Source organism: Haematobia irritans, chromosome 1, assembly GCF_050003625.1.
Source record: "Haematobia irritans isolate KBUSLIRL chromosome 1, ASM5000362v1, whole genome shotgun sequence".
NCBI classification, from domain to species: domain Eukaryota; kingdom Metazoa; phylum Arthropoda; class Insecta; order Diptera; family Muscidae; genus Haematobia; species Haematobia irritans.
The window spans coordinates 258,364,437-258,435,185 of record NC_134397.1 but is presented as its reverse complement, the minus strand read 5'-3'; the positions used below and the strand labels follow the sequence as shown (position 1 = coordinate 258,435,185).

The 70,749-nt window shown below is 32.8% G+C and overlaps 8 protein-coding genes across 8 annotated transcripts; 6 read left to right on the top strand and 2 right to left on the bottom strand.

Moving 5' to 3' along the window:
- Positions 1 to 5,774: 5,774 nt before the first annotated feature.
- Positions 5,775 to 7,923, bottom strand: LOC142221048 (uncharacterized). Its single transcript, XM_075290554.1, has 4 exons — positions 7,751 to 7,923; positions 7,500 to 7,623; positions 7,287 to 7,442; positions 5,775 to 6,025 (listed from the first exon to the last, which is right to left on the bottom strand). The coding sequence occupies exons 1-3, from the start codon at positions 7,836 to 7,838 to the stop codon at positions 7,343 to 7,345; spliced, it is 312 nt and encodes a 103-aa protein (XP_075146669.1). The 5' UTR covers positions 7,839 to 7,923; the 3' UTR covers positions 5,775 to 6,025; positions 7,287 to 7,342.
- Positions 7,924 to 13,694: 5,771 nt separating this feature from the next.
- Positions 13,695 to 14,301, top strand: LOC142219664 (uncharacterized). Its single transcript, XM_075288547.1, has 3 exons — positions 13,695 to 13,850; positions 13,918 to 14,035; positions 14,103 to 14,301. Exons 1-3 carry the CDS (start codon positions 13,766 to 13,768, stop codon positions 14,209 to 14,211), a joined length of 312 nt encoding a protein of 103 aa, XP_075144662.1. The 5' UTR covers positions 13,695 to 13,765; the 3' UTR covers positions 14,212 to 14,301.
- A 2,421-nt stretch (positions 14,302 to 16,722) lies between these two features.
- LOC142219662 (uncharacterized) lies at positions 16,723 to 17,877 on the top strand. The gene is made up of 4 exons (XM_075288545.1): positions 16,723 to 16,865; positions 16,927 to 17,097; positions 17,177 to 17,294; positions 17,650 to 17,877. The coding sequence occupies exons 2-4, from the start codon at positions 17,028 to 17,030 to the stop codon at positions 17,774 to 17,776; spliced, it is 315 nt and encodes a 104-aa protein (XP_075144660.1). The 5' UTR covers positions 16,723 to 16,865; positions 16,927 to 17,027; the 3' UTR covers positions 17,777 to 17,877.
- Positions 17,878 to 25,543: 7,666 nt separating this feature from the next.
- LOC142219661 (uncharacterized) lies at positions 25,544 to 27,992 on the top strand. The gene is made up of 3 exons (XM_075288544.1): positions 25,544 to 25,815; positions 25,878 to 25,998; positions 27,811 to 27,992. Exons 1-3 carry the CDS (start codon positions 25,731 to 25,733, stop codon positions 27,911 to 27,913), a joined length of 309 nt encoding a protein of 102 aa, XP_075144659.1. The 5' UTR covers positions 25,544 to 25,730; the 3' UTR covers positions 27,914 to 27,992.
- A 4,426-nt stretch (positions 27,993 to 32,418) lies between these two features.
- LOC142219660 (uncharacterized) lies at positions 32,419 to 33,067 on the top strand. Its single transcript, XM_075288543.1, has 3 exons — positions 32,419 to 32,530; positions 32,600 to 32,720; positions 32,795 to 33,067. Exons 1-3 carry the CDS (start codon positions 32,446 to 32,448, stop codon positions 32,916 to 32,918), a joined length of 330 nt encoding a protein of 109 aa, XP_075144658.1. The 5' UTR covers positions 32,419 to 32,445; the 3' UTR covers positions 32,919 to 33,067.
- A 3,839-nt stretch (positions 33,068 to 36,906) lies between these two features.
- Positions 36,907 to 37,646, top strand: LOC142219659 (uncharacterized). Its single transcript, XM_075288542.1, has 3 exons — positions 36,907 to 37,029; positions 37,112 to 37,232; positions 37,294 to 37,646. The coding sequence occupies exons 1-3, from the start codon at positions 36,942 to 36,944 to the stop codon at positions 37,403 to 37,405; spliced, it is 321 nt and encodes a 106-aa protein (XP_075144657.1). The 5' UTR covers positions 36,907 to 36,941; the 3' UTR covers positions 37,406 to 37,646.
- Positions 37,647 to 49,040: 11,394 nt separating this feature from the next.
- LOC142220846 (venom toxin OcyC11-like) lies at positions 49,041 to 50,924 on the top strand. Its single transcript, XM_075290227.1, has 3 exons — positions 49,041 to 49,192; positions 50,566 to 50,686; positions 50,742 to 50,924. The coding sequence occupies exons 1-3, from the start codon at positions 49,105 to 49,107 to the stop codon at positions 50,842 to 50,844; spliced, it is 312 nt and encodes a 103-aa protein (XP_075146342.1). The 5' UTR covers positions 49,041 to 49,104; the 3' UTR covers positions 50,845 to 50,924.
- Positions 50,925 to 58,063: 7,139 nt separating this feature from the next.
- Positions 58,064 to 58,773, bottom strand: LOC142219658 (uncharacterized). Its single transcript, XM_075288541.1, has 3 exons — positions 58,614 to 58,773; positions 58,441 to 58,561; positions 58,064 to 58,374 (listed from the first exon to the last, which is right to left on the bottom strand). Exons 1-3 carry the CDS (start codon positions 58,705 to 58,707, stop codon positions 58,272 to 58,274), a joined length of 318 nt encoding a protein of 105 aa, XP_075144656.1. The 5' UTR covers positions 58,708 to 58,773; the 3' UTR covers positions 58,064 to 58,271.
- Between the last annotated feature and the right edge of the window lie 11,976 nt (positions 58,774 to 70,749).

Below are 70,749 nucleotides of genomic sequence, written 5' to 3'. Positions count from 1 at the left end.
TTTATTTTAAATTCAGTTTTAGAATTTTAAATACTCCAAATTCATCACGGAACGTAAATTGCAGTTGATATGATTTAGGTGGCTTAATAGCAATTTCACTCTCAAACATGGTGTTAGAATTTTATTAAAATGTAGGTATGCCACAATTGGGTGGAAGGAGGTTGATGTGTCATATACGAATAGGGAAGGATCAGTAGAGATTTTGAGGTATTTGAATGGAAAATCGTATAAGAATATAGAACGGATGTTATGTTTAAGAAAAAAGTGAAATTGTCGATTTTCGACCTTTTTAAAATGTTTATTATTTCGTCTTACGATATATTGTATTTAATTTAAATAGGAAATTAAAAATATTAAAAATTGTTTAATGGTGAACTTTGGTTGATATATTTAAAACAGCATGTCATGTCCTTGAAAAAATATCATTGGAGGAAAGTACTTCGGTGCAAGCATACCACCAGTTGAAAAATAAGTACTTCATCGCAAGCATACCAACGCTCCAAAAATAATAGGTTTAAAATAAATACTATCAAAAAGAGCGAGTGAGTTGCTGCTCTCATTTTTATTTATAGATTTTAGTCTCTCTTATAAGTTAGTTTCATATTTTCGGTCTTTTACTGCACTTTTCTCTCCTTCTGTTTATATTTATGGTACAATTTGTACTTTGAAAATCTCTATGTTGCCAGGAGAAATCTAATTCAGACCGGTTGTTTTGTAATCCTACACACTATACCCTACTCCACGGCATGGATTTATTCATTGATGGAATTTTTTAATATAAATGATGATATTTTATTGGCATTATAAATTAATATGTTGCAATTTTTTCTGAAATGTAATTTTCGCTACTATTAACGGTGTCCACAATCGCTGTAGAGCTTATTCACGCAAAGAAAGTATATGATCACCTCAAACATGTTTCAAGAGCAAAATGTTATTTTTGTATGGTGACCATGTAACATATTTTTCACTAAAATGTTATTTTCTCGTCAAATATAACCCGCTTGCCGAGAAAATAACATGGTTGCAAAAACCATGGTACATGGTCACCACCCAAAAATAACATTTTGCTCTTAAAACATGTTTGAGGTGATCATATTCCTTTTCTGGGTGTTCTATTTAAAAAAAATGTCAAGAAAAAAAAAATTTTTTCAACAAAAATTTAATTAAATAATATTTAATACGAATTAAAAAAAATAAAAATATAGTCTCAACAGGATTCAAACCCGGACCTTAAGATATGATTTAATTACTGGTATTGATAAAAGGAATCACTTTTGGTCTATACAGGTAAGTTATTATTTTTAAATCCCAGGTAATACTACAAGTAGTAAGTTTATTATTGCCGGTATTACTGGAAGAATCACTAGTGCTTAACCAGTTTTTGCTGGGTATGTGTATTTAATTGCTGATATAATATCGAAGCTGAAAAATATTCAAAATTTTAATATGTTCAAATATTTTAAACTTGCATGTTGGTGAGCGCATCTTACGGTAGCGTTACGATTCGCATCATTATTGAAGGACTACGTGCCAATGATGCCACCAGCCCATAAACTGCACTAAAGTGTGATGTCTTGGTTGTTGTTGTTGTAAAAGGTTTTAATATAATTTCGTCCATTTGATTCTATGCTTTGGTACTTCAGTTCGTGTCCAGATCTAGGAACTCTGGGACAAGGGTGGGGTGCGTCCAGAGTGATCTGGTGGTGAGTCGGGTTGGTTTAGTTGGGCTAGCGAAAAGATGACGAGTGTCATATGGTCCTTGGTTACATATGGGACACACGTCAGCTACGCTTCTATCAATCACTGAGTAGGAATTGAGGCGGCTGCAATTGCCTGATTTTATTTGGGCTAAAACCATCCTAGGTCTCTTTCCTCCGGTGCTATGAGCAGTGGTCGGTCTCCGAAAACAGGATTATCCTTATAGCTTATAACCGCTTCAGCTACAGTATGAATGCTGTTCAGACCTGTCGGATATGCTGCCTGATCTACACGGACGAAAAATACTGTTTTTCATATGTTTGAGTGTAAAAATTATATGTTTGGAACTCAAATTTTTTAACACAATATTTTTAAGTGCAAGAATACAACGTTCATAAACTAGCATAGCATGTTTGGGACATAAAATGTTTGTAAATATAATATGCTTGGATGCAAACATATATTAACTTAGAAATAGCCTATAAACATATATGTGTTGGCGTCTTAAAAATATGTATCAACACAGAAAATTTAATTAAAAGTTTTTTCTACACGTGTATGCCTAAGGTCAAAGATAATATGTTTGAACAATACAAACAATATTTTGTTTGGACCAATTCTGAAAATATATATGCTTGAAGCAAAATGTGTTTGTGGTAGATGTGTGCACGTGACACGAAATTGTCGTGACTCTCGAAAATTTTCGTGATTCGTGAGTCACGCTCATGACAACAGCGTGAATGTGCGTGAGCGTGATTAACAAACCAAACTGTCATGCGTGAGCGTGAGTCACGAAAATAATATCTTCGTGAGTGTGCGTGAGTAACGAATTACACTCACGAAAATATTCCTGCTCACCAACATAAAATGCTTAAGAGTTGAATTCAATTACAATTCTAGTGACACCTGGGATGTTAAGAGTTTAATAACACTCTCGATTTTAAATAATGCACATGTTTTCAGACACTTCGGTAAGGTAAATTAATCATAAAATTATTCGTGAGTCACGGTATTTTTCGTGAGTCACGACGTTTTCCTTCGTGAGTACAAATTTTTTCCGTGAGTGTGCGTGATCGTGAGTCCTACCAAAAAATATCGTGCGTGAGTGTGCGTGAGTATGATTTTTCAGTCGTGAGTGTGCGTGAGCGTGAGTAAACTATTACTCACGTGCACACGTCTAGTTTTTGGTATATGTTTCAGAAGCGATTTTTTTGAGGGTGTAGAGGCTCACTTTTGTAACGCTGGATCTCACGCTCTATTTAGAAGGTGAAGATCAACCCTTACATTCCTGGGTGGAGGTTGCCTATCAACAAGATGGTGATTTGGTTGTCAACTTCGATAGCAACCCAAGAGGTGCAGCTATAACAACATTTAATTGTGTCGACGCACTGGGATGATCTTGGTCCCCACATAACATAAAGGTGATCCAGGGGTGTACTGCGGAGACATATTGTTGCAGCTCCCAAAGGGCAGCGTTCTGACAGGTCTGGATGTTATTCCACTGCGTGTCGCTTGTTTGAGGTGTCCACATTGGCGCTGCATAGTTTACCACTGACCGGCCAATTGCCTTATAGGTAGTCAACAAGGTTTCTTTGTCCGCACCCCAAGTACTGCCGGCAAGTGACTTGAGGACCTTGTTTCTACCGCACGGGCATGGGCAGACGACTTGTTTCAAATTTCAGGCTCATATACTTGTTATACCCTCCACCATAGGTATATTAACTTTGTCATTCCGTTTGTAACACATCGAAATATTGCTCTAAAACCCCATAAGTATATATATTCTGGGTTGTGGTGAAATACTGAGTCGATCTGAGCATGTCCGTCTGTCCGTCCGTCTGTTGAAATCACGCTAACTTCCGAACGAAACAAGCTATCGACTTGAAACTTGGCACAAGTAGTTGTTATTGATGTAGGTCGGATGGTATTGCAAATAGGCCATATCGGTCCACTTTTCCGATCCGATCCGGCTGAAATTTGGTACATGGTGTTAGTATATGGTCTCTAACAACCATGCAAAAATTGGTTTATATCGGTCCATAATTACATATAGCCTCCATATAAACCGATTCCCCGATTTGGCTTGCGGAGCCTCTAAGAGAAGCAAATTTCATCCGATCCGGCTGAAATTTGGTACATGGTGTTGGTATATGTTCTTTAATGACCATGCAAAAATTGGTCCACATCGGCCCATAGTTACATATAGCCCCCATAATTATATATAGCCCCCATATAAACCGATCCCCAGATTTGACCTCCGGAGCCTCTTAGAGAAGCAAATTTCATCCGATCCGTCTTAAATTTGGTACATGGTGTTGGTGTATGTTCTTTAATGACCAGGCAAAAATTGGTCCACATCGGCCCATAGTTATATATAGCCCCCATATAAACCGATCCCCAGATTTGACCTCCGGAGCCTCTTAGAGGAGCAAAAGTCATCCGATCCGATTGAAATTTGGTACATGGTGTTAGTATATTGTCTCTAACAACCATGCCAAAATTGGTCCATATCGATCCATAATTATATATAGCCCCCATATAAGCCGATCCCCAGATTTGACCTCCGGAGCCTCTTAGAGGACCAAAATTCATCCGATCCGGTTGAAATTTGGGAAGTGGTGTTAGTATATGGTATCCAACAACTATGCAGGAATTGGTCCATATCGCACCATAATTATATATAGCCCCATATAAATCGATCCCCAGATTTGGCTTGCGGAGCCTCTAAGAGAAGCAAATTTCATCCGATCCGGTTGAAATTTGGTACGTGGTGTCAGCATATGATATCGGTTCATAATCATGGTTGCCACTCGAGCCAAAAATAATCTACCGAAATTTTATTTTTATAGAAAACATTGTTAAAAGTTATTTCTACAGAAAATTTTGTCAAAATTTTATTTCTATAGAAACTTTTGTCAAAATTTTATTTCTATAGAAAATTTTGTCAACATTTTATTTCTATAAAAAATTTTGTCAAAATTTTATTTCTATAGAAATTTTTTTCCAAATTTTACTTCTATAGAAGATGTTGTCAAAATTTTATTTTGTCAAAATTTTATTTCTATAAAAACTTTAAACTTAATTATAGACGTATTTAATCGGCCTTTTTATACCCTGCTCCACATTGTGGAACAGGGTATTATAAGTTAGTGCATATGTTTGCAACACCCAGAAGGAGACGAGATACATGTGTCTATCTCTATGTCTTTGGTATCTCTGTGTCTTTGGCAAAAATGCTCAGGGTGGGCTCCTGAGTCGATATAGCCATGTCCGTCTGTCCGTGAACACATTTTTGTAATCAAAGTCTAGGTCGCAGTTTTAGTCCAATCGACTTCAAATTTGGCACAAGTATGTGTTTTGGCTCAGAATATATCCCTATTGATTTTGGAAGAAATCGGTTCAGATTTAGATATAGCTCCCATATATATATTTCGCCCGATATGGACTTATATGGCCCCAGAAGCCAGAGTTTTACCCTAATTTGCTTAAAATTTTGCACAAGAAGAACAATTAGTACTATAGTCAAGTGTGCCAAATTTTATTGAAATCGGTTCAGATTTAGATATAGCTGCCATCTATATCTTTCGCCCGATATGGACTAATACGGTCCCAGAAGCCAGAGTTTTACCCCAATTTGGTTGAAATTTTGCACAGAGAGTAGAATTAGCATTGTAGCTATGCGTGCCAAATTTGGTTGAAATCGGTTCAGATTTAGATATAGCTCCCATACATAGCTTTCGCCCGATTTACACTCATATGACCACAGAGGCCAATTTTTTGCTCCGATTTTGTTGAAATTTTGCACAGGGAGTGTATGGGAATAAACTAATGAAAGCTGAAAAGGAGAATTTTGCCTTTCGAAATAAAAACACTGGGAGAAATTAGGTTTTACATTCAAATTCAAACAAATTTATTTTCAATTATTTTAATTGTAACTTCAATTTTAATTTTAATTCATTATTTATGATTAGGTTTAAGTTTTAAATAGTAGTTAAGTTTTACAATTAGATTTAAGAATTATTTACAAAAGAAATTAGATTTTAATTCAATTATGGGAAATGGTGTAAATAAGGGTGAGTTTTCAATTTCAAATGTAAAGTGCAATATGATTGTGCAATATAGATTTAAGTACGAAATTCAATTTACAATATATATTACTTTATGGTGCAAGATAGGATTAAGGCAAAATATTTCAATGTTATATGTACAAGGAGCATTTGGTGTTGTGATTTTATTCTTTTTGTTAATGACGTTTAGTTATGTGGCCGGCACTTTTGTGTTGTATGTTCGATGGGTTTTTGTGTCACTTCTTCACTGTGTTTACCTGTAAATATCTATGCTTTTTAAATGTTCACTTATATTGTCTTTATTGTAACTTGTGTTTTTAATAATGTTTGAAAAAAGTTCAATAATGTAAATTCACTACACTTTTATGCGTTAATTTTCACGGGGGGCAGACGATTTCGCACTTGTTTGTTTATTCGCGGTCGGTTCAAGACTGGTTCGTTGCCCTTTTGAGTGATGCTTAGCAGCATAAACAAAGCTCAGCGACAAAGCTACAAGCATCGATCAAAGGGCAAACTTTCCAGGTAAACAAATAGAAAGGCAAAAGGACACAACGATTAAAAATTATTTGTGCCGCTACGCACAGTGTGTCAAAACGGGTTCAAAGAAACTTTGAACAGGGAGTATAATTAGCATTGTAGCTATGCGTGCCAAATTTGGTTGAAATCGGTTCAGATTTAGATATATCTCCCGTATATAGCTTTCGCCCGATTTACACTCATATGACCACAGAGGCCAATTTTTAACTCCGATTTTGTTGAAATTTTGCACAGGAAGTAGAATTAGCATTGTTGCTATGCGTGCCAAATGTCGTTGAAATCGGTTCAGATTTAGATATAGCTCCCATATATAGCTTTCGCCCGATTTACACTCATATGACCACAGAGGCCAATTTTTAACTCCGATTTAGTTGAAATTTTGCACAGGGACTAGAATTAGCATTGAAGCTATGCGTGCCAAATTTGATTGAAATCGGTTCAGATTTGGATATAGCTCCCATATATATGTTTTTTCTGATTTCGACAAAAATGGTCAAAATACCAACATTTTCCTTGTAAAATCGCCACTGCTTAGTCGAAAAGTTGTAAAAATGACTCTAATTTTCCTAAACTTGTAATACATATATATCGAGCAATAAATCGTAAATAAACTTTTTCGAAGTTTCCTTAAAATTGCTTCAGATTTAAACGTTTCCCATATTTTTTTTTACTAACATTGTGTTCCACCCTAGTGCATTAGCCGACTTAAATTTTGAGTCTATAGATTTTGTAGAAATCTATCAAATTTTGTCCAGATCGAGTGATAGTTAAATGTATGTATTTGGGACAAACCTTTATATATAGCCCCCAACACATTTAACGGATGTGATATGGTATCGAAAATTTAGATCTACAAAGTGGTGCAGGGTATAATATAGTCGGCCCCGCCCGACTTTAGACTTTCCGTACTTGTTTTAGTTTAATATATACCATGTATGGACTATGTGGTATATATTACGGTGTTAGGAAGTTTTAAGATACCTTGCCATCGGCAAGTGTTACCGAAACCCAAGTAATTCGATTGCGGGTGACAGTCTTCAGTAGAAGTTTCTACGCAATCCATGGTGGAGGGTACATAAGCTTCGGCCTACTACATCTCCTAAATTACAGCCAAGGGGAACTTTTTGAGGGCGACAACTGAAAAGAGAAATTATTTTAATTCAAAATTAATATATTTAAAAATGAATGACGTACCTCAAAATCTTTGCATATCCCTCCTCATTAAGACAATAAATACGTTCACACTTTCCATTTTTTGGATGACCCATATCATCGGGCCAAACAATCAATTCATCATAAACACAAGTGCCAGGATAATCTGTTAAATGATAATCATTTATATAATTATTAAAAGTTATTTTAAATATTCTGTACTCTTTATTAATATTATTTTTTATTTTATTATTATTTGTATTTATTGTTTTTTTTTTATTCTTTACATTTACCTGAATCTGAGTAATAGCCTGAGATTTCATTGGAAAATGTTGTCGCAAAATAATACGCGACTAACAAAATTATTAGAAAATATTTCATCTCTATACTGTAGGAAATTGAAGACAAGAATCAGCGTATTTTTGTTTTGTCAAAACACAGTTTAAACAAACATCATAATTGACAAATTTATGACATACATTTTGTAGTATTATCAGTAAATGCTCTAAGTCAATTAAATGTTTCAATTGTAATTCCAGTCCGATAACCCCTTAAGCATATAATTAAGTATTTCGTTCTCATATGTTTTTATTATAGTAATCGCCCTAGAACCATGTGTTCTACATCGAGAAAAAAATAATGTTAACCGTAATGATTCATACGCAGCATTAAAGGTCAGCATGAAGAACATGTTGACCCAACGCATTTCCAAACATCTTCTTCACAAACACGAATGACAAAATTAGTATATATGTATAATTTTGTCATTCGATTTGTAACCACGGTTGCCACAATTGAAAGAATTCTACCAAATATGGTAGATTTTTTTTACTGCTTGGTCGATTCATTTAGATGTTTTGGTATATTTTGCAAACCATTCCTCTACAACTAATAGGTACCTCAATTTTCTATAGAAATAAAATTTTTACAAATTTATAAAATTTTTATGTTAGATCATACACGCAAAAAAATAATTCTTTCCTCCCAAACGAAATTTTAGACAAACAAAGTTCGTTTCTCATTTGCTTTTCGCTGTAAGGAAGTGTATTTGGAAGAAAAGTATATACTTTTTGTGATAAACGTTTATTCTTTTCCAGGATGTAAAAACAATTTCATAAAGACTAACTCAAAAAAAAAAAAAAAAAATTCTGGCTAATTGCATTTTCCCTCACATCTTTCTCACTTCCACGAAGATTTTTAGTTCTTAACACCTTTTTCTGTAATACAAACAATGTAGAAGAAATTATACGACTTTATAAATTTTTAAAATTTTTTTACCTTTCGCCTGGACGGAGAATCGAACCGCGGACCATGCACTTTGTAAGCCAACACACTAACCACTGAGCTATGTACCTGTTATGGTCATCAATAGATAAATATCCATATAAGTTATATTTATATAGCATAGCTTGCGGCGCCCACGAACCGAATAAACAAAGTTTATTTAACAGAAACATACATTTAGTTTGGCACCGTGGAGCAGTGGTTGCTACGTCTGACTCTCATGCCGAGGGTCGTGGGTTCGATCCCTGCTTCGACCAAAGTTTTTTTTTTTTTTTTTTTTTTTTTTTTACATACATTCTACATATGTTCGGAAGATTCCGAAAAAAATGTTCAACATTACATTGTACTATATTAAATTTTGAACTGTAAAATATGTTTTATTAAAGACCAAAAGTCAGAAAAGAACAGTGTTTGATATAAACGAAATGGACTCTGTTGTTGTTTCAAAAATAACTTTTTTTATTGAAAAAATAAAAACTTTGTAACAAACGAATTTTTTTGGTGATAAAAGTTTAAAATTTTCGAAGCAATTCAAAAAACTCTAACAAAAGAAAAACGTTTTCGGTACACGTTTTCCAAACGTTTTTTTTCTTTGCGTGTACTACCAAAGTCCATTTTGAGTAAGTTCTCCCTTTTTGTACACCGAAAGAATTCTCTTCGTTAATTTTATGAAGAATTCTTTATTAACTATTCTTCGTGAATTCTTCATTAAAACAAAGAAATTTTCATTCGTTTTCGTAAATTTTACGAATATACGAAACGTCTACGAAATATTCTACATTAACTTTTCTTCGTAATAATTTCGTACTTTTAACGATAATTTCTTCAAATTTCATAACTTTTGTGAAGACCACCATGGTCGAAGTTTTGTCTGTCAAAGTTTTGATATGCCGTTCAGACCTGTCTGATATGCTGCCTGATCTACACGGACGAAAAAGGCTGTTTCATATGTTTGGGTGTAAAAATTATATGTTTGGAATTCAATTTTTTTTAACAAAATATTTTTAAGTGCAAGCATACAATGTTCATAAACTAGCATAGCATGTTTGGGACATATATGTTAAGAAGTTACAACATATTATGTTTGGGACATATAATGTTTGTAAATATAATATGCTTGGATGCAAACATATATTAACTTAGAAATAGCCTATAAACATATACGTGTTTAGAAAGAGAGACCTGGAGAGTATGCTGCAAGTAAGAAAATTGATGTCTTAAAAATATATATACACGGAGAAATTTTCCGTATTTTCTATCCGATTTGCCTGAAATTATAAATCTAGACGTATTTTAGGACCAAAAATAGGTGTGTCGAAAATGGGAGGTATTGGAGGTAAAATTTCGCAATCATGTTAATAATGGGGGTAATGATCTTCAGATTTTAGATTTCGAATCAAGGCGTTACTTCATCAATTTAATGAACACTTACACGAGATGTTTCTGATTCCCAAAAAACTCAACCAAAAATGGTTCTTATAAATCAGAATCTGATCTAGTTATCATAGGTAGAATTTTAAATTTCTCTTCGGGAAGCGTACTGGTTGAACTGATCTGCTTGGGAGAATATCTGTCATCAAATCCCCTGAAATAACCCGCTACTAACAGGTTGGCTGATGAGTCCCCGGTCTAACAAAGAAAAACACATTTTTTGTCAAAATTCGTATTTACTATTCAACATAGTTCCGTTCAAGAGCGATACAACGATTATAACGACCTTCCAATTTTTTGATACCATTTTGGTAGTACTCCTTCGGGTTTGCCTCAAAATAGGACTCAGTTTCGGCGATCACCTCTTCATTGCAGTCAATTTTTTCCCCTGCGAGCATCCTTTTGAGGTCTGAGAACAAGAAAAAGTCGCTGGGGCCAGATCTGGAGAATACGGCAGGTGGGGAAGCAATTCGAAGCCCAATTCATGAATTTTTGCCATCGTTCTCACCGGTCGCTGTCCACTCAGCCGACTGTCGATTGGACTCAGGAGTGTAGTGATGGAGCCATGTTTCATCCATTGTCACATATCGACGGAAAAACTCGGGTGTATTACGAGTTAACAGCTGCAAACACCGCTCAGAATCATCAACACGTTGTTGTTTTTGGTCAAATGTGAGCTCGCGCGGCACCTATTTTGCACAGAGCTTCCGCATATACAAATATTGATGAATGATATGACCAACACGTTCCTTTGATATCTTTAAGGCCTCTGTTATCTCGATCAACTTCATTTTACGGTTATTCAAAATCATTTTGTGGATTTTTTTTTATGTTTTCGTCGGTAACCACCTCTTTCGGGCGTCCACTGCGTTCACCGTCCTCCGTGCTCATTTCGCCACGCTTGAATTTGCATACCAATCAATTATTGTTGATTTCCCTTTGGCAGAGTCCGGAAACTCATTATCAAGCCAAGTTTTTGCTTCCACCGCATTTTTTCCCTTCAGAAAACAGTTTTTTATCAAAATACGAAATTCTTTTTTTTTCCATTTTTTTCATAATAACAAAAGTTGCTTCACAAAAGACGCTCTATCTCACAAACTAATTGACTTACAGACGTCAAATTTTGACACAAAACATTTGAGGGTTGGTACTATATAAAAATAATATGCATTTAATACTAGCGACGCCATCTATGTGTCAGACCGGGGACTTATCGGGCAACCTGTTATTAAGAGTATTCGGCGGTAACTATTATATTTGATTCATGGTGGAGGGTATTTAAGATTCGGCCTGGCCGAACTTACTGGTTTAATCACTTAAAAAAAGCATGCCCGATTCCAAAGATTTTGTTTTTACTTGAAAAATTTTGGTATTGATTCCGAGCCAAAGCCACGGACAATACAAGTAAGGATACTTTTAAGATACACTTCTCTTTTTAACTTTGGGTACACAAGTACTTGCTTCTAGGAAGCAAATTTTTCGTTTTTTCAGCTTTTTTCTTCACATGCTATCAAACTCCTTTAAAAACGAGTTAACGGAATCTGTATTTTCCAAATTCAGACTCGACTTTCAGTAGAAATTATGCTATGTTTCAAGTAAAAAACGTCTTTAAAATAAAGTGTTGAGAAACATGTCCTATTTTTTAACGATTTTATGCTTTGTAGTCAAAATGCAAAAAGACAAAAAATGTAAAGACAATTTCATTAATTTTAAAGATTTTTTCTGAATTATTAAAGTCAAGTTGACCTTAGCCCAAAATTTTTTTCTTTCATGTTATGATACCCATTTTTAGGTCAAATCACTTAATTATAAGGCCAATACGACTTCATTGAAAAGTTTATCGACTTTTGGTCAAGGAAAAATCCTTGACCAAAAGAGACATGCAACAAGCACTATGTGGGTACAACAAGAAGATAATTGAAAATACGAATGGCAGAACATGAAGCCGACATCAACAAACATAGAGAAAGCATAGCTTTAGCACAACAGAGTTGCCATAGCATCAGTGGTGCCAACTGTTTTGGGTTGAAATATTTTTTGTCAAAATCGTCAATTTGTCCCATAAAATTCGTGAAAAAATCGTCACCCATAAAACAGCTGAAAAAAGGTTTAGGAACAAATTAAAAGTTTTATTAAAAAACATGAATAATACCGTTTAACCCTCTAATTAAGTCATCTAGTTTCCAGTTTTTTTAAACGAAGATTAATTAAATTAAATTTTTAATTAATTAAAAGTAATATTTTTGATTGTGACTACATGTACTCCATTGTTTAACAAAATTTTCTTGACAGAAAAATTTCCTATTCTCCAAGCGAAGTTAAATCCTTATTACTGGCTCGTGTATAATTTTTATTATTTCTTTTATCGGTAATGAATAAAGTGAATTTAACTAAACCAAGACAAAGGAATACCTTACAATGTTTAAGTTTCAAAGGAATTCCGCATTTTAGGTTTATTTATATTGATTGCTTTGAAATTTATTTCTACATTGGAGACGGTTGGGAGCAAGCTACATATAAATTGTCATATTTTGAGATTAAAAAAGCTTGTTTAAATTTCACATTATGAAAATCGTCAACTTATAACTACATCACTTTGAAAAATCGTCAAATCGTCATAAAAAACGTTAAGAAGAAATACTTGTGTCGAGCCTTTTAAAAATCGTCAACTCATAACTACGTTGTTTAAAATCGTCATCAAATCGTCAGAGGCCAAATTTACCACCAAAAATCGTCAAAATGACGAAAAATCGCTGCAACAGAGAATAGAGACATCAATGAACACTAAGGAAGACAAAGATAACACAAACTTACAGTATTCCATTGCAATAGTTTAAAGAGTAAACATACATAGTTCTGTGATATAGATTTTAAGTTTTGCTGCAATATTTACATTTTTTTATTTATTTAGTTATTATTATTGTTTGTGATGTCCAGTTTTAAAAATTTATAAACGAAACAAATGTAAAACAATTGTAAGTAAGAACCAAAATCCACACAATTAATGAAATCTAAATAGATATTTCAAATATAAAAAAAATTCTCTGGCAAAGGTCGGAAAAAAGCCGACGAAACGTCGAAAAAAAAAAGATGAAATAAATTTGTTTTATTTGCATTTATATGCAAAACAGTCCATTAAAATAAACAAAAATCTGAAAAAATCTATATATTAGAGAAAAGCTTCTTCTATGCTAAAGAAAATTTGCATTCATATTTGATGGACATGAAATCTTTGACCTCACGACAATATTTTTTCAGTGTACTTGTTAAAAAATGAAATTAAAATGTTTAAAAGAAAATTAATTCCATTTTTTAAACAACAGAAAAAAATTGGTTGAAATTAAAATTTTCTAAAAGTAACATTAGTACCGTTGCTGTTACATTTCATTAATTCATGCTGTAACTCTACTTAGCCTAGTTTAGCAACTAATATTGCTAATAGAGCTCTTCTGTTTACTATTATTCTTCTTTCTCAACAATAGTTAAGAATTATACATACTATTTATTTATTAGTCCCTTTTATCTGAACAACTTCACACTATATTGATTACGTTAAAGCCAATCATTATTGAAGAAACTGCCAAGGTGTTAACATGCATCTGTTTACTTTTGTTGCAATAATTTCCCTCATTACTGGGGTGTTGTCAATTTGCGTGGACTATAATTATAGAAACATATGTAAATTAATTAAATAATAAAGTATTATAATAGTGTTTTGAAAAACTATTATATATCTTTACTTTAGGTCATCGCGATAAATGTGTATATCGGGAGTTGGTTTTATCACCTGGAGAGCAACGACAACCATGGGGCAGGTGTGAATGTTTCTATTGTGCACCCGGTCAAAGAGGTCTAGTCGAAAGGTTTTTATAACTTCACAGTTTGTTTGAAATTTATTATTTATAAGATCATTTCTATTCTCTTCAATAGCTGTAATGAAATAATTGTTAATCCACCCTGCCGTTTGGGCGGTTTTACAAATCCTAATGCTGCTTTTCCATATTGCTGCCAAAGAGAAGTCATATGTCCTGTGTATTAGAGGCTGGCGGAGATATGTATAATCAGTAAAAATTCTTCAAATCCTAGGCAAGAATACTAAACACAGAAAATAAAGCTTACATCTATATAATTATGGATCGACATGGATCATTTTTTGCATGGTTGTAGTGGGCACATACTAACAAATTTAAACATTATCGTATGAAATTTGCTCATCCCAGGGGATCCGAAAGTCAAATTGGTTTATATGGGGGCTATATATATATATATAAATATGGACCAAATTTTCCACATTTGTTTTGATCTCAGCTTTAAAACCATTGCGTTGACTAAACTACAAGAGTAGCTTAACCAACAGAGGCAAAGAATGTTTGTCAAATTTATTTGGGCAAAGCCCTATAGACTGCAAGATGGTTGGATGGACGCACGTTTCGGAATTACCACATTCCTCATCAGCATCATCTACTTGCAGCAAAACTATCAACCAATTATCAGAATAAATTCGGGTAGTTCACTAAACCCACATTTTTTAAAGAAATGGAATTTTAACAAAGTTTTCCATAGAAATAAAATTTTGAAAAAAATTTCTATGGCAATAAAATTTTCTATAGCAATAAAATGTTTGACAAAATAAAATTTTGAGAAAAATTTCTATCGACATAAAATTAATTAAAATTAGATATAAAATTAATCAAACTTAAAATTAATTTTTTGACAAATTTTTTATAGAAACAAAAATTTGACAAAATTTTCTATGGCAATAAAATGTTGACAAAATTCTCTATAGATATAAAATTAATTAAAATTAAAATTAATTTCTTGACAAAATTTTCTATAGAAATAAAATTTTGACAAAATTTTCTATGGCAATACAATTTTCTATAGCAATAAAATTAATTAAAATTAATTTTTTGACAAAATGTTCTATAGAAATAAAATTTTGACAAAACTTTCTATGACAATAAATTTTTTGACAAAATAAAATTTTGAGAAAATTTTCTATAGATATAGAATTAATTTAAATTAAATTTTTCGACAAAATTTTCTATAGAAATAAAATTTTCTATAGCAATAAAATTAATTAAAATAATTTTTTTTGACAAAATTTTCAATAGCAATAAAATTTTGACAAAAAAATCTAAGCAATAAAATTTTGAAAAAATTTTTTATAGAAATAAAATTTTGACAAATTTTCTATAGGAATAAAATTTTTGAGAAAATTGTCTATGGAAATGAAATTTTGAGAAAATTTTCTATACAAATAAAATTTTGAGAATATTTTCTGTAGAAATAAAATTTTGAGAAAATTTTCTATAGAAATAAAATTTTGTTAAAATTTTCTATAGAAATAAAATTGTGACGAAATTTTCTAATGAAATGAAATTGTGAGTAAGTTTTCTATTAAATTAAATTTTGAGAACATTTTCGATAGAAAAAAAAATTTGTAAAACTTTGTAAAAATTTATAATTTATGCACCCTTAATAATTGCTGAACTAATAAATTATAATAAATACTGAAATAAACTACTAAAGTTAACAAATAAAGCATTTGTTTCGAAGAAAAAAACATTTTTTCATACCAACCACAAAAATTTGATCAAACACATTAAAATAAGCAGTGGCGATTTTACAAGGAAAATGTTGGAATTTTGACCATTTTTGTCGAAATCAGAAAAACATATATATAGGAGCTATATCTAAATCTGAAACGATTTCAACCAAATTTGGCACACATAGCTACAATGCTAATTCTACTCCCTGTGCAAAATTTCAATTAAATCGGAGTAAAAGATTGGCCACTGTGGTCATATGAGTGTAAATCGGGCGAACGATATATATGGGAGATATATCTAAATCTGAACCGATTTCAATAAAATTTGGCACACTTGACTACACTATTAGTTGTATTCCTAGCGCAAAATTTCAACCAAATTGGGGTAATACTCTGACTTCTGAGACCGTATTAGTCCATATCGGGCGAAAGATATATATGGCAGCTATATCTAAATCTGGACCGATTTCTTCCAAAATCAATAGGGTTCTATTGTGAGCCAAAACACACACTTGTGCCAAATTTGAAGTCGATTGGACTAATACTGCGACCTAGACATTGATTACAAAAATGTGTTCACGGACAGACGGACATGGCTATATCGACTCAAGAGCCCACCCTGAGCATTTTTGCCAAAGACACCATGTGTCTATCTCGTCTTCTTCTGGGTATTGCAAACATATGCACTAACTTATAATACCCTGTTCCACAGTGTGGCGCTGGGTATAACTATACCTTGCCCTCGGCACTCGGATCTCAAATAATTCGATTGTTCATTACAGTCTTTACGATAACTTTGTACAAATTCCATGGTGGAGGGTACATAAGATTCTGTCTGACCAAACTTTAAGCCGTATATACTTGTTCTGTTTATATGAGCTTTGGCCGCCTATATTCAGTGTCTGTGTTGTTTGATATGATAAACAATTGAATCTTGATAATTGTATTCTATTAACGTTGTCTTCAGTCTTTGTTTCAGTATTTAATGCCTTCCGACGATATACTCCCAATGAATTCGGCTTATCGTTTAAAGCTGTACTTATTGTTATATTTGATATTCTTGAGTGGTCTAAACTCATATGGAACCAGTATTCGCTTAAGTGTTGTAGTAGATGACTTCCGTGGATTATTAACAGAGACATGTATTGATAAAACTTAATTAAGATATTGAACAAAAAGTAATTTCAACGATAATTATTTCAGATTGCCATTTGCTAAGGGTTGGAATATTTTGAATAAATAGCAAATGTGTATTCAGGGTCGACTTCATTCTTAAAAAACAGAAATTTCAAGTAAAAGCTGTTATGAAAGTTGTTATAGTAATTGCATTAATATTTACCTTAGCCGTTGGTACACTAGCATACAGAAAACCAAGTAAGTTAAACTATATAGACGATTTTATTTAATTTATTTTAATATTGTTTTTTTTTCGTTTATTTACAAACTATTATAGGGCCTAATGGTAAATGTCAATACCTAGATCTTATTTTGTCACCGGGTCAGCAAGGAAAACCAAAAGGAAAATGTGAAAATTACATTTGTGATAAAAGCCTTGAGGGCAGAGTTGAACCGTTAGTACCCAGAAAATATTTATATGTTTTGTCTACAATCACGAAATTAATTGATCCAATTAATTTTTAATTGAAATTTCTTCAATCATAGAAATCATAGTATCAATCACTAACATCACTAACAAAATTAACTGATCGAATTACAAATTTAATTGATACTATTAATTTCTATGATTGATTTTTGTTTTAATTAAAAAAAAAATGTTGAACCAATTAAAGTTTAAACTGAAATTTTTGTTAGAATACAATTAAAATTTTAATTGGAAAAATTCTGGTGATATTGTTTTTGTAGGTATACAAAATTTTTATACAAAATATCATGAAATTAATTAAGTTTTTTTTTGTTTTGTTTCAGTTGTGACTATAATTTAATAGTCTTGGAACCACCTTGCTGGTGGGGTGAAATCGAAGATGTTAACAAACCTTTTCCTGATTGTTGTATGAGAAAAGTTATATGTCCTGAAGAGTGGCCGACATATTAAAACAACACTAAGATAATTAGTTATGAATAAATTTGTTATAATAATAAGTGAAAAAATATACGACCGGGCCGAATCTTAAGTACCAACCACTATGGATCAAATATTTTTGTTGTCATTTTAGCAGCTTGGATAAGCTGATGTAGAAATCTTTAAGTTCGCTTCGCTACGGCCTCATCGCAGCCGATAATCGGGGAACCTGTTTTTATACCCTCCACCATAGGATGGGGGTATATTAACTTTGTCATTCCGTTTGTAACACATCGAAATATTGCTCTAAGACCCCATAAAGTATATATTCTGGGTCGTGGTGAAATTCTGAGTCGATCTGAGCATGTCCGTCCCTCCGTCCGTCCGTCTGTTGAAATCACGCTAACTTCCGACCGAAACAAGCTATCGACTTGAAACTTGGCACAAGTAGTTGTTATTGATGTAGGTCGGATGGTATTGCAAATGGGCCATATCGGTCCACTTTTACGTATAGCCCCCATATAAACGGACCCCCAAATTTGGCTTGCGAGGCCTCTAAGAGAAGCAAATTTCATCCGATCCGGCTGAAATTTGGTACATGATGTTAGTATATGGTCTCTAACAACCATGCAAAAATTGGTCCACATCGGTCCATAATTATATATAACCCCCATATAAACCGATCCCCCGATTTGGCTTGCGAGGCCGCTAAGAGAAGCAAATTTCATCCGATCCGGCTGAAATTTGGTACATGGTGTTAGTATATGGTCTTTAACAACCATGCATGAATTGGTTCGTATCAGTCCATAATTGTATATAGCCCCCATATAAACCGATCACCAGATTTGACCTCCTGAGCCTCTTGGAAGACCAAAATTCATCTGATTCAGTTGAAATTTGGTACGTGGTGTTAATATATGGCCTCAAACTTCCATGCAAAAATTGGTCGAATTCGGTCCATAATTATATATAGGCCCCATAAAAACCGATCACCAGATTTGACCTCCAGAGCCCCTTGGTAGAGCAAAATTCTTCCCATTCGGTTGAAATTTGGTATGTGATGTTAGTATATTGTATCCAACAACCATGCAATAATTGGTTCCTATCAGCCCATAATTATATATAGCTCCCATATAAACCGATCCCCAGATTTGACCTCCGATGCCTTTTGGAGAAACAAAATTCATCCGATCTGCTTGAAATTGAATATAGCCCCATATAAGCGACCCCCATATTTCAATTCTGGCTCTCTACGTACCGTGCAAAAAGTCCATATCGATTCGTAATTATTTGTAGACTTAACTATACATAACTTTTTTGTCTAATATATACCACGTATGGACTAACTCACAATTTAGAAAACGATGTTAAGAAGTTTTAAGATACCACAACCCAAGTATTTCGATTGTGGATGACAGTCTTTCGTAGAAGTTTTTACGCAATCCATGGTGGAGGGTACATAAGATTCGGCCTGGCCGAACTTACGGCCGTATATACTTGTTTTATTTATTTTGTTTTATTATTGATTTTCTATTCGTTTTTTGCGAAATTTAATTGTCCAAAACTTATATTTTCACTTAAAATGGCCTAATTACGTACTTTCTAAGACTTGTCCAAAAGGATCGCATGGGAAGTTAAAAAAAAAAACAAAGTCTAAAGTCGGGCGGGGCCGACTATATTATACCCTGCACCACTTTGTGGATCTACATTTTCGATACCATCTGAAATCCTTTAAATTTGTTGTGCGCTATATGTTTGTTGTGTGCTATATGTTAGGTTTATGTTCCCATATGTATACATTTAAATCTGAACCGACAACATATTTAAGGCTTCTTAGTGGACAATATATTTAAGCCTTCTTAGAATATCTATTGACTTCAAATTTAAGTCGGTTAATGCTCTGGGGTGGAACACACCAGAGATGGTCCAAGTAGCAATATTTTGTGTTTTCTACTGTCAAAAAGTTGTAAACGTCGAAAACGTCATATACCTGTATAAAAGGTAAAAAACGTAGTAAATGTCAAAAACTCCTACAGGACCCTTAGATTTGATTTCAAAACTATTTTTAGTATCCTAAGCCATGAAAACGTCATATTGAAGTATTTTATTTAAAAAAAAGTACGAAATAAACGGTTCTAAAAAAAGTATTCAATAGAAATTCGTATATTGTCAAAAACTAAGTATTTTACGAAGATTTACGACGTTTTTGACGTATGGTAAAATACGTCGTAAATGTATGTCAAATACATTACAGTTTACGACAGACCATCTCTGGAACACACACAGTGTGGCGCAGGGTATAAATATGGGAAACATTTAAATCTGAACCAATTTTGAGGCAACTTCGCAAAAGTGTATTTATGATTTATCGATCGATAGATATGTATTAGAAGTATAGGAAAATAGGAAAAATAGGAAAATTGGAACCATATTTACAAATTTTCGACTAAGCAGTGACGATTTTACAAGAAAAATGTTGGTATTTTGACCATTTTAGTCGAAATCAGAACAACATATATATGGGAGCTATATCTAAATCTGTACCGATTTCAACCAAATTTGGCACGCATACCACCAAAGCGGATTCTACTTCCTGTGCAAAATTTCAACTAAATCGGAGTAAAAACTTGGCCTCTATGGTCATATGAGTGTAAATCAGGCGAAAGCTATATATGGGAGCTATATCTAAATCTGAACCGATATCAACCAAAATTAGCACACTTGACTTTACTACTAATTGTACTTCTAGTGCAAAATTTCAACCAAATTGGGTTAAAACTCGGGCTTCAGGGACCATATAAGTCCATATCGGGCGAAAGATATATATGGTAGCTATATCTAAATCTGAATCGATTTCAACCAAATTTGGCACGCATAGCTACAATGCTAAATCTACTCCCTGTGCAAAATTTCAACCAAATTGGGCCAAAAATCTGGCTTTTAGGACCATATTAGTCCATATCGGGCGAAAGATATATATGGGAGCTATATCTAAATCTGAACCGATTTAAATCAAATTTTGCACACTTGACTATACTGCTAATTGTACTCCTAGTGCAAAATTTCAACCAAATTGGGCTAAAACTCTGGCTTCAGGGACCATATAAGTCCATATCGGGCGAAAGATATCTATGGGAGCTATATCTAAATATGAACCGATTTCAATCACATTTGGCACACGAGACTACAGTACCAATTGTTCTTCTTGTGCAAAATTTCAAGTAAATCAGGGTAAAACACTGGCTTCTGGGCCCATATAAGTACATATCGGGAGAAAGATATATATGGGAGCTATATTTAAATCTGAACCGACTGCTTCCAAAATAAATAGGGTTCTATTCTGACCCAAAACACATACTTGTGCTAAATTTGAAGTCGATTAAACTTAGACTTTGATTACAAAAATGTGTTCACGGACAGACGGATGGCTATATCGACTCAGGAGCCCACCCTAAGCATTTTTGCCAAAGACACCATGTGTCTATCTCGTCTCCTTCTGGGTGTTGCAAACATATGCACTAACTTTGTGACATGAACTTAATATGAACCATGTGGCGCAGGGTATAACAACGATAGGGGATCCCGGGAAATGTTTGTGGAACAACTTCCATTTATACCCTTTTTTTGAGTGGATGTATCGCCAGATTTTCACAAATTTGGCCATAAATCCCTTATTTATCAATCGATCTTACTCAAAGTTGGCCAAATTTAATTCACTATAGTGCTTACTACATGTGTACAAAATCTGCGAAATTGTTTCAGATTTAGATATGACCATAAAACCACTTTTTATTAACCGATCTTATTCAAAGTTAGGAAAATCTAATCCTCTATGGCACTATAGACCTTAACTTCGTCTAGCATTCCATTTTCAGGTAATCGGGTCAACATTTGACAGACCTATTTGTATACCTAATTTTAGATTTCCATTTCATGTGTATATGTTAGATGACAAATAGGGGTATCTGCATATATGGGGGCTGAAACAAAACATTGTCCAATATATTCGACAGACTTATATGTGGACCTAAAATAGATTTTAATTTTCAGAAAAATTGCGTGCCTTGAGGCTCTGTATGACAAATCGGGAGATCGGCTTATATAACGGCTGTACCAAAACATGGCCAGATATACACCATAGTCGACAGATATATTTTTTAGATATCGCATAAAAATTGTTGTGGCAATCGGTAGGTCGGCTTATATGGGGGCTATACCAAAACATGAACCGATACACACCATATTTGGCACATCTATTTATGGAGCTATAATACTTCCGGTTTTCAAATTCAGGCAAATCGGATACAAATTGTGGTATGTAGAAACTCAAGAAATCAAATCAGGAGATCGGTTTATAAAGGGACTATCTCCAAACATGGAACGATATAGCTTATCTATGAACTGGCTTTGAATGCACACGCACAGGAAAAACATATTTGGACATGGTTGCCGCATCCATTTAATGCTTATTTAGAGTATGTAATTGTCGCGAAAACCATGTATTTTGTCTTTGTAAAAATAATTTTCGAGCGGAGAAAAATATATGTTGGTAATAAGCATTTAAATGGTTCTCAAATGCCGCAAACATGTTCTATTATTTAAATGATAGAATTTGAGACCATTATATGGTCAGGAAAATCATGTATCTGACCATTCAATTTTTTGACTTTTTTGCAGAGAAAAAAATATGTTTATAGTTTGCGTATAGACATGTCTACAACCATTACATGGCCATAAAGACCATGTACATTGTTTTCGTGACCATTTAATTTTTTAATTTTTTTGCAGCGACAAGAATTTTATAAAAACATTGAGCAGGTACACACGATTTTCATTTTGCGCGTCAGTCGTGTGTTGATTGTTTCTTGGAATGGACGGAGAATACGGAATTATTGTGTTTTGTGTTAATTTATTTATTCAGAAATGGCACGTGGTTTTATGTGAATACAAAAAAGGAAAGTGTAATTGAAAAAAATATACCTGGTTTTTGTTCTGCATTTTGATATATGGTATAATTTATTTTTATTTGCAGTTACATGATGTCTGCGTTTGTTCATTTGATGGGCACGAAGTAAATATGGAATGATTACTTATTGTTGAAATTGAACCAAACTAGAGTGTGTAAAAATATGTGAAGTTTGCTTGCACGACATTATAAATACAAATAAACAATGAATTAGTTTATAAATAAATAAAAACAAATAAATAAAGTTGATTTTGTGTTTTCTTTTCTCAAGTGGCGTCCTTTTTTCGACGACGAAAAAAGTTTTTTCATAAAAATCAAAACATTTTAGGTTGTGACCATGTTCTTTTAACTAGAAGAAAAACATTTTTGAGGAATAACATAACATTTTAGATCGTGACCATTGTCTTTTAATGGAAACAAAATTCTTTTTATCAATATAATAACATTTTAGATGAGGACAATTGTATTTTTCTTAGAACCATGTTCACTGAGCCAACATGGTTGCATGTTAAAATGTTACATGGTCGCCGCAAAAATAGCTGCTATCATATTATTTTGCTCTTCGAATATGATTGTGGCAATCATGTTTCTTCTCTGCGTGCAGGTAAAAAACAAATTTTTTCTTTTAGCATGATTTTGATTGTAATATTTATGCCTTATTTCGTATTGCATTAAAACTTTAACTTTATTCATAAAATACTGCTCCGAATCTTTAACTCATCATGCTATTATCATTCAAATTTAATTTACGGCCATTACATTTCTTTTTTATGTTGACCATCGTTGGTGCACATTTCACCAAGTTTAAGTTTAGCATACAAATTTGTATTATACACATAAAAAATAATTCATTCAAAATGAATTTTCATTTTATGCTACGGTCACACTGGACAGATATTTTATAGAAACCATAATAATGACCATTTGTTTGGTCAACAATTTGTCTAGCGTAAACATGCCACTAAGGCCATTAACCCTTAGTTCAATTTGCTTGTTATCAATTCATTCTCCATGATTCTCAAACTGTTGTCTTCATGCGATAGTAACAAAATACGAATCCAAAAATCACAAACAACATTCATCATAGACAACATCATTAATAAAACATAGACAAATACATTAATAAAATAATTTCTCCTTTATTGATCAATCAAATTAAAAAGTTAAATGATTCACGAGAAACCTAAGCTTTATCGAACACGTTTATTGCATAATGAAATAAGACAAGAGATGTTGACAGAATTTATACAAAGACAAAATGAAAAAAATCTTTACAAGATATTCTATAGAAATAAAATTTTCAGAATATTTGCTATAGAAATAAAGTGTTGAGAAAATTTTCTATAGCAATAAAATTTTGAAAAAAATTTTCTATGGAAATAAAATTTTGAGAAAATTTTGTATGGTAATAAAATTTTGAGAAAATTTTCTACATCAATAAAATTTTGTGAAAATGTTCCATAGAAATAAAATTATGAGAAAATTTTCTATAGAAATAACATTTTGAGAAAATTTTCTATAGAAATAAAATATTGAAAAAAATTTCTATAGAAATAAACTTTGGAGAAAATTTTCTATTTTGAGAAAATTTTCTATAGCAATAAAATTTTGAGAACATTTTCTATAGAAATAAAATTTAGAGAATATTTTCTATAGAAATAAAATGTTGAGAAAATTTTCTATAGTAATAAAATTTTGAGAAATTTTTCTATAAAAATAAAATTTGGCAAATTTTTTTATAAAAAAAAAATTTTACAAAACTTTCTATAGAAATAAAATTTTGAAAAATTTTCTATAGAAATAAAATTTTGAAAAAAATTTCTATAGAAATAAAAATTTTAAGAATTTTTCGATAGAAATAAAAATTTTTACAAGACTATAGGGCTTTGCCCAAATAAATTTGACAAACATTCTTTTCCTCTGTTGGTTAAACTACACTTGTAGTTTAGTCAATGCATGGTTGTAAGCTGAAAAAAAAAGCAACAACAATGATTAAAGAACAAAACCAACAATAACAAGTAAGGAAAGTCTAAGATGGGGTTGGGCCGACTATATTATACCCTGCACCACTTTGTAGATCTAAATTTTCGATACCATATCACATCCGTCAAATGTGTTGGGTGCTATATATAAAGGTGCATGCTAACCATTGCACCACGGTGGGGGGCTATATATAATTATTGACCGATATGGTAATTAAAATTACAATATATAAAATTAATCCTCTAATGCCCCATTTTTTTTGCCAGCTGATTAAATATCCAATGTTAAAGATAAAAAATCAAGAAAACGACAGAAGAAAAATTTATACGTTAAAATTCAGTATATGCTGCAAAACCTCTTGAACAGTTTTAGCTAAGTTTTCTTTTTATTTTACCCATTTTTGTTGGCTTAAAGTGTGTTTTACTAAAAGCTTCGTCATTTAACGAAGCCCGCCTAAAGGCGGGATTGGGCATTAGAGGGTTAAGCACTAGCAACCTAATGCAATAGGCTTTGAGATATTTAACCTACCTTATACAAAATTCATATTTAATCAACTCATTTCTTCTAGGGTTACGAAAGTAGATAGCCCGAAGGACAGACGGTTGGGCATCGCATCGAATATTCTGAAACTGTTTGGACTTTTTTTGCTGGCTCAACGTTTTGAAGTCGAATGTGTAATGGTTGCATTCAAAAGCATTTGAAATCTCTACAAAATTTAGTTCTTTTATTTTTTTGTTGTTGTTTAAAACAAGTTGTATGATAAGAATTAATATATTTTAGTAATACAATCAAATCAAATCAAATAGCGTTCTTATCTTTAATGAGATGCAATGGAAAAGATGTGACCATTCCCACCATCCATTCCAAAGAACCAAGTGGCTTAAAAGACGAGATATGCATTAAAACCCCATCATAAAATTAAATATTACAAAAAGAATAAAAATTCTGGTTTTTTGGGAATTTTGAAAACTATAAAATAAAAAATCCAATTCTCAAACAGTGTAGTTTCGATTAATCTCTGCTATAGAATACATCACCATGAAATTCTTAGTCATTGCTTTATTTGTAACATTAATTGGTGCAACCTTTGCCGTGGAATCTAGGGGCATTTTCAAAGACGATGGTGAGTCAAAATAATCTACAAAAAATATGATTCAAAAATTAACTGAAGTCAAATTGTTTCAGCTCATCCTGGTAAATGTGTTTACAAAGACATGGTATTGTCTCCTGGCGAGGAGGGGAAAGTGAAGGGAGAATGCGAACGTATTATATGCAATAAAGACAATGGATTTGCTACACTTCAAGGGTGAGTATGTTTTGCAGTTATAATACACACAACATTTTACACTGATAAAAGGGGTTTCTTTTGTAAGAAATGTGATATTAGACAATACTGAAAACGAACAACAACAAGATATTTCCAAATAAACAGTTTAATTGATACAATTAACCTTTTAATCAAACTAAAAACAAAAAAAGTCAATTAGGTCAATGATAAAAATTTCTAAATTTTTATTAAAAAAATAATTGATATATAATTTTGCCAAATTTTCTATAGAAATAAAATTATGACACAATTTCCCATAAAAAAATTTTTTTGACAAAATTTTCTATAAAAATAAAATTTTGACAAAATTTTCTATAGAAATAAAATTTTGAGAGAATTTTCTATAGAAATAAAATTTTGAGAAAATTTTCTAAAGAAATAAAATTTTGAGAAAATTTTCTATAGAAATAAAATTTTGAGAAAATTTTCTATAGAAATACAATTTTGAGAAAATTTGGACAAAATTTTCTATAAAATAAAATTTTGACAAAATTTTCTATAGAAATAAATTGTTGACAAAATTTTCCATAGAAATAAAATTTTGACAAAATTTTCCATAGAAATAAAATTTTGACAAAATTTTCCATAGAAATAAAATTTTAACAAAATTTTCCATAGAAATAAAAATTTGACAAATTTTCTATAAAAAGATAATTTTAACAAAATTTTCCATAGAAATAAAATGTTGACAAAATTTTCTATCGAAATAAAGTTTTGACAAAATTTTCCATAAAAATAAAATTTTGGCAAAATTTTCTATAGAAAAAAAATGTTGACAGAATTTTCTATAGAAATAAAATTTTATCAAAATTTTCTATAGAAATAACATTTTGACAAAATTTTCTATAGAAATAAAATCTTGACAACATTTTCTATAGAAATAAAATATTGACAACATTTTCTAGAGAAATAAAATATTGAGAAAATTTTCTATAGAAATAAAATTTTGATAAAATTTTCTATAGAGATAAAATTTTCTATAAAAATAAAATTTTTACAAAATTTTCTATAAAAAAAAATGTTTACAAAATTTTCCATAGAAATAAAATTTTGGCAAAATTTTCTATACAAATAAAATTTTGACAAAATTTTCTATAAAAATAAAATATTGACAAAAATTTTTTATAGAAATAATAATTTGACTAAATTTTCTACAGAAGTAAAAATTTGAGATCATTTTCTATAAAAAAAAAAATTTTGAGAAAATTTTGCATAGCACAAAATTTTCTATAAAAATAAAATTTGGACAAAATTTTCGATAGCAATAGAATTTTGAGAAAATTTTCTGTAGGAATAAAATTTTGACAAAATTTTCTATAGAAATAACTTTTTGACAAAATTTTCTATAAAATAAAATATTGGCAAAATTTTCTATAGAAATACATTTTTGACAAAATTTTATACAGAAATAACATTTTGCTAAAGTTTTCTAAAGAAATTAAATTTGGACAAAATTTTCTACAACAATAAAATTTTTGAGAAAATTTTCGATAGAATTAAACTTTTCACAACATTTTCTATAGAAATAAAATTTTGACAAAATTATCTATTAAAGTAAAATTTTGACAAAATTTTCCATAGAAATAAAATTTCAACGAAATTTAAAATCAGTTAGTCGAGTGGTGTAGAAACTATAGCTACCTGTATATGGTTGCAATACATATCAACCACATTTTGCATAGCTTGTATATTGTCGGAAACAAACTTATTATACTCCCATTACCATCATATGGTGATGGTAATTAATTGATTGCAAACTGTAATTAATTGTATTTATTTTATTGTTTTCAGTTGTGGGGCTGAAAGTGCTCCACCTAATTGCAAATTTGGAGATTATATCAATGTGGATGCCCCCTATGGAGACTGTTGTAAACGTCACATTATCTGCTCTTAATTTGTGATGGACTGGAATTTCAAACGTCTCATTTACGGATTAATTAATAAAAGTTATTGAAAAAAAAAAAAAAAACAAATACGATGAAATTTATTAACTAATTTTTTAAGAGTAACAAAATTTTGCGTTGTGGTGGGTAATTTGCTCAGTTGTAGAGCAATTTCTAGCAAATCTGGTCGCTCAAAAAGTCAGATCGGAAAATTGACAACATTATATTTCTATAAAAAATTTTGTACAAATTTTATTTTTCTAGAAATTTTTTTTCAAAACTTTATTTCTATAGAAAATTTTGTTAAAATTTAATTGCTATAGAAAATTTTGTCAAAATTTTATTTCTATAGAAAATTTTGTCAAAACTTTATTTCTATAGAAAATTTCCTCAAAATTTTATTTCTATAGAAAGTTTGCTCAAAATTTTATTTCTATTGAAAATTTTGTTCAAAATTTTATTTCTATTGAAAATTTTGTCAAAATTTTATTTCTTCAGAATTTTTTTTTCTAAGAAAATTTTGTCAAAATTTTATTTCTATGGAAAATTTTTGTCAAGATTTTACTTCTATAGAAAATTTTATTTCTATTGAACATTTTGTCAAAATTTTATTTCTATAGAAAATATTGTCAGAGTTTTATTTCTATAGAAAATTTTGTCAAAAATTTATTTCTATGGAAAATTTTGTCAAGATTTTATTTCCATAGAAAATTTCCTCAAAATTTTATTTCTATGCTCAAATATTTATTTCTATTGAAAATTTTGCTCAAAATTTTATTTCATTGTCAATTGAAATTTCTATGGAAAATTTTGTAAAAATTTTATTTCTATAGAAAATTTTGTCAAAATTTTATTTCTATGGAAAATTTTGTCAAAATTGTATTGCTATAATTTTGTCAAAATTTTATTTCTATAGAAAATATTGTCAAAATTTTATTTTTAGAGCACATTTTGTCAAAATTTTATTTCTATAGAAAATTTTGTCAACATTTTATTTCTATAGAAAATATTGTCAAAATTTTATTTCTATAGAAAATTTTGTCAAAATTTTATTTCTATAACAAATTTTATCAAAATTGTATTTCTATAGAAAATTTTGTCAAAAGTTTATTTCTATAGAAAATTGTGTCAAAAGTTTATTTCTATACAAAATTTTGTCAAAATTTTTTTTCTATAACAAAATTATCAAAATTTTATTTTTATAGAAAATTGTGTCAAAAATTTATTTCTATAGAAAATTTTGCCAAACTTTTATTTTTATAGAAATTTTTGTCAAAGTTTTATTTCTATAGAATTTTTTTCAAAATTTTATTTCTACAGAAAATTTTGTTAAAACTGTATTTCTAAGAACTGCAATTTGACATTCTAGCTACGTATGGCAAATTTCGTCAAAATAACATTGTGTTCTATCTTAGGCCGGTTAAAATCTTAAGTCTAGAGATATTATAGCCGTATAAATAATCAGTTGTCAAATATGGAAATAGTTATGAATCTTTATATACACAGAAAAAAAGTAAATTACATTATGGGAAGAATGAACTATGTTGAGCGAAAATTGAACTAAATTGTATTCCAAATTTTAAGATTCATTAAATTAACAAAATTTTTCGACATTTTTGGATTTTTAATTACCATTTACCAAATGCATCTTTCTTGAAAAGAGAAATGAATTAAAAACAAGTATATACAGCAGTAAGTTCGGCCGGGCCGAATCTTAAATACCCACCACCATGAAACAAATATAATAGTTTACTTTGAAAACTCTTCGTCGTAGTGGGTTTCTTGATAATATATAGAATTTTAGGAGGTTTGATGACAAATTTTCTCCCAAGCAAATCAGTTCAACAAGATTCTACATATGAAGACTAGATCAGATTCTGGATTTATGAGAACCAATATTATTTGAGCTTTAGGTTAGGTGGCAGCCCGATGTATCAGGCGCACTTAGACTATTCAGTCCATTGTGATACCAGATTGGTAAACTTCTCTCTTATCACTGAGTGCTGCCCGATTCCATGTTAAGCTCAATGACAAAGTGACCTCCTTTTTATAGCCGAGACCGAACGGCGTTCCACATTGCAGTGAAACCACTTAGAGAAGCTTTGAAACCCTCAGAAATGTCACCAGCATTACTGAGGTTGGATAATCCACCGCTGAAAAACTTTTTGGTGTTCGGTAGAAGCAGGAATCGAACCCACGACCTTGTGTATGCAAGGCGGGCATGCTAACCATTGCACTACGGTGGCTCCGTGAGCTTTAGAGTAATCATAAACATATCATGTATATGATGAAATAAAGCCTTGATTTGAAATCTTAAATCTGTAGACTTTTTCCGCCATTATTTAAATGCATACGATGAGTAAAATCTGGAAATTTTACTTTCAGTTTCATGCAATTTTCGCGATCATTGTCTAAAATTTCATTCCGGAGTAAAAAATTTTTTTTTTTTGGGTGTACCCTCTAGAAGAGAAATCGGCCTATATCGATGCCTTACCAAACGGACCGGTACAAATAAATGCGATACAGAGTTTCGAGGGTCTAAAATTTCAGTATATTTACACTTTTGTGCAAATCGGATAAAAACTACTGTTTCTAGAAGCCCAAGGAGTTAAATCTGGAGATCGGTCTATGTGGAGTCTATACTAAAACATGGGTCGCACACACCATATTCGGCTGACCTATTTGTGGTCAGCCGGATTCCAGAAGTCCTAGAAATAAATTCGGCAGATAGGTCTATATGGGGGCTATACCAAAACATGGACCAATATTCACCATCTCTTAATGTTCCTCAAAAACCTCTAGAATTCCACATTCAGATGAATTGGGTGAAAATTACGGATTCTAGAAGCCCAAGAAGCAAAATCGGGAGATCGGTCTATATGGGGGATATACCAAAACATGGACCGATTCGGACCATTTTCGACACACCTTTTTATGGTTCCAAAATACCTCTAGATTTCCAATGTCAGGCAAATCGGATAGTAAACACAGTTTCTAGAAGCCCAAGAAGCAAAATCGGGAGGTCGTTTTATATGGGGGCCATACCAAAACATGGACCGATACTCACAATTTTTGGCACACGTATTTGTGGTCCTACAATACCTCTAGATTTCCAATTTCAGGTAAATTGAATAAAAACTGCGGTTTCTATAAGCCCAAGAAGTAAAATCGGGAGATCGGTTTATATGGGGGCTATACCAAAATATGGACCGATACTCACAATTTTTGGCACACGTATTTATGGTCATAAAATACCTCTAGATTTCAAATTTCAAATTGGATAAAAACTTCGATTTCTATAAGCCCAAGACTCCAAATCGGGAGGTCGGTTTATATGGGGACTATATCAAAACCTGGACCGATATAGCCCATCTTCGAACTTGACCTGCCTGCAGATAAAAGACGAGTTTGTACAAAATTTCAGCACGATTGCCTCATTATTGAAGACTGTAGCGTGATTACAACAGACAGACAGACAGACAGACAGACAGACAGACGGACAGACGGACATCGTTATATCGTCTTAGGATTTCTCCCTGATCAAGAATATATATACTTTATATAGTCGGAATTCGATATTTCGATGTGTTACAAACGGAATGACAAACTTATTATACCCCCGTCACCATTCTATGGTGGTGGGTATAATAAAGAAAAAATCTCAGGCGCCAGATCATTCCCATTTTAGGGAGCCACCATGGTGCAATGGTTAGCATGTCCGCCTTGCATACACAAGGTCGTGGGTACGATTCCTGCTTCGACCGAACACCAAAAAGTTTTTCAGCGGTGGATTATCCCACCCCAGTAATGCTGGTGACATTTCTGAGGGTTTCAAAGCTTCTCTAAGTGGTTTCACTGCAATGTGGAACGCCGTTCGGAATCGGCTGTAAAAAGGAAGTCCCTTGTCATTGAGCTTCACATGGAATCGGGCAGCCCTCGGTGATAAGCGAGAAGTTCACCAATGTGCTATCACAATGGACGAGAATAGTCTAAGTGAGCCTGATACATCGGGCTGCCAACTAACCTAACCTAACATATTTCCATTTTAACCACACTGTAGTTTATTCTTACTATTTTTGAGAAGTGTTCGAAAAGCTTGTCATTGAAATTTTACTGCCATTTAGTTCATACAATTTTTGAGACATACTTGGAATAAAAAAAAAACATCGTTGGGCTGGGGAAAATTTCTTACAAACTTTTAAAAATAATCTAAAATATTTTTTTTTATTATTTTGCAATCAATATTTGTTATTTTTAGCATCAGTTTTACAACAGACTTTTGTTTCTGTGTATCGCACCCAACAAATGTGAAGGATTTGAGATTGTATCAAAAATGTATATCAACATAATGGTGCACGGCATGATATATTATTTTTTTCTGTGTAGAGGATGGTCATGAATCTACTCAAGACAATAATTTTTTGTTCTTAACCTTTGATGGTCTACGACAATCACGATAAGAAAATGATATGGTATAGAGTAAAAAAATGTGACAAAGCTAATCAGAAAACTTATACATAATTCTTACAAATCTCTAAAAACGATGAAGTTTATTGGATTTCTAATATTTTTAGGTCTATGTGTATTTACATTTGCTGCTGTGGGCAGAGGAAATTTTACACATCCTGGTAAAGAAAATCGAATTTATTTAAAAAAATAAAATTTCAATAGAGAAGAGTTTTTATTTTTATATACAGATCATCCAGGAAAATGTGTTTACCGAAATCTTATATTATCCGCCGGTGAAACAGGCTACCCTGAAGGAAAATGTGTACGTTTCATATGTAGCGGAGATGAGGGATATGGCATAATCCACAGGTTTGTAATATTCCCTAATATTATCGGTTTATAATTGCAATGAATTTTGAATATTATATTTAATTCAATTTTAGTTGTGGTGTTTATGGTGTAAAACCACCTTGTTTCCTGGGAGATTACATCGATCGCACGGCGCAATATCCCAAATGTTGTAAGAAACATATTATATGCCCGGATGATAATGAAAATCAGAATTGAGAGAAAACACAAACCTGTTAAGGTCTTGGAATGAATATTCGATCCTAATTGAAAATATTCGTACATAAAAAAAAAAAATGTGATTGCTATGACTCGCTTTGGAATTATTTATCAAACTTTTGGAAATATTAAACGTTCCAACCTCCATACTATCAACAAGTATATACGTTAATAAAATTTTGACAACAAAATTTTATTTTGTCAAAGTAAAATTTGTACAAAATTTTCTATAGAAATACGATTTGAACAAAATTTTCTATAGAAATAACATTTTGACAAAATTTTCTTTAGAAATAAAATTTTTACTAAATTTTCAAAAGATTTAAAATTTTGACAACATTCTCTATAGAATTAAAATTTTGACAACATTTTCTACAGAAATAAAATTTTGACAAAATTTTCTATAGGAATAAAATTTCGACCAATTTTGCTAGATTATTTTTGCTCGAGTGGCAAGCATGATTATGAACCGATATGGACCAATTTTTGTGTGATTGGAGATCGGCTATATATAACTATACACCGATATGGACCAATTTTGGCATGGTTATTAGAGGCCATATATTAACACCACGTTGCAAATTTCAACTGGATCGGATGAATTTTGCTCGTCCAAGTGGCTCCGGAGTTCAAATCTGGGGATCGGTTTATATAGGGGCTATATATAATTATGGACCGATATGGACCAATTTTTGCATGGTTGTTATAGATCGTATACTAACACCATGTACCAAATTTCAGCCGGATCGGATGAAATTTGCTTCTCTTAGAGCAATCGTAAGCCAAATTTGGGGATCCGTTTATATGGGGGCTATACGTAAAAGTGGACTGATATGGACCAATTTTTGTACGATTTTTTTCTAAATTTGGCCATAAAACCCTTATTTATTAACCGATCTTACTAAAAGTTGGCTAGATCCAGTCCTCTATAGTACTAAATATATGTGCAAAATTTCATCGAAATCGGTTCAGATGTAGATATAGCTCCCATATATGTATCACCCGATTTTGAAAAATTCGACGCTAATAACCTTATGTTTGACCATACAGGCCTCATTTCTTAACTGATCTTACTCAAATCTTGCACAAGATAACCTTTTGTGGTATTAATCAAACCCGCAAAATATTATGCAAATTGGGTCAGATTTATGGCGATTTCGATTGGGAAAAAGGTGCAACATTCTCGAAATTTATTACCACATATGAAGGACACTGTCATAAATTTTGGTTCCTGTACCCCTCAAAATGTTGTGAATTAATAATAACTTTGGAATGACACTATCATTTGGGCGAAAACACAATGAGGGAAAAAGTAGTGTAACACCAAGGCAACATTTTTTTTGCGAAACGAAAATGCCCTTAGATATAGCTTCCAAATTTGGCCATAGTACTCTTATTTATTAACCAATGTTACTCAAATTTCAAATTTTGATGTACAAGCCGATCGTACTTATACGTACTTGTAGCTCTTACATAAGAATATTGCTCGATTTTTACAAATTTGGATTTATTACCCACACTAATTTAACGATTTTCTCTTTTTTAATAATGGGCTCAATATTAGTGGCATACCAAGTTCACCAATGTGGTATCACAATGGACTGAATAGTCTAAGTGAGCCTGATACATCGGGCTGCCACCTAACCTAGTGGCATACTAACTCCGTAGGTGCAATATCAACACAGGCAGTGTTGCTAGAAGTAGGGGAAATTCCCTATATGTAGCGTTTTTCTAATATTTAGCGTCTTGTAGGGACGTAGGGCCACAATGTACGATATTTTCACTCAACACAATTTGTAAGGCAAGGCTTGATCTTTAACAATGTGTGGTAAACTTTATTCCTGTAGAAAATTTTGTCAAAATTGTATTTCTATAGAATTTTTTTTTCAAAATATTATTTCTATAAAAAATTTTCTCAAAATTTTATTTCTATGGAATTTTGTCTCACAATTTTATTTCTATAGAATTTATTGTCAAAATTTTATTTCTATAGAAAAATTTCTCACAAAAATTTGTTTATAGAAACTTTTTCCAAAATTTTATTTTTAAAAAGATTTAACAAGAAAGATTACTAATTTGGGTAGAATTCTACCAACTGTGGCAACCGTGGTCGTAATACAAATTTATATTCTAAGTTATAGACGTTGTACTTAGAACCATTTTTGTTTTGGAATTTTTTTTAAATTTAACGAAAAATATAGTAGGGAAAATTGTTTGGGAATGTATAGGAAAGTAGGGAACTTTTTTTTGTCCTTGTAGGGTAAACCGAACATTTTCCCTGGCAACATTGACTATGAGCTATAGTCAGATTGACACAAAGCACCCATAGACATATACCCCTTAATTTTCTTAAATATGCAACTGCGGTTTATCTCCCAGACCTATATGTTACCCCACAAATGCTTATGATTACTAATTCTGTAATGGTGGATTAGGGTATTATATAGTCGGCCCCGCCCGACTTTCTACTTTACTTACTTGTTTTAAAATGAAATCCAAAATACTGAAATAGAATCACATCTGAAGAACTAATTCAAAAACAATGTAGCGGATACTTAAAAAGGTGACTTCCACCCTATGACAAGCCCATGTAAAATTCTTTGCTTCTGAGCCAAATTTGCAATATTTCCGGATCCAAAAAGAGCATTTTTTGATTTTTTGGCTACGCCTCGGTTTTTTTTTTTGCTGGGACCAGTCTCTCTATTTAACATATTTATTAAAACATGGAGGCATAGGCACCATTTCCGGCACACCTTTTTATGTTCCTAAAATACCTCTAAATTTCCAATTTCAGGCAAATTGGATAAAAACTACGGCTTTTATAAATCCAAGACCCCAAATCGGGAGGTCGGTTTATATTGGGACTATATGAAAACTTGGACCGATGTAGCCCATCTTTCAGGACGACAGTGTCATTATTGAAGGCTGTAGCGTGATTACAACAGACAGGTAGACGGACGGACGGACATTCTTATATCGTCTTAGAATTTCTCCATGATCAAGAATATATATAGTTTATGTAGTCGGAAATCGATATTTCGATGTGTTACAAACGGAGTGACAAACTTATTATACACCCGTCACCATTCTATTGTAGTGGGTATAGAAAATGTGTTAAATTTGTCGCTCTCCACACGGAAGAAAAATACTCTTTTTAATATGTTTAGGTGTAAAAATTATGTGTTTTGAACTCATTATTTTTAAGTGCAAGCATATAATGTTCATAAACTAGCATAATATGTTTGGGATATATATGTTAATATGTCAGAACATATTATGTTTGTAAATATAATATGTTTGGATGCAAACATATATCAATTTAGAAGTAGCCTATAAACATATATGTGTTTAAAAAGAGAGACAGAGAGAGTATGCTGCAAGTATCACAATGGAGTGAATAGTCTAAGTGAGTCTGAAATATCGGACTGCCATTATTCCTAGTATGCTGCAAGTAAAAGAATGGAAGTAACCAATTGGCGCCTTAAAAATATATATACACAAAGAAAATTTCATTAAAATTTTTTCTATCGGAGTATGCCTGAGGAAAAATATAATATGTTTGAACAATACAAACAATACCTTATTTGGACCAATCCTGAAAATATATATGCTTGAAGCAGAATGTGTTTGGGGAATATGTTACAGAAGCGTTTTTTTTTTTTTTTGAGGGTGCATCGAACTACTCATAAAATAGTGGTGTGTGGTAAGATAAATCCTTCGTTAATGGCAAGACATTATTCCCAAGCATTCGGCATTATTGGACGTAATGGTACATTAATTTATGTGAACTATAGTTTCTATTATTTACCAAATTTTTAATTGCAATTCTTATTAAATTCAAATGTGAACATTTTTTTTTTGATTCAAACATAAATTATGCTTCTAATGTTAGACCATAAACGATAACCCCTGACTCATTGCCCCTTATACTATATACAGAAAAATACAGGCATTGTGACTTAAGATAAGATGGAAGTTTCATAGAAATTTTATTAATTAAATTTCATCTATTCATCATTCAACATGAAATTCCTTATTTGCATTTTATTTTTGGTTTCTTTATTTCATCACGGATTTTGTGGTGTAGCTTCAGGATTTTTCTCAGATCCAGGTAAACATTCGATAACATTCGGGTAACTATAGAAAATTGCATATAACATCTTTAACTTCTTCTCTTGTGGAATTTTATTTAGGGCATCCCGGAAAATGTGTTTATAAAGGATTAATTTTATCGCCCGGAGAGGAGGGTAAACCTAAAGGAGAATGTCTTAAATTCAAATGTGGAGGAACTAATGGCTATGGAACGATATATACGTAAGTTCTTTGTGATGCTAATCGATTCAGGATTTTTGAAAACAATATTTCAACTTTTTAGCTGTGGTTCTGAGGCCCCAATGCCAAATTGCAAATTTGGAGATTTTATTAACGTGGATGCTCCATACACCGATTGTTGCAAGAGACACCAAATATGTGACGAAGATAATTGATTTATTTCTGTTGCGGCTAAAGGAAAGTGTATTGTAGTTATTAAAAAAAATCTAGGTATACGAATTGTAGGTCACTGCACCATAAAATCCACACATCTAACATCAGAGATTCTATTAGTGTATGTATTAATTTTGGCTGAAGAGGGTTTCCCTCACGCTTGCCAGTCGAGCCAAAAATAATCTACTAATATTTTAAGAAAATTTTACCAAAAATCTACCAAATAAAAAATGTTATTTTGCAGTTTTTGATCAATTTTTTTTTTGGTTATTAGAAAACAATTTTTTCTTCGAAAGAAATTTTATTTTATTTTATAAGTATATTTATTATTTTATGACCACTCCTAATAGCGACAATTTATTTGGGTGTATAAATATCCCTTGAACTGTAAATGTGTCTTAAATATTTTTATGTTGCATCAACAAGGGAAAGTTACTACTTCTACAAAAGGGAGAACTTACACAATGGGCATTGATAGTATAACCTAAAACGACAATTAAAATGTTTAACTCAATGCTTATAGAAAATTTAGTCAAATTTTATTTCTATACAAAACTTTGTCAAAACATTTTTTTATAGAAAATTTTGTCAAATTTTTATTTTTATAGAAAAATGTTGTCAACATTTTATGTCTATAGAAACAAAAATTTTGTCAAAATTTTATTTTTATAAAAAATGTCAAAATTTTATTTCTATATAAAATTTTGTCAAAATTTTATTTCTATAGAAAATTTTGTCAACATTTTATTTTTATAGAAAATTTTGTCAAAATTTTATTTATATAGAAAATATTATCAAAACTTTATTTATATAAAAAATTTTGTCAGATTTTTATTTCTATACAAAATTTTGTCGGAATTTTATTTCTATAGAAAATTTTGTAAACATTTTATTTCTATCGAAAATTTTGTAAAAATTTTATTTCTACACTGAAAGAAATATTGTCGTGAGGTCAAAGATTTCATGTCTTTAAAATACGAATGCAAATTTTGCTTAGCATAGAAGACGCATTTCTCTAATATAAAGTTTTTTCCTTGTCCAAATGTCGATAAACTTTTCAATGAAGTCGTATTGTCCTTATAATTAAGTGATCTGACTTAAAATGAGTATCATAACATGAAAGAAAAACGTTTGGGCTAAGGTAAACTTGACTTTAATAATTCAGAAAAATTCTTTAAATTTAATGAAATTGTCTTTAAATTGGTTGTCTTTTTGCATCTTGACTACAAAGCAAAAAATGGTTCAATTATAGGACATGTTTTTCAAAACTTTATTTTAAAGAAGTTTTTTACTTTAAACATAGCATAATTTCTACTGGAAGTCGAGTCTTAATTTGGATAATAAAGTTGTGGTTAACTCGTTTTTAAAGGACTTTGATAGCATATGAAGGAAAAAAGCTGAGAAAGCGATAAATTAAAATTTGCTTCCTAGAAGCAAGTACACAAAACCCGATTTTAAAAGAGAATTGTGTCTTAAAATTATCCTCACTTGTATTCTCCGCTTCTTTGGCTCGGAATCAATACCAAATTTTTTAAAGTAAAGACAAAGTCTTTGTAACCGGGCATGCTTGTTTTCAGTGTATTAACAATTTTGTCAATATTTTATTTCTATAGAAAATTTTGTCAATTTTCTATAGGAAATTTTATCAACATTTTATTTCTATAGAAAAATGTTGTCAATATTTTATTTCCAGAGAAACAAAAATATTGTCAAAATTTTATTTCTATAGAAAAGTTTGTCAAAATTTCTACAGAAATAAAAATGTTGTCAAAATTTTATTTCTATATAAAATTTCGTCAAAATTTTATTTCTATAGAAAGTTTCGACAAAACTTTATTTCTATAGAAAATTTTGTCAAAATTTTATTTTTGTTCAAAGCTTTATTTAAATTTATATACATTTTGTCAAAATTTTATTTCTATAGAAAATTTTGTGAACATTTTATTTCTATAGAAAATTTTGTCAAAATTTTATTTATATAGAAAACTTTCCCAAGATTTTATTTCTAAAGAAAATTTTGTCAAATTTTTATTTTTATAAAAAATTTTGTCACAATTTTTATTTTTATAAAAAATGTTGTCAATATTTTATTTCTATAGAAGATTTTGTCAAAATGTTATTTCTATATCAAATTTCGTCAACATTTTATTTCTATAGAAACAAAAATTTTGTCAAAATTTTATTTCTATAGAAAATTTCGTCAAAATTTTATTTTTATAAAAAATTTTGTCAACATTTTACTACTATAGAAATTTTGTCAAAATTTTGTTTCTATAGAAAATTTTGTCAAAATTTTATTTCTATTGAAAATTTTGATTAACAGACCTTTTGGACCGATCCAGTTGCAATTTTGTATTTTTATACCCACCACCATAGAATGGTGACGGGGGTATAATAAGTTTGTCATTCCATTTGTAACACATCGAAATATCGATTTCCGACTATATAAAGTATATATATTCTTGATCAGGGAGAAATTCCAAGACGATATAACGATGTCCGTCTGTCTGTCTGTCTGTCTGTTGTAATCACGCTACAGTCTTCAATAATGAAGCAATCGTGCTGAAATTTTGCACAAACTCGTCTTTTGTCTGCAGGCAGGTCAAGTTCGAAGATGGGCTATATCGGTCCAGGTTTTGATATAGTCCCCATATAAACCGACCTTCCGATTTGGGGTCTTGGGCTTATAGAAATCGTTATTTTTATCCAATTTGCCTGAAATTTGAAATCTAGAGGTATTTTATGACCATAAAGAGGTGTGCCAAAAATGGTGAGTATCGGTTCATGTTTTGGTATAGCCCCCATATAGACCGATCTCCCGATTTTACTTCTTGGGCTTATAGAAACCGCAGTTTTTATTCAATTTACCTGAAATTGGAAATCTAGAGGTATTGTAGGACCACAAATACGTGTGCCAAAAATTGTGAGTATCGGTCCATGTTTTGGTATGGTCCCCATATAAAACGACCTCCCGATTTGGGGTCTTGGGCTTATAGAAACCGTAGTTTTTATCCAATTTGTCTGACATTGGAAATCTAGAGGTATTTTAGGACCATAAAGAGGTGTGCCGAAAATGGTGAGTATCGGTCCATATTTTAGTATAGCCCCCATAAGAACGATCTCCCGATTTAACTCTTTGGGTTTCTAGAAACCGTAGTTTTTATCTAATTTGCCTGAAATTGTAAATATTCTGGTATTTTAGGCTCACAAAAACGTGTATCGGATTAAGTTTTTATTGGTCCATTTGGTAATGCCTCCATATAGACCGACTTCACTCCTTAAGGGTGTAGAAGGCGCACTGATCATGCAAATTGCTTGATACTCAATGTAGAATTTCCAGATTTTACTTCTACAGATTTAAGATTTCAAATCAAGACTTTATTTTATAATTTTTTTGCACACTTATAAGAGATGTTAATGATTCCTCTAAAACTCAAACATCCAGAATCTGATATAGTCCTCATAGGTGAAATCTTTAAATTTATCTTCGGGAAGTGTCCTCAAGCCCTCCTGAAATTTCAAAGGAAACCCTAATATTTGGTTCATGGTGGTGGGTACTTAAGATTCGGCCCGGCCGAACTTAGTGCTGTATATACTTGTTGTTATTATATCCGTCCTAATAGTCTAGTAAAAAAATAATATAATTATATAACACAACTATGAAGTATTTTCAAAATAAATAATGTGTCATATAATCAATTACATAGTCTCTAAGAAACTTTGGATCTAAGGAACTGTTTCACAGACTTAAATAACTAAATAAATATAAGATCTTTCGAAATATTGTGCAATTCTACATATGACTTTAGTAGACATGGCGAATGATGTACCTATTGAGGTTACCTGAGTATGCACGTCAAAAATGATTTTCCACGAATATGAAATTCCACGAACAGATTGCATCTACGTGCTTATTATAATTATATTAGGGCTGAATATTAGAAAAAATACATATAAATGTACTATATATGTAGTTTCTCACTGTAAAATAGGTATTTGGATTGATAAGCACTGAATTAAATTCTTTGAATCGTTTTTCGCACAAATTTTGTAATCGAAAAAATACACCTCTTTGTGGACCTAAAGAATTTCTAGATTTCAAATATCAGGCAAATCGTAATGAAAATTGCGGTGTATAGGTGCTCAAGACCAAAATCGATGGATCGGTTTATATGAGAGAGATCAAAAACTGGACCGTTTTACACCATATTCGGCACATCTCTTTGTAGACCAAAAGTACCCACAGATTTTAAGCAAATCGGATAAAATTTTGGGTTTCTAAACGATCCAGAAATCAAATCGGGAAGTAGGTCTATATGGGGGTTATACCAAAACATGGACCGATACACACTATATTCAGCACACCTCTTCGTGGACCTAAAATATGTCTAGATTTTGAATATCAGAAAAAACGGATGAAAATTTGGGTGTCGAGACGCTCAAGAAGTCAAATCGGGAAATCGATCTATATAGGAGCTATATCAAAACCTGGAACAATGCACACCTCTATGTGGACCTAAAATACCGCTACATTTCTAATTTCATGCGAATCGCATTAAAAGTGCCTTGTATAGGTGCTCAAGACCCAAAGTCGGGGGATTGGTTTATACGGGAGGTATATCAAAACCTGGACCGATATAGCCCATCTTCGAACTTGGCCTGCGTGCAGACAAAAGACGAATCTGTGCTAAATTTCAGGACAATAGCGTCCTTATTGAAGGCTGTAGCGTGATTACAATAGACGGATTCTTGATCTCCCTGATCAAAAATATATTTTATATAGTCGAAAATCGATATATCGATGTGTTACAAACAAAATGGCAACCTTATTATACCCCCATCACAATTCTATGGCGGTGGGTATAAAAATGTTTTTAATCTTTGTTACAATTTTTATACCCTCCACCATATAGGATGGGGGTATATTAATTTTGTCATTCCGTTTGTAACACATCGAAATATTGCTGTAAGACCCCATAAAGTATATATATTCTGGGTCGTGGTGAAATTCTGAGTCGATCTAAGAATGTCCGTTCCTCCGTCTGTTGAAATCACGCTAACTTCGGAACGAAACAAACTATCGACTTGAAACTTGGCGCAAGTAGTTGTTATTGATTGATGTACCATTGATGGACCATATCGGACCACTTTTACGTATAGCTCCCATATAAACCGAAGCTCAGATTTGACATGCGGAGCCTCTTGGAGGAGCAAATTTCATCCGCTCCGGTCCTCAGATATGACCTCCGGAGCTCTTTGAGGAGCAAAATTCATCCGATCCGGTTGAAATTTGGTACGTGGTGAAAAAATCGTACATATCGGTCTATAGTTATATATGGTTAGGTTAGGTGGCAGCCCGATGTATCAGGCTCACTTAGACTATTCAGCCCATTGTGATGCCACATTGGTGAACTTCACTCTTATCACTGAGTGCTGCCCGATTCCATGTTAAGCTCAATGACAAGGGACCTACTTTTTATAGCCGAGTCCGAACGGCGTTCCACCTTGCAGTGAAACCACTTAGAGAAGCTTTGAAACCCTCAGAAATGTCACCAGCATTACTGAGGTGGGATAAACCACCGCTGAAAAACTTTTTTGGTATTCGTTCGAAGCAGGAATCGAACCCACAATTTTGTGTATGCATGGCGGGCATGCTAACCATTGCCCCACGGTGGCTCCTGATCCCCAAAAATAATCTACCAAAATTTTACTTCTATAGAAAAATTTGTCGAGATTTTATTTCTATAGAAAATTTTGTCAAAATTTTATTTCTATAGAAACTTTTGTCAAAATTTTATTTCTATAGAAAATTTTGTCAAAATTTTATTTCAATAGAAAAATTTGTCAAACTGAATTATTTATATATTTAATCGGCATTTTGTTTGTTTAATGTAACAGGTTGGCTGATAAGTCCCCGGTCTAACAAAGAAAAACATATTTTTTGTCAAAATTCGTTTTTATTATTCAACATAGTTTCCTTCAAGAACGATACAACGATTATAAAGACCTTCCAATTTTTATACCCACCACCATAGAATGGTGACGGGGGTATAATAAGTTTGTCATTCCGTTTGTAATACATCGAAATATCGATTTCCGACTATATAAAGTATATATATTCTTGATCAGGGAGAAATTCTAAGACGATATAACGATGTCCGTCTGTCCGTCTGTCTGTCTGTCTGTCTGTTGTAATCACGCTACAGTCTTCAATAGTGAAGCAATCGTGCTGAAATTTTGCACAAACTCGTCTTTTGTCTGCAGGCAGGTCAAGTTCGAAGATGGGCTATATCGGTCCAGGTTTTGATATAGTCCCCATATAAACCGACCTCCCGATTTAGGGTCTTGGGCTTATAGAAATCGAAGTTTTTATCCAATTTGCCTGAAATTTGAAATATAGAGGTCTTTTATGACCATAAAGAGGTGTGCCAAAAATGGTGAGTATCGGTTCATGTTTTGGTATAGCCCCCATATAGACCGATCTCCCGATTTTACTTCTTGGGCTTATAGAAACCGCAGTTTTTATTAAATTTACCTGAAATTGGAAATCTAGAGGTATTGTAGGACCACAAATACGTGTGCCAAAAATTGTGAGTATCGGTCCATATTTTGGTATAGGCCCCATATAGACCGATCTCCCTATTTTACTTCTTGGGCTTATAGAAACCGCAGTTTTTATTCAATTTACCTGAAATTGGAAATCTAGAGGTATTGTAGGACCACAAATACGAGTGCCAAAAATTGTGAGTATCGGTCCATGTTTTCGTATGGTCCCCATATAAAACGACCTCCCGATTTGGGGTCTTGAGTTTATATAAACCGTAGTTTTAATCCAATTTGTCTGAAATTAGAAATCTAGAAGTATTTTAGGACCATAAAGAGGTGTGCTGCAAATGGTGAGTATCGGTACATAGTTTGGTATATCCCCCATATAGACCGATTTCCCGATTTTACTTCTTGGACTTATAGAATCCGAAGTTTTTATCCAATTTGCCTTAAATTTGAAATCTAGAGGTATTTTATGACCATAAAGAGGTGTGCCAAAAATGGTGAGTATCGGTCCATGTTTTGGTATAGCCCCCATATAGACCGATTTCCCGATTTTACTTCTTGGGCTTCTAGAATCCGAAGTTTTTATCCTATTTGCCTGAAATTGGTAATCTAGAGGTATTTTCGGGTCATAAAGAGGTGTCCCGAAAACGGTGAGTATCGGTCCATATTTTAGTATAGCCCCCATAAGAACGATCTCCCGATTTAACTCCTTGGGTTCCTAGAAACCGTAGTTTGTATCGGATTTGCCTGAAATTGTAAATATTCTGGTATTTTAGGCTCACAAAAACGTGTATCGGATTAAGTTTTTATCGATCCATTTGGTAATGCCTCCATATAGACCGACTTCACTTCTTGAGGGTGTAGAAGGCGCACTGATCATGAAAATTGCTTGAAACTCAATGTAAAATTTCCAGATTTTACTTCTACAGATTTAAGATTTCAAATCAAGACGTTATTTTATAATTTTCTTGCACACGTACAGGTGATGTTAATGATTCCTCTAAAACTCAAACAAAAATGGTTCTTATAAATCCAGAATCTGATATAGTCCTCATAGGTGAAAGCTTTAAATTTATCTTCGGGAAGTGTCCACAAGTCCTCAAGCCCTCCTGAAATTTCAAAGGAAACCCTAATATTTGGTTCATGGTGGTGGGTATTTAAGATTCGGCCCGGCCGAACTTACTGCTGTATATACTTGTTTGATACCATTTTGGTAGTACTCCTTAGGTTTTGCCTCAAAATAGGCCTCAGTTTCGGCGATCACCTCTTCATTGCAGCCAAATTTTTTCCCTGTGAGCATCCTTTTGAGGTCTGAGAACAAGAAAAAGTCGATGGAGGCCAGATCTGGAGAATACGGTGGGTGGGGAAGCAATTCGAAGCCCAATTCATGAATTTTTTCCATCGTTCTCAATGACTTGTGGCACGGTGCGTTGTCTTGGTGGAACAACACTTTTTTCTTCTTCATATGGGGCCGTTTTGCCGCGATTTCGACCTTCAAATGCTCCAATAACGCCATATAATAGTCACTGTTGATGGTTTTTCCCTTGTCAAGATATTCGATAAAAATTATTTCATGCGCATCCCAAAAAACAGAGGCCATTACTTTGCCAGCGGACTTTTGAGTCTTTCCACGCTTCGGAGACGATTCACCGGTCGCTGTCCACTCAGCCGACTGTCGATTGGACTCAGGAGGGTAGTGATGGAGCCATGTTTCATCCATTGTCCATACGAGTTAACAGCTGCAAACACCGTTCAGAATCATCAACACGTTGTTGTTTTTGGTCAAATGTGAGCTCGCGCGGCACCCATTTTGCACAGAGCTTCCGCATATCCAAATATTGATGAATGATATGACCTACACGTTCCTTTGATATCTTTAAGGCCTCTGCTATCTCGATCAACTTCATTTTATGGTCATTCAAAATCATTTTGTGGATTTTTTTTTGTGTTTTCGTCGGTAACCACCTCTTTCGGGCGTCCACTGCGTTCACCGTCCCCGTGCTCATTTCACCACGCTTGAATTTTGCATACCAATCAATTATTGTTGATTTCCCTGGGGCAGAGTCCGGAAACTCATTATCAAGCCAAGTTTTTGCTTCCACCGTATTTTTTCCCTTCAGAAAACAGTATTTTATCAAAACACGAAATTCCTTTTTTCCATTTTTTCACAATAACAAAAGTTGCTTCACAAAAGACGCTCTATCTCACAAACTAATTGACTTACAGACGTCAAATTTTGAAGGTTGGTACTATATAAAAATACTATGCATAATACTAGCGACACCATCTATGTGTCAGACCGGGGACTTATCAGCCAACTTGTTATGTTATACCCCGTATGGACTAACTTACAATTGGGAAGACGATGTTAAGAAGTTTTAAGATACCTTGTCATCGGCAATTTTTATTAAATTGAGGACCAAAATTGTGGAAACTGTGAACTAAGGAAAATTTTTCCTGAAATAAAAAAAAAAAAAATATTTTTGATTTAAAGAAATCGTCCTTTAATTAACTGAAATATTGAATTTTTAGGTTTAAGAGAAAAACGCTTCAAATATAGGCTAAGACCTATTTTGAGGGTTTTACTTTGAAGTATATGTTATAAATTGGATTTCTAAACCGGCATTTGTTTGTTCGTGAATAGTTTTATAAATATATCGCAAAAAGAGACTGAAAATTCCATAAATGTGATTAATATTTAACGCTAGATCGTTCCCTAAAAATGTCTTTATTTTCAAAAAGTAGCGTCTTTGGCTCAATACCAAAATCCTAGAGGGAAGGTCAAGATCTTTGGATCCAAGTAAACTTTTTTATACCCACCACCATAGAATGGTGACGGGGTATAATAAGTTTGTCATTCCGTTTGTAACGCATCGAAATATCGATTTCCGACTATATAAAGTATATATATTCTTGATCAGGGAGAAATTCTAAGACGATATAAGCATGTCCGTCTGTCCGTCTGTCTGTCTGTCTGGCTGGCTGTCTGTTGTAATCACGCTACAGCATTCAATAATGGAGCTATCGTCCTGAAATTTGGCACAGAGTCGTCTTTTGTATGCGCGCAGGTCAAGTTCGAAGATGGGCTATATCGGGCCATGTTTTGGTATAGCCCCCATATAAACCGACCTCCCGATTTGGGGTCTTTCGCTTATAGAAAACGTAGTTTTCATCCAATTTGCGCGAAATTGAAAATCTAGAGATATTTTGGGACCTTGAAGAAGTGTGCCAAAAATGGTGAGTGTCGGTCCATGTTTTGGTATAGCCCCCATATAAACCGACCTCCCGATTTGGGGTCTTTCGCTTATAGAAACCGTAGTTTTCATCCAATTTGCGCGAAATTGAAAATCTATAGGTATTTTATGACCATAAAGAGGTGTGCCAAAAATGGTGAGTGTCGGTCCATGTTTTGGTATAGCCCCCATATAGACCGATCTCCCGATTTTACTTCTTGGGCTTATAGAAACCGCAGTTTTTATTCAATTTACCTGAAATTGGAAATCTAGAGGTATTGTAGGACCACAAATACGTGTGCCAAAAATTGTGAGTATCCGTCCATATTTTGGTATAGCCCCCATATAGAGCGATCTCCCGATTTGGGGTCTTGGGCTTATAGAAACCGTAGTTTTTATCCAATTTGTCTGAAATTGGAAATCTAGAGGTATTTTAGGACCATAAAGAAGTGTGCCGAGAATGGTGAGTATCGGTCCATATTTTGGTGTAGCCCCCAAATAGTATCAATTACTATTTTTTAAATTAAATTGACTAAACCAGACTAAACAAAATAATAAAGGAGCTTTAGTTATTCAACTAAATCAAAAGTTCAACCACAGATTTATTTTATAAATACCAGATTAAAAACATTGCCATCGGCAACTGCTACCACAACCAAAGTAATTCGATTGTGCATGAAAATCTTTAGCGGAACTTTTTGCTGTGTATATACTTGTTTAATTTTTAAAAAAATGTAAAATCGTAAATAGGTTTTCAAATTCTGGGGGGGGGGGCTAAACTTTTTCTGGGGGGGTCTAAGCCCCCTCCCCAGAGGCCTTCCTACGCTTATGGTCCCCATATAAAACGACCTCCCGATTTGGGGTATTGGGTTTATAGAAACCGTAGTTTTTATCCAATTTGTCTGAAATTGGAAATCTAGAGGTATTTTGGGACCATAAAGAGGTGTGCCGAAAATGGTGAGTATCGGTCCATATTTTTGTATAGCCCCCATATAGACCGATTTCCCGATTTTACTTCTTGGGCTTCTAGAATCCGAAGTTTTTATCCTATTTGCTTGAAATTGGAAATCTATAGGTATTTTCGGGTCATAAAGAGGTGTGCCGAAAGCGGTGAGTATCGGTCCATATTTTAGTATAGCCCCCATCAGAACGATCTCCCGATTAAACTCCTTGGGTTTCTAGAAACCGTAGTTTTTATCTGATTTGCCAGAAATTGTAAATACTGATCATGAAAATTGTTTGAAACTCAATGTAAAATTTCCAGATTTTACTTCTACAGATTTAAGATTTCAAATCAAGACGTTATTTTATATTTTTCTTGCACACTTACAAGAGATGTTAATGATTCCTCTAAAACTCAAGCAAAAATGGTTCTTATAAATCCAGAATCTGATATAGTCCTCATAGGTGAAATCTTTAAATTTATCTTCGGGAAGTGTCCTCAAGTCCTCTAGCCCTCCTGAAATTTCAAAGGAAAACCTAATATCTGGTTCATGGTGGTGGGTATTTAAGATTCGGCCCGGCCGAACTTACTGCTGTATATACTTGTTTTTTTTTTTTTTTTTGTTTTTGAGTGTACGAATGAGTTAAGAAGTCAAAGCGAATGATATATCTACTGAGGTTACTTGAATATGCAATTCAAAAAATTAAAATTCCACGAACAGATTACAACTACAAGCTGATTATAAAATCAATGCTGAATATTAGAAAAAAATATGTACATCCTATAGTCTATATGTATTTTTTCACTGTGAAATATATAAATGGATTTTAAAAGATTGATAAGCACTGAATTAAATTAATTGAATTGTTTGTTTTACGTTTGTTTTTTTTTTTTGTTATTGGTGTAATTTGGCTGAAATGGAGACTAGCAGCTTGGAGAGATTTAGTTTAATTTCATCTGTTCACTATTCAACATGAGATTCGTAATTTGCATTTTATTCTTAATTTCCCTCATTCATCTGGGATATGGTGCATTATCGACAGGATTTTTTACAGACAAAGGTAAGTAACCCAGCAAAAAATACTTCAGCAGTAAGAGTTTAGTTGCGCTTTTTGGTATACAATAAATTAGGCAATGCGTCCACACTGCATGAATCGGTGGCAATAACGTAAACGAGTAATCAAACTAGTTTATGATCATTCGTTTACGTTATTGCAACCAATTCATGCAGTATAGATGCATGAAAGGTAGTGCTGTTTTCCTCAAGATTTTTTATCACTTCTAAGCAATATTTCTAAAGGGTGGTTAAAATTTCAAGGGCCGATGTTGATATTATGATATATTGGTATTTCTCAATTATGTATGGAACAAAATATCTGCCAAATGGGCGCCGCGACCTCGGTGGCACACCTTCATCCGATGGTCCAAATTTTCGATGACGCTGAGGCATAATGGAGGTTCTATGCCGTTAATGTGCCGAATTATCTCATCCTTTAAGTCTTGAATAGTTGCTGGCTTATCGATGTACACCTTTTCTTTCAAATAACCCCAAAGAAAAAAGTCCAACGGTGTCAAATCACATGATCTTGGCGGCCAATTGACATCGCCATTACGTGAGATAACACGGCCATTGAATTTGTTGCGAACAAGAGCCATTGTTTCGTTAGTTGTGTGGCAAGTGGCACCGTCCTGCTGAAACCACATATCGTCCACATCCATATCTTCCAATTCGGGTTCGTTATCATCTCACGTTAGCGAACCCCATTCACAGTAACTGCCTGACCGGCCTCATTTTGGAAAAAATGCGACCCGATGATGCCACCAGCCCATAAACCGCAGCAAATAGTCACTCTTTGTGGGTGCATTGGTTTTTCGACAATCACTCTTGGATTCTCATTCGCCCAAATGCGGCAATTCTGTTTATTGACGAATCCACTGAGGTGAAAATGTGCCTCATCACTGAAGATGATTTTCTTCGAAAATTGGTTATCCACTGTTGCCATTTCTTGGAACCATTCTGCCCATTCACAACGTCCATGGTTCAAATTGAGTAAGACTGAAGTAGAGAAATGTTAAATAAAATTCGGAAAAAAAACTTGGCGTTTAGGTGTGGTTCACATCAACATCGCCCCTTACAATTTAACCACCCGTTATTAAAATGGGCAATTATATCAGCGCTATGTAGAAACTGCTCTAAATCGGGACATCGCCCACAAAAATCAGCGCTGATTCGGTTGTTTTGTAAGCAGTTGGTAGTGCCTCTCTCCCTTACAATCCTGCTGAAATGATTCGGTTGTTTTGTAAGCAGTTGGTAGTGCCTCTCTCCCTTACAATCCTGCTGAAATAGTGCTCCATTTTTTGCTGGGAAACTAATAACTTTTTATGCTATTATAATTTTGACAAGAATCGCTAAATTAAATTTTATCTAATATAGATCATCCAGGAAAATGTGTCCATATGGGTTTAATTTTATCGCCTGGAGAAAGTGCTAAACCTCAAGGACACTGCATGAACTTCCAATGTTTGCAAGCAGATGGTCTTGGAGAAATACAAACGTAAGTATTTTATACCACCCATACGATTTTTAAATAATCAAATTTAATATTTTAGCTGTGGTGTTGAAGCCCCCATGCCAAATTGTAAACATGGAGATTATATCAATGTTGACGCTCCATATACCGAATGCTGCAAAAGGCACCAGATATGTGACTAACATAAAAATGTTTTTATTGTTGATTTTCGATTAAAAAAAAAAAAAAAAACTTGTATGCTGCATAGGACATAATCCTTAAATTTAGTGTTTAATTTTTGCTTAAACTCTGATAATAATGACTTTGATGTACATGACATTGTGTCCATGAGATATATTTGGTGGTAGAACCCGCTTTATATACGCAGAGCAAATGATCACATCAGAATCTATACCAAAATCCTTAAGGGAAGGTCATAATCTTTGAATTCAAGTAAACTATTTTTTGAGTGCGCATAACAAGTTGGCTGATAAGTCCCCGGTCTGACACATAGATGGCGTCGCTAGTATTAAATGCATATTATTTTTATATATTACCAACCTTCAAATGATTCGTGTCAAAATTTAACGTCTGTAAGTCAATTAGTTTGTGAGATAGAGCGTCTTTTGTGAAGCAACTTTTGTTATTGTGAAAAAATGGAAAAAAAGGAATTTCGTGTTTTGATAAAAAACTGTTTTCTGAAGGGAAAAAATACGGTGGAAGCAAAAACTTGACTTGATAATGAGTTACCGGACTCTGCCCCGGGGAAATCAACAATAATTGATTGGTATGCAAAATTCAAGCGTGGTGAAATGAGCACGGAGGACGGTGAACGCAGTGGACGCCCGAAAGAGTTGGTTACCGACGAAAACATCAAAAAAATCTACAAAATGATTTTGAATGACCGTAAAATGAAGTTGATCGAGATAGCAGAGGCCTTAGAGATATCAAAGGAACGTGTTGGTCATATCATTCATCAATATTTGGATATGCGGATGCTCTGTGTAAAATGGGTGCCGCGCGAACTCACATTTGACCAAAAACAACAACGTCTTGATGATTCTGAGCGGTGTTTGCAGCTGTTAACTCGTAATACACACGAGTTTTTCCGTCGATATGTGACAATGGACGAAACATGGTTCCATCACTACACTCCTGAGTCCAATCGACAGTCGGCTGAGTGGACAGCGACCGGTGAACCGTCTCCGAAGCGTCGAAAGACTCAAAAGTCCGCTGGAAAAGTAATGGCCTCTATTTTTTGGGATGCGCATGGAATAATTTTTATCGATTATCTTCAGAATGGAAAAACCATCAACAGTGACTATTATATGGCGTTATTGGAAATCGCGGCAAAACGGCCCCATATGAAGAAGAAAAAAGTGTTGTTCCACCAAGACAACGCACCGTGCCACAAGTCATTGAGAACGATGGAAAAAATTCATGAATTGGGCTTCGAATTGCTTCCCCACCCACCGTATTCACCAGATCTTGCCCCCAGCGACTTTTTCTTGTTCTCAGACCTCAAAAGGATGCTCGCAGGGAACAAATTTGGCTGCAATGAGAAGGTTTTCGCCGAAACTGAGGCCTATTTTGTGGCAAAACCGAAGGAGTACTACCAAAATGGTATCAACGTTATAAACGTTGTATCGCTCTTGAAGGGAACTATGTTGAATAATAAAAACGAATTTTGACAAAAAAAAATGTGTTTTTCTTTGTTAGACCTAGGACTTATCAGCCAACCTGTTAGCAAAAAGAGAATGAAAATTCGATGAGATTTGTATCCTAATTTTAATTTTATTGATCCTAGTTTTAAAGCCAGATAGGTCGCTACAAAATGTCTTTATTTTGTAGAAGCCGCGTATATGGCTCAGAATGAATACCAAAATCCTTAAGGGAAGGTAATAGTCTTTTTAATCCAAGTAAACTATTTTTTGAGTGCGCATAAATATCATTTGAATTTTTAGGACATAAAATCTTTGTGTTTACAACGATATTTTTTTAAGTGCAGGTAATATTTAATTATGTGCCTAGATTTAATTATTTTTTGCCTTGTAGTACGAAAATTAATACAAACGTCACGTACCGGGAGCATCGGGTTAAAATCAGCTTCACGAAATCAAATCTAGGATTGGTTTATAAGAAGTCTCTAAAACGTGATACGGTCAAAATTTGGTCAAGGGAAAACGTGTGTAAATCGGTGAAATCGTTTATTTAAAAAATCAAATTAAATTTCATTTTCAAGTTCAATTAGTATAAAATTCAGGAAAAATATTCAGTTAGGCTTTCGCTTTTCCAAATCCGAATTGCCGGGCCTCACGCTTGACACCTGCCATCAGATTTTGTACAGCCACCTTGTCCACCTTCTTCGCCGCAGAAAGCCAGTTTGCCTTGAACTGCTGCTCGTCCTTAGCAGTTTTTTTGGTCTTCTTTAGGTTCCGCTTGACAATAGCCCAGTATTTCTCAATTGGGCGGAGCTCTGGCGTGTTGGGAGGGTTCTTGTCCTTGGGAACCACCTGCACGTTGTTGGCGGCCATGGCCTTTTTACCGTAATGGCAAGATGCCAAATCCGGCCAAAACAATACGGATCAACCGTGTTTCTTCAGGAAAGGCAGCAGACGTTTATTCAAACACTCTTCCACGTAAATTTCTTGGTTGACAGTCCCGGAAGCTATGCAAATGCTTCTTTTCAAGCCATAGGTACAGATGGCTTGCCAAACCAGATATTTCTTTGCGAACTTTGACAGTTTTATGTGCTTGAAAATATCTGCTACCTTTCCCCTTCCTTTTGCATTATAAAACTCCTGTCCCGGAAGCTGCTTGTAGTCGGCTTTCGTCAGCATCGTCGTGTACAGCCTCCGGGATCGCGCTTTGGCCGTCGTATTTTGTTTATCATCGTGATTTGGAGTCACTACCATCTTGTAAGTCGATAGTCCGGCTCGTTTTTTGGCTCGATGCACGGTTGTAGACGATACATCCAGCTTATTTGCGGCATCTCGGAGAGAGAGGTTAGGGTTTCGCTTGAAACTACCGGCAACTCTCTTTGTCGTCTCAGCGGCTTCCGGTTTTCGATTTCCCCCCGATCCAGACTTCCTGGCTGTCGACAAACGTTCCCCAAACACTTTAATTACATTTGTAACGGTTGATTTGGCAACGTTTAGCGATTTTGCCAGCTTTGCGTGCGAGTAGCTCGGATTTTCGCGATGCGCGAGCAAAATTTTGATACGCTGCTCTTCTTGCTTGGACGGCATTTTGACAACTGAAGAGTGAATTCCAAAATCAAAATAGGAGCAACATTCTACACACACACACCTTCAAAATGAGGAGTGTTCAGGTTTTTATACCCTGCTCCACACTGTGGAACAGGGTATTATAAGTTAGTGCATATGTTTGCAACACCCAGAAGGAGACGAGATAGACACATGGTGTCTTTGGCAAAAATGCTCAGGGTGGGCTCCTGAGTCGATATAGCGATGTCCGTTTGTCCGTCTGTCCGTGAACACATTTTTGTAATCAAAGTCTAGGTCGCAGTTTTAGTCCAATCGACTTCAAATTTGGCACAAGTATGTGTTTTGGCTCAGAATAGATCCCTATTGATTTTAGAAGAAATCGGTTCAGATTTAGATATAGCTCCCATATATATATTTCGCCCGATATGGACTTATATGGCCCCAGAAGCCAGAGTTTTACCCTAATTTGCTTAAAATTTTGTACAAGAAGAACAATTAGTACTATAGTCAAGTGTGCCAAATTTTGTCGAAATCGGTTCAGATTTAGATATAGCTCCCATATATATCTTTCGCCCGATATGGACTAATACGGTCCCAGAAGCCAGAGTTTTACCCCAATTTGGTTGAAATTTTTCACAGGGAGTAGAATTAGCATTGTAGCTATGCGTGCCCAATTTGGTTGAAATCGGTTCAGATTTGGATATAGCTCCCATATATAGCTTTCGGCCGATTTACACTCATATGACCACAGAGGCCAATTTTTTGCTCCGATTTAGTTGAAATTTTGCACAGGGAGTAGAATTAGCATTGTAGCTATGGGTACCAAATTTGGTTGAAATCGGTTCAGATTTAGATATATCTCCCATATATAGCTTTCGCCCGATTTACACTCATATGACCACAGAGGCCAATTTTTAACTCCGATTTAGTTGAAATTTTGCACAGGGAGTAGAATTAGCATTTTTGCTATGCGTGACAAATTTGGTTGAAATCGGTTCAGATTTAGATATAGCTCCCATATATATGTTTTTTTAATTTCGACAAAAAAGGTCAAAATACCAACAGTTTCCTTGTAAAATCGCCGCTGCTTAGTCGAAAAGTTGTAAAATTTACTCTAATTTTCCTAAACTTCTAATACATATATATCGAGCGATAAATCATAAATAAACTTTTTCGAAGTTTTCTTAAAATTGCTTCAGATTTAAACGTTTCCCATATTTTTTTACTAACATTGTGTTCCACCCTAGTGCATTAGCCGACTTAAATTTTCAGTCTATAGATTTTGTAGAAGTTTATCAAATTCTTCCAGATCGAGTGGTATTTAAATGTATGTATTTGGGACATACCTTTATATATAGCCCCCCAACACATTTGACGGATGTGATATGGTATCGAAAATTTAGATCTACAAAGTGGTGCAGGGTATAATATAGTCGGCTCCGCCCGACTTTAGACTTTCCTTACTTGTTTTTAAATGCAAAATTGAAAGAAATACGTCAAGTTTATATTGACCAAATTTTGACCGTATCACCCTTTATATGCAATTATGGACCGATTTTTGCATGGTAGTTAGAGGACATAACTAACAACACACATCAAATTTCAAACGGATCCGATGCAATTTTCTCCCCCATGAGGCTAAAGAGATCAATTTTGGGTATCGTTTTATATGGAGTCTATGTATAATTATGGACCGAAAGGAATCAATTTTTGTATGGTTGCGAGTGATTGTACACTGAAAAAAAAGCATGCCCGGTTACAAAGATTTTGTCTTTACTTTAAAAAATTTGGTATTGGTTCCGAGCCAAAGAAGAGGAGAATACAAGTAAGGATACTTTTAAGACACAATTCTCTTTTAAATTTGGGTTTTATGTACTTGCTTCTAGGAAGCAAATTTTAATTTTTCGCTTTTTCAGCTTTTTTTCTTCATATGCTTTCAAAGTCCTTTAAAAACGAGTTAACGACAACTTTTTTTTTCAAAATTAAGACTTGACTTCCAGTAGAAATTATGACATGTTTCAAGTAGTAAACGTCTTTAAAATGAAGTGTTGAAAAATATGTCCTATATTTGAACGATTTTTTGCTTTGTAGTGAAGATGCAAAAAGGCAACAAATTTAAAGATTTTTTCTGAATTATTAAAGTAAAGTTGACCTTAGCCCAAACATTTTTTCTTTTATGGTATGATACCCATTTTTAAGTGAAATCACTTAATTATAAGGATAATACGACTTCATTGAAAAGTTTATTGACTTTTGGACAAGGAAAAAAACTTTGTGGTAGAGAATTTCGTCTTCCGTGCTAAGCAAAATTTGCATTCGTATTTTAAAGACATGAAATCTTTGACCTCACGACAATATTTTTTTCAGTGTACCTAGTTTCAAACCGATAGCTTCTTTGGTTCTGATGTTAGCGGAATTGCAACAAACGGACGAATGTAGATCACTAGATCGATTCAGAATTTCACCATGACCAGGAATACATATGTTTTTATACCCTCCACCATAGGTTGGGGGGTATATTAACTTTGTCATTCCGTTTGTAACACATCGAAATATTGATCTAAGACCCCATAAAGTATATATATTCTGGGTCGTGGTGAAATTCTGAGTCGATCTGAGCATGTCCGTCCGTCCGTCCGTCTGTTGAAATCACGCTAACTTCCGAACGAAACAAGCTATGGACTTGAAACTTGGCAGAAGTAGTTGTTATTGATGTAGGTCGGATGGTATTGCAAATGGGCCATATCGGTCCACTTTTACGTATAGCCCCCATATAAACGGACCCCCAAATTTGGCTTGCGAGACCTCTAAGAGAAGCAAATTTCATCCGATCCGGCTGAAATTCGGTACATGGTGTTAGTATATGGTCTCTAACAACCATGCAAAAATTGGTCCACATCGGTCCATAATTATATATAGCCCCCATATAAACCGATCCCCCGATTTGGCTTGCGAAGCCTCTAAGAGAAGCAAATTCCATCCGATTCGGCTGAAATTTGGTACATGGTGTTAGTATATGGTCTCTAACAACCATGCAAAAATTGGTCCTTATCGGTCCATATATATATAGCCCCAATATAAACCGATCACCAGATTTGACCTCCGGAGCCTCTTGGAAGACCAAAATTCATCTGATACAGTTGAAATTTGGTACGTGGTGTTAATATATGGCCTCAAACTCCCATGCAAAATTGGTCGGTATCGGTCCATAATTATATATAGGCCCCATATAAACCGATCCCCAGATTTGACCTCCAGAGCCCCTTGGAAGAGCAAAATTCTTCCCATTCGGTTGAAATTTGGTACGTGATGTTAGTATGTGGTATCCAACAACCATGCAGGAATTGGTTCCTATCAGCCCATAACTATATATAGCTCCCATATAGACCGATCCACAGATTTGACCTCCGGTGCCTTTTGGAGAAGCAAAATTCATCCGATCTGCTTGAAATTTGGTACGTGGTGATCGTATATGATATTTAACAACCATGCCAAAAGTGGTCCATATCAGTCGATAATCATATATAGCCCCATATAAACCGATCCCGAGATTTGGTTTTGGATCTTCTTGGAGGAGATAATTTCATGCGAGTGAGTTCAAATTTGGTACATTCTGCTAGTATATGGTCGTTAACAAAAGTCCATATCGATTCGTAATTATTTAACTATACATAACTTTTTTGTCTAATATATACCACGTATGGACTAACTCACAATTTAGAAAACGATGTTACGAAGTTTTAATATACCACAACCCAAGTAATTCGATTGTGGATGACAGTCTTTCGTAGAAGTTTCTACGCAATCCATGGTGGAGGGTACATAAGATTCGGCCTGGCCGAACTTACGGCCGTATATACTTGTTTTTTTTATCATAAATCTAAAGGTTCAATATACATTTAAATACGATTTCTTTAAATCAAAAATGTTTTTCTGTTCTTTAAAGATATTTGTCCTTGGGTCAAATATATGTGTGTCCTAAACTATAGGTTGCGTGATTTTTCATATTAGATCAATATTTTCAAAGTCGCACAATTTCACAGTAACAAGGTATTGTGGTGTCAAAGAAAACATTTTTCTTCACCGTCTATTGAGTGTCAAAGCGACCCAATAATTCGTCATATTATAGCACTCGTTTTGCTCCAGTGGTCTCATGTGTAGGTTTTAAATCAATGGTTATAATGCTTATATCGAATAGTATTTTGCAATTCCTCTATTTTATTCCATGATCATCTAGAATGCACATATTCTACGTGATTTCTCTGAATTTTTAAATCTATTGTTATTTCACAACGCCGTTGTGGATCTCAATAAAATATATATTTCCAACGATTTCCATTTATATTTAGACCAAATACCAAACGATATATACGAGATATAAGCTGTCATTAAAGGTGGTCGCATTATGGACAAATAATTTCTCGCCTACAGCAACTAGGAAAAGAAGCATTTGCATTCAGAAAATCTCCTAATTTACAAGGTGAGTCAACTTTTTGTGGTCCACAACTACAAAAAATAGAAATAGAACATTAACAGAAAAATTGAAAAAAAAACTCACAAATTTAATTTTACCTTCGAACCTTTCCCAAACCATCTTTAGTAGTGCAAATGAAAAGTTTACATTTTCCACTTAACTGAATTTCGTTTCCCGGTGAAACAGCAACACCACCGAAAAAACATTTTCCCGGATAAGCTAAAAGTTAGTTATTAATAAGATGGTATTATATTAGATGTGTGAATCTTGCCTGGATCTGTAAAATATCCGGAAAATTCTTGAGCACTAGAAAAACTTAAGAGTAAAACAAAAATTGATGTGAATTGAATGCCAGAGAGCTTCATCTCAATTTCATGTTTCAAAATAACGCCAACCAACTATTTAAAGTGTTATCAATTGAAGTGTATTTTGAATATTTTAATAAGATAAGGTTTGCTTTTGTAGTTGCTTATCAGTTGAATACAAGTGTGGATGGGGTAAAATCCGGCAGAGTCGAATCTAGTATAACACTTCACCAACACTAATCAATTGAAATCTAAAAGTGAAAACAATCCGTTCTAGAGGCGGGCTATACATACAAGAACAAGTGAGTCATTTTTAAAGTTGTAAAATTGAACCCATGATTCTTTGTATGCAAGGCGGGCATGCCTTTGGGCAATTTTGGTAGTAAATTTATGGTACATATTTTTAGACTTGAGATTTATATAAAAAGGATTGACAAACAATGATATTGAACGAATTTTGAACTTCGATTGGGATGCTCCAGTGAAGAGCAATGGGGCGACGATTTGGAAGGCATATCTGCTGTGCTGAGGAGGAATTTGGAATGAATCGTGAAAAGAGAGAAGCCATAGATACCTTTTTAACAACAAGGCTTTCACCCAGAAAAAAGTGACCCCTTCTTTAAGTTAAAATGTACTCATTGTGAAGAAAGTTGAACTTCGTATAGCGCCAAAGACATTTTTATTTGTTTGAACGATGTGATTTTCGTAGAAATTAGGTATGATGCATTCCATATATTAGTTAACATTTTCCTATATTTATGTACCACTATACTACAGAATGAAAAAATTTAACTGATTTGAATTCATATATGGAATGATTTTATTGAAATATTTCATTCATTTGGACAAATCTTACACATTTGTGGTAAAACTTTTACTTCATAATTAGAACTGCTTTCCTTCGTTTTTAAATACAATTTTATTTATTTATATAAGCAATTTTATCTTCAATAAAAGACATGTTTTATTAATATATTGAATATATTTATTAAGAATCAACCATGTGATATTATCAACTGTAAAACGCACTTTTTCTTCTTCTTGTACTTTTCACTTTTAATAAGTTGCTGCCTAACGATTTTGTCCTCCTTTTACAATTTCAATATCTACAAATATAAAAAATCATAAACCATTTTTGTTACAAAAGGTTAGCGTCACTAAATATTACCTGATAATTGAATTCCAAATTATTCCAAATAATTGAAGATTCCAAAATGAAGACAAATGAAAGGGTTGTTATTCTGCTGGTGTTTTCTTTCTTTATACACCATCACGAACATTGATAGATTTATTTTCAATAAACGAAAATTTTCCTCACTAATTTAAAATAACAAATATTTTATATATTTTATTTGTTATTTATTATATTATTTTTTAACAATCTCTCCGTATACCACAACAACGCGATTCCAACTAAAAAAACAACCCACGCGCAAACATATCGATTACACCCACGTGCAAACACATCGATTACGATGACAGGTATCGATTACAGGTAGACAATAGAAATATAGGAAAATTTCCTATATTCTAACAAGTGTGTTTGCTTAAGTTTTGAAAGGATTGCATACTTCTTAGTACGAATGAACTAAAATATTTTTCTATGCCAAGTGTTGTTCGTATGAATGAAAAACTTTCTATTATAAAGGAAGTCGCAATTATCATTTTATAAGAAATTTTACTAATTTTGAGGAAACTTGGCTTTAGTTCGGGTTTTGTTTATTTTTACGAATGCTTTGTTATCGGTGAATAAAATTTTCTTGTTCAGTAGTAAATTCTTATACCCAGCGAAGAAAATAGTATGAGTAAAATTCCATGCCTTATTCTAGTTAATGAACTATTCCTAACTGCTTACAGTTTAGGATTTTTTTACTGAAACCAGTAAATTTTATTATTTCTCACAAAATTTTACCTTAATGGAAATAAAATTGATAAACTATATTGATGAAAAATTTTTCCTTTAGTATCGAAGGCACTTTTTTCTGGGTGTTCCACATTTCGGTGAAACCACTTAGAGAAGTATTGAAATATTCAGAAATCGCACCAGAATTACTGAGAGGGAATAATCCACCGCTGAAAACTTTTTTGTGTTTGGTCGAAACTGGGATTGAACCCATGATTCTTTTTATGCAAGGCGGGCATACCACTCATTGCACCATGACGGACCACTAAAGCCACTGAAGTTCCAAACAGTGCAACGGTTCACCGATGCGCAGAAAAAAAGTTTTACTGGAAAGATGCAAGGAGTTGGGGTTCTTCAACGAGAAGCTATTTGAAATTGAGCAGTTTGTGAACAAACAAAATAATCGGCTTTACTTGTGAAAGAGGTTGGCTAACAATGTACACCTACGATTGGCCACCAGAACTCAAGTGCCGCCTATGGTTGCTCCCCGTTCATATTCATATGGGGTTTAAGAAAATGCCCTATGTTATCGGGAAAATTTCCTAATCACAGTATTGAAGACCTGGAGTGAAAACATTTTGGCCGCAGATCATGTACATTCCAACAGAACTCAGTATTATAGCTCTCAGCACGGGTCAACCAAGAAAAGGAGTTCCTCGCTTCATTTCTAAAATTCTCCGGATCTCAAACCTTTGGACTTTTGCACTAGGGGAATTTTCGATAGTAAGGTTGGCAATAAAAATAACAAAAGTGTTGATCATCTTAAGACGGCGCTTCATCGTTTTGTACACCGAAAAAAATATTTACATGATATTAAGGACAACGTTCTTTAAAATAATGAAATTTTTATTTACAGAAAGATTATAATCATTGTTAAAACAAGTAAGTAAAGTGGAAAGTCGGGTGGGGCAGACTATATCATACCGTAAACCACCCTTACTGAATTAGTAGTTATAAGCATTTGTGGGGTAACATTGATATAGGTCTGGGAGATAAACCGCATGGGTGCTTTGTCTCAATCTGACTTTAGCTCAAATTGTTGAATCTCTATAGAAATAAAATTTTGAAAAAAGTTGCTATAAACAAATTTTTTTGAGAAATTTTTCTATAGAAATAAAATGTTGATAATAAATTTTATAGAAATAAAATTAGTACTATGGAGGACTGGATCTGGCCAACTTTGAGTATGATTGGTTAATAAATAAGGGTTCTATGGCCAAATTTGTGAAAATCGGGCTCTACATATATACGGGAGCTATAGGTAAATCTGAGCCGATTTCCATGATTTTTTGCACATACAGTTAGTGCTATAGAAGCTTACATTTGGCCAACGTTGAGTACTATCGGTTGATAAACAAGGGTTTTATAGTCAAATTTAGAAAATTCGGGCGGTACATATATATGGGAGCTATAGCTAAATCTGAACCGATTTCCATGATTTTTTGCACATATAGTTAGTGCTATAGAAGATTACATTTAGCCAACTTTGAGTAAGATCGGTTGATAAATAAAGGTTTTATAGCCAAATTTAGAAAAATCGGGCGGTACATATATATGGGAGCTATAGCTAAATCTGAACCGATTTCCATGATTTTTTGCACATATAGTTAGTGCTATAGAAGATTACATTTAGCCAACTTTGAGTAAGATCGGTTGATAAATAAAGGTTTTATGGCAAAATTTAGAAAAATCGGGCGGTACATATATATGGAAGCTATAGCTAAATTTGAACCGATTTGGATGAAATTTTGCTGGCTTGAAGGGCGATGAAAATGATTATTTTTTGCCAAACTTGGTGACGACTCTTTCGTAAAAAAGCGCAACGTAACCCCATTTGTCAAAATCGGGCGATACATATATATGGAAGCTATATCTAGGTTAGGTTAGGTTAGGTTATGTGGCAGCCCGATGTATCAGGCACACTTAGACTATTCAGTCCATTGTGATAACACAGTGGTGAACTTCTCTCTATATCTATATCTAAATTTGATCCGATTTCTTCCAAATTCAATAGCGTTCGTCCTTGTGCCCAAAAAACTCCCTGTACCAAATTTCATCAAAATGGGTTGATAATTGCGACCGGAATCCTGTGAACAACAAATACATGGGCAGACGGACGGACGGACACCAAGCGCTAGATCGACTCAGGAGGTGATTCGGAGTCGATCGGTATATATTTTATGGGGTCTAAAATCAATATTTCTGGTAGGCACATTTTTTGGCAGATCAAACTTATTATACCCTGACCACTATGTGGTTTAGGGTATAGAAAATATATTAAATTTAGGACATACATTTTGAAAATTTGCGTCCCTCCGTTAAAGTAGTATATCTTTGAACTAAGGCAAATTTCCCATAAAGTAAAGAAACACATTTTTATTTAAAGAAATCGTCCTTAAATTAACCGAAATATTGAATCTATAGATTTAAAATAACAAGGCTTCAAATATAGGCCAAGACTTAATTTTGAGAATTTTGCATCTTTGGTTTAAACTTTTTTTGGGATTAAGAAAATCTTTTTTACTTTGAAGTATCCGTTATAATTTTGAATTTTTTAATAGGTATTTGTTTGTACGCGAATAGCTTTCTTAATATACCGGAAAACAAGAATGAAAAATCGACAAATGAGATCTGTACCCTAATTTTAATTTTATTGATCCCAGATTTAAAGCCAGATATGTATAGATATATACTTGTTTTTGGGTCGGATCGGGACATAACTTGTTATCTACACGCTCACAAAAAATCGCTTCTGTAACATATACTCCCAAACATATTTTGCTTCAAGCATATATATTTTTGGGTATTGCCCAAACATTTATATGTTTGATCTCTTCCAATATATAATATGTTTGAAAGCATATTGGTCTAAACAATATAAGTTCCAAACATTTTGTATTTTTGCATCCAAATTCAATAATGTTGTCTTCCAAAAAACAATATGTTATTATGTGAACATATAATATGTTTGGAAGCATTTTGCACCCAAAAATATTATATGCTTAAAAAAAATTCTCCCAAACAATATTGTGCTAAAAATTTTATTTATTTATTTATATATTTACAATCATAATGAATTACGAAAATAAACAGGTAATATAGGTGCTAACAACATAGGTTTTCGACCTGAATGCTCAAAATTTTGTTTCTGCCCAATTGTATATTCCCCGACATCTTTCTCACTTCCACGAGATTTTTTAGTTCTTAGCACCTTTTTCTGTAATACAAACATTGTAGAAGAAAGTATTCAATTTTATAATTTTTTTTTATTTTAATTTTACCTTTTCCCGGACGGGGATTCGAACAGCGGACCACACAGTTTGTAAGGATCAAAGAAGTAGCTGATCAATTGCCCAAGGAAAAATAAAATGTTAATTTTGTAATAACAAGCAACAACCACCAACTTAATTCAATATCGCTCACTGTTAAATAGCGCTCCAAGCTTCTAAACACATATATGTTTATAGGCTATTTCTAAATTAATATATGTTTGCATACAAGCATATTATATTTACAAACATTTTATGTCCCAAACATAATATGTTCTAATATATTAACATATATGTCCCAAACATGTTATGCTAGTTTATGAACATTATATGCTTGCACTCAAAAATATTGTGTTTAAAAATTTGTGTTCCAAACATATAATGTTTATAGCCAAACATATGAAAAACAGTCTTTTTCATCCGTGTATAGACTTAAAATTTAAATCAGAATTTGAGTCCAAGACGATCGGTATACTAAACGATGGGTCTGAGACTGCCCCTTCTCGGTGTTACATACACTGAAAAAAAGCATGCCAGGTTCCAAAGATTTTGTCTTTACTTTAAAAATTTAGGTATTTATACCGAGCCAAAGAAGCGGAGAATACAAGTAAGGATACTTTTAAGAAACAATTCTCTTTTAAATTTGGGTTTTGCGTACTTGCTTCTAGGAAGCAAATTTTATTTTTCGCTTTTGGACAAGGAAAAAAATATTACAGAAATGCGTCTTCTAAGCTAAGCAAATTTTGCATTCGTATTTTAAAGACATGAAATCTTTGACCTCACGACAATATTTGTTTCAGTGTACAAATGCACAAACTTGTTATACCCTGTACCACAGTAGTGGTGAATGGTATAAAACTAAATGAAATTCAGAGATATAATTTTTTGTTACAAGTCCTCAAAGTACCACAAAGATGGCCAAAAAGGGAAATTTTTAAAATTTTCATCTGTTTTACAAAATAACGTTACTTTTTCAAAATTAACTAACTTTTATTTTTTGTATTGGAAACTTGCAACAAATTAAAATGAAGAAGAGAAATTAAATTCTAAGATATACAAGTCCCCAAATTACCACCGAGATGACCAAAAAGGGAAAATTTTAAATTTTCACATGTTTTACAAACGTTTGAGAAAATAACGTTACTTTTTCAAAATTAGCGACATTTTATTATTTGAATGGAAACCTAACCAACAAATTCCAAAAAAATAATGAAATTCAGAGATATAAATTTTTTTAATAAAAGTCCTCAAAGTGCCACTAAGATGGCCAAAAAGGCAGTTGTAGTAAAATAAAAAAAAAAAAAACAAATTCAACAAATACCATTAATTTCCATCGATTACAGAATTTTATATTTGTGGATGATAGTTTACAACAAACTAAACTAAAAGTGAAAACTCAAATCTCATAAAATTAACATAAATGGAAAATAGAAAAACTGGTTCATCCAAATTATATATTTACCAAAAATATACTTCAAAAGCAAAAATATGTTAAAAATATTTCTAAAGAAAAGTAGCAGAATTTTATTTTTTTTATTCAATAAAATACTCGATAATCAAAACAAAAAAAAAATATTGTGAGAACAATATATTTTTTGTTTTGCTTCCCTTGTAAAATTTCCTTTTTGGGTAGAAAAATCCCAAAACTTAAAAAAATTTCAAAACTTTATTTTTTAATTTGCTCAAAGTTATTTTTTCAAAAACCAGCAACAATACCTACACAAAATATTTAACTTGACTAAAATCAGACCATTTGTTTTTTTACACCACCTACGCAATTTAGCCCCATTTTCAACCAAAAAAGTTTAAAATTCAAATATTTTTTTAAAAATAGTTCTAGTCAATTTTAGTAAAATTTTATTGTTATGTTCGAAGCTTGATATACTATTAAAAACAAAAATTTGAATAAAAACGCAACACATATTTTTTCTGTCGCTTTCGAAGCACTGTGCATAGTAATGAACACGCCACCATTGACACAACTGATTTCGGATTTACAAATTCTCCTTTACTGTGTTACTATATGAACAATTTTAATGCACTGCAATTTTGGAATATTTTTAATTCAGCAATTCATAGAAATATATAGAGAAATATTAGATTATTATACATTCCAAACATATACAAAAGTCAAATTATAAAATCATAAAAATTATTACCACCAACACATGCATATGTCTGGAAAACACACCCACTCACATACGCTGAAAAGCAAAGGCATTTGAAATAAAAATTTCTGCAATATTCAAGTGCCAGTTGTAAAATTTAATTTGATTAATTAACGCATACCACATTGCTACGTAGATATGTGAACATTTCATGGTGATGGTAAAAAACGCGAAGGTTATTGGCTGGCTGGTTGGCGGGCTAAAATCTCTTGATGGAGGTTATAAAAATCAAATTGAAAGTATGTTTGCATACGCATACAATTCAACTTGTAATTAAGAAACATAAATATTAAAATTTGATACAAAAAAGGGAAAAACAGGCGACAGAGTGTAAGACGAAAAGCTCCTTCACACTCAAAAAAAAAAAAAGTTTATTTGGATCCGAAGATTTTAACCTTCCCTCAATGTATTCTTCATTTGAAAGAAATTTTTTCTTAATATTGAGTGTGCTAAAATTTAGCTTTCATAATCTTTTATATTAGTTTAATATTTTTTCCAGTGTACGTAGACTGTTCCAAATATCAATTGGAATAATAAAAATCACAGCCATAGCAATGCATGTGTTGTGCTAAGTATTTAAATTATTTCTTTTCTTCAACAGAGAACACATCGTAATTTTAAATATAGGCAGTTTTATTCGCCAACTGCTGTGATTGAACTTGAGAGAGAGAGAGAGGGAGAGCCAGTGAACGCTGAAAATAATTACAAATTAACATAACAATCACTTTATAACAAAATCCAAAGAATTGGTTTGCATACCCTACAGAGAGCCACCATTGTACACGGAGTTAGCATGCCCGCCTTGTATACAAAGGGTCGTGGGTTCAATCTGATTATCGATCGAACACCAAAAACATTTTTAGCGGTTGTTTAGGTTAGGTTAGGTTAGGTGGCAGCCCGATATTTCAGGCTCTCTTAGACTATTCAGTCCATTGTGATACCACATTGGTGAAGCAGTTGTTTAACCCCTCTCAGTAATAATGGTGACATTTCTTAGTGTATTAACAGGTTGGCTGATCTGACACATATATGACCGGTCTGACACATAGATGGCATCGCTAGTATTAAATGCATATTATTTTTATATAGTACCAACCTTCAAATGATTCGTGTCAAAATTTGTCGTCTGTAAGTCAATAAGTTTGTGACATAGAGCGTCTTTTTTGAAGCAACTTTTGTGAACGCAGGTGAAAGGTGAACGCAGTGGACGCCCGAAAGAGGTGGTTACCGACGAAAACATAAAAAAATCCACAAAATGATTTTGAATGATCGTAAAATGAAGTTGATCGAGATGGCAGAGGCCTTAAAGATATCAAAGGAACGTGTTGGTCATATCATTCATCAATATTTGGATATGCGGAAGCTCTGTGCAAAATGGGTGACGCGCGAGCTCACATTTGACCAAAAACAACAACGTGTTGATGATTCTGAGCGGTGTTTGCAGCTGTTAACTCGTAATACACCCGAGTTTTCCGTCGTCGATATGGATGAAACATGGCTCCATCACTACACTCCTGAGTCCAATCGACAGTTGGCTGAGTGAACAGCGACCGGTGAACCGTCTCCGAAGCGTGGAAAGACTCAAAAGTCCGCTGGCAAAGTAATGGCCTCTGTTTTTTGGGATGCGCATGGAATAATTTTTATCGATTATCTTGAGAAGGGGAAAACCAACAACAGTGACTATTATATGGCGTTATTGGAGCGTTTGAAGGTCGAAATCGCGGCAAAACGGCCCCATATGAAGAAGAAAAAAGTGTTGTTCTACCACGACAACGCACTGTTCCACAAGTCATTGAGAACGATGGCAAAAATTCATGAATTGGGCTTCGAATTGCTTGCCCACCCACCGTATTCTCCAGATCTGGCCCCCAGCGACTTTTTCTTGTTATCAGACCTCAAAAGGATGCTCGCAGGGAAAAATTTGGCTGCAATGAAGAGGTGATCGCCGAAACTGAGGCCTATTTTGAGGCAAAACCGAAGGAGTACTACCAAAATGGTATCAAAAAATTGGAAGGTCGTTATAATCGTTGTATCGCTCTTGAAGGGAACTATATTGAATAATAAAAACGAATTTTGACAAAAAATGTGTTTTTCTTTGTTAGACCGGGGACTTATCAGCCAACCTGTTATTGTATTGTGATGAGAAAATTCTGGTTTTCTTTTGGAGTGAGAGAGCCACTCACTTCAAAAGAATATATTACGTAAATCTACTATATTGGGCATAGCTCCATTTGGATCTAAAATATTTCAATAACTTAAATTTAAAGAACATCGGATGACAATTGCGGGCACCAAGGCCTCAAGATTTCAAATCAGGAGAGTGGTCTATTTGGGGGCTATATCAAAACATGAACCGATTTATATCAAATTTGTCATAGCTCTTTAATAAAATATTTCTTGCCTTTAAATTGGGTAATAAGTGATTCAAATCAATATAAACTCGTTTTATCTACCCTGTAGGCCACAACATATAGAACACCATGGAGTCGACTCAGCCTGACTTTGTCTGTCTGTCATACATGTTGGAAAAAAGTTCTTATTTAAGTAAAAATTTAGAACATTCGCCAAACACATGAGACATATGAACAACTTTCATGGTTTTTCAAATGCCACCAATCTGAGTGTTTTTGTTTTCTAACAATTATTCCTATTATTATTCTTTTACATAGTAAACCGCGATATGCCTTCTTCTTCGCACACACAAGCATATGCCTTGTTATTTTTTTCATACATTTCGATGCATACATTGAGGCGGGTATACATGCTTTAATTCTAAATATAGTATATTCTGATATTTGTTTAGTTTAAATCTGAAAGTTTATCATGGGGAAAAATAGTCTGTTCCAAAATTGAAAACAGGTCCATTGACAAATGAAGGGTTTTATTTTTATACCAATGAAATTGTGAACAAACTGTAGAATCATCCTGTTGCATATACCTTATAAGGTAAATGTAGAAGTAGGGTAAAAGATAGCTGGATTCTTTCGTCTTTGTACTAAATAGAAACAATCGTGATATTAAGGATTGGTGTCACGGTTGGCAAAAAACTACCAAACAAAAAATTTTATTTTGTCAAAATTGTATTTCTTTAGAAAATTTTATATCTATAGAAAATTTTGTCCAAATTTTAATTTTATAGAAAATTTTGTCCAAATTTTATTTTTATAGAAAATTTTGTCAAAACATTTGATTTCTATAGACATTTTTTTCAGAATTTTATTTCTATAGAAAATTTTATCATAATTTTATTTCTGTAGAAAATTTTGTCAAAATGTTATTTCTATAGAAAATTTTGTAAAAATTTTATTTCTTTAGAAAATTGTGTCAAAATTTTATTTCTATAGAAAATTTTGTCAAAATTTCATTTCTATAGAAAATGTTGTCAAAACTTTATTTCTCTATAACATTTTGTAAAAATTTTATTTCTAAAGAAAATTTTGTCAAAATTTTATCTCTATAAAAAATTTAGTCAAAATTTTATTTCTTTATAAAAAATTTTGTCAAAATTTTATTTCGTTAGAAAAATTTGTCAAAATTAGAAAATTTTGTCAAAATTTCATTTCATTGTCAAAATTTTATCTCTATAAAAAATTTAGTCAAAATTTTATTTCTATATAAAAAATTTTGTCAAAATTTTTTCTTTTCTATAGAAATTATTATTTCTATAGAAAATGTTGTCAAAATTTTATCTCTATAAAAAATTTTGTCAAAATTTATCTCTATAAAAAATTTAGTCAAAATTTTATTTCTTTATAAAAAATTTTGTCAAAATTTTATTTCGTTAGAAAAATTTGTCAAAATTAGAAAATTTTGTCAAAATTTCATTTCATTGTCAAAATTTTATCTCTATAAAAAATTTAGTCAAAATTTTATTTCTATATAAAAAATTTTGTCAATATTTTATTTCGTTAGAAAAATTTGTCAAAATTTTATTTCTATAGAAAATTTTGTCAAAATTTTATCTCTATAAAAATTTTAGTCAACATTTTATCTCTATATAAAATTTAGTCAAAATTTTATTTCTATATAAAAAATTTTGTCAAAATTTTATTTCTTTAGTAAAATTTGTCAACAATTTATTTCTATAGAAAATGTTGTCAAAATTTTATCTCTATAAAAAATTTTGTCAACATTTTATTTCTTTATTTCTTTGTAATTTTATCTCTATAGAAAAATGTTGTCAAAATTTTATTTTCATAGAAAAATTATGTCAAAATTTTATTTCTATAGAAGATTTTGTCAAAATTTTATTTCTGTACAAAATTTTATTCTTATAGAAAATTTTGTAAAAATTTTAGTTTGTTAGAAAATTGTGTCAAAATTTAATTTCGATAGAAAATGTTGTTAAAATTTTATTTCTTTATAACATTTTGTCAAAATTTTATTTCTATAGAAAATTTTGTCAAAATTTTATCTCTATAAAAAATTTAGTCAAAATTTTATTTCTATATACAAAATTTTGTCAAAATTTTATTTCTATACAAAAATTTTGTCAAAATTTTATTTTCATAGAAAAATGTTGTCAAAATTTTATTTCTATAGAAGATTTTGTCAAAAATTTATTTCTATAGAAGATTTTGTCAAAATTTTATTCCTATAGAAAATTTTGTAAAAATTGTGTTTCTTTAGAAAATTGTGTCAAAATTTTATTTCTATAGAAAATTTCGTCAATATTTTATTTCTATAGAAAATTTGTCAAAATTTTATTTCTATAGAAAATTTTGTCAAAATTTCATTTCTATAGAAAATGTTGTTAAATTTT

What these genes read in the sequence shown, in the direction of transcription:
- LOC142221048 (XM_075290554.1), bottom strand. Translation starts at nt 7,838, where the DNA reads ATGAAATATTTTCTAATAATTTTGTTAGTCGCGTATTATTTTGCGACA. An exon ending in AGGCTATTACTCAGATTCAG is followed by an intron (nt 7,624 to 7,750) that starts GTAAATGTAAAG and finishes ATCATTTAACAG; the next exon opens with ATTATCCTGGCACTTGTGTT. An exon ending in GGATATGCAAAGATTTTGAG is followed by an intron (nt 7,443 to 7,499) that starts GTACGTCATTCA and finishes TTCTCTTTTCAG; the next exon opens with TTGTCGCCCTCAAAAAGTTC.
- LOC142219664 (XM_075288547.1), top strand. Translation starts at nt 13,766, where the DNA reads ATGCATCTGTTTACTTTTGTTGCAATAATTTCCCTCATTACTGGGGTG. An exon ending in CTATAATTATAGAAACATAT is followed by an intron (nt 13,851 to 13,917) that starts GTAAATTAATTA and finishes TCTTTACTTTAG; the next exon opens with GTCATCGCGATAAATGTGTA. An exon ending in CAAAGAGGTCTAGTCGAAAG is followed by an intron (nt 14,036 to 14,102) that starts GTTTTTATAACT and finishes TCTCTTCAATAG; the next exon opens with CTGTAATGAAATAATTGTTA.
- LOC142219662 (XM_075288545.1), top strand. Translation starts at nt 17,028, where the DNA reads ATGAAAGTTGTTATAGTAATTGCATTAATATTTACCTTAGCCGTTGGT. An exon ending in ACTAGCATACAGAAAACCAA is followed by an intron (nt 17,098 to 17,176) that starts GTAAGTTAAACT and finishes AAACTATTATAG; the next exon opens with GGCCTAATGGTAAATGTCAA. An exon ending in CTTGAGGGCAGAGTTGAACC is followed by an intron (nt 17,295 to 17,649) that starts GTTAGTACCCAG and finishes GTTTTGTTTCAG; the next exon opens with TTGTGACTATAATTTAATAG.
- LOC142219661 (XM_075288544.1), top strand. Translation starts at nt 25,731, where the DNA reads ATGAAATTCTTAGTCATTGCTTTATTTGTAACATTAATTGGTGCAACC. An exon ending in GGGCATTTTCAAAGACGATG is followed by an intron (nt 25,816 to 25,877) that starts GTGAGTCAAAAT and finishes AAATTGTTTCAG; the next exon opens with CTCATCCTGGTAAATGTGTT. An exon ending in GGATTTGCTACACTTCAAGG is followed by an intron (nt 25,999 to 27,810) that starts GTGAGTATGTTT and finishes TATTGTTTTCAG; the next exon opens with TTGTGGGGCTGAAAGTGCTC.
- LOC142219660 (XM_075288543.1), top strand. Translation starts at nt 32,446, where the DNA reads ATGAAGTTTATTGGATTTCTAATATTTTTAGGTCTATGTGTATTTACA. An exon ending in AGGAAATTTTACACATCCTG is followed by an intron (nt 32,531 to 32,599) that starts GTAAAGAAAATC and finishes TTTTATATACAG; the next exon opens with ATCATCCAGGAAAATGTGTT. An exon ending in GGATATGGCATAATCCACAG is followed by an intron (nt 32,721 to 32,794) that starts GTTTGTAATATT and finishes ATTCAATTTTAG; the next exon opens with TTGTGGTGTTTATGGTGTAA.
- LOC142219659 (XM_075288542.1), top strand. Translation starts at nt 36,942, where the DNA reads ATGAAATTCCTTATTTGCATTTTATTTTTGGTTTCTTTATTTCATCAC. An exon ending in AGGATTTTTCTCAGATCCAG is followed by an intron (nt 37,030 to 37,111) that starts GTAAACATTCGA and finishes AATTTTATTTAG; the next exon opens with GGCATCCCGGAAAATGTGTT. An exon ending in GGCTATGGAACGATATATAC is followed by an intron (nt 37,233 to 37,293) that starts GTAAGTTCTTTG and finishes TCAACTTTTTAG; the next exon opens with CTGTGGTTCTGAGGCCCCAA.
- LOC142220846 (XM_075290227.1), top strand. Translation starts at nt 49,105, where the DNA reads ATGAGATTCGTAATTTGCATTTTATTCTTAATTTCCCTCATTCATCTG. An exon ending in AGGATTTTTTACAGACAAAG is followed by an intron (nt 49,193 to 50,565) that starts GTAAGTAACCCA and finishes TATCTAATATAG; the next exon opens with ATCATCCAGGAAAATGTGTC. An exon ending in GGTCTTGGAGAAATACAAAC is followed by an intron (nt 50,687 to 50,741) that starts GTAAGTATTTTA and finishes TTAATATTTTAG; the next exon opens with CTGTGGTGTTGAAGCCCCCA.
- LOC142219658 (XM_075288541.1), bottom strand. Translation starts at nt 58,707, where the DNA reads ATGAAGCTCTCTGGCATTCAATTCACATCAATTTTTGTTTTACTCTTA. An exon ending in CGGATATTTTACAGATCCAG is followed by an intron (nt 58,562 to 58,613) that starts GCAAGATTCACA and finishes ACTAACTTTTAG; the next exon opens with CTTATCCGGGAAAATGTTTT. An exon ending in GGTTTGGGAAAGGTTCGAAG is followed by an intron (nt 58,375 to 58,440) that starts GTAAAATTAAAT and finishes TATTTTTTGTAG; the next exon opens with TTGTGGACCACAAAAAGTTG.